We start from the raw sequence: 72,089 nt of genomic DNA, 5'->3' as shown, positions 1-72,089 counted from the left end.
ATAGGGTCATAAAGAGCCTGATACAACTGAGTATGCTTTCACATAGGTCTTTTAATTTCACTAGAGAGTAACTTGTAAATTGTCCCGAATACAGTTAATCCTACTTCAGAATCATATGATTATGGAATTTTGGGCTATGTCCAGTCTTGGAACCAGTACTTCCTCACTGATAAAGGTACTCCTGATGCCCTCTCTAAGCTGGGGCAGCTGAGAGAGGCCTGAATGTGCAAATCAGCCCCTTTAGTTATTCCTCTTGGCTATGGGACATCGCCTGTGTTAATGACATCATTAACATTCTTTTAATTAGGAAGAAAGGTCAATGAACAAAGGAGGAAATAAACTGGGGCTCCAGAGAAGTTAAATCTAATACTTCAGAGGACACCAGGGTCATTTATCCCCTCAGTAGGTCTGTCTGCAAGTTACAAGGATTTTAATGGTTTATGAAAACCTATTCATGTTCACGAAGGTGGAACTGTTGAGATGTGGGCTTAGAGAAATTGGAGCCAAGGCGTTGGGAAGAAAAGAAACTATCCACAAATTTATATAAGACTTCTCAAAATACATATTTTTATTTCTACGAGATAATCAACAATAGACATGTTAAAGCAGCAGCCTAACATCTGAGCAAACCCAGGAGCGAAGAGGAAGATGCTTTGACTTTGAGAATTCACCCTAATTCTCCCCATTCTTAACACTAATGATTTCCAGCATGGAAAAAAGAGCAGACTCGGAATGTAAAAAAAAGATTTGGTCATTCTTCAGAACTGTTGTACAGGAAGAAATATAAGTGGGTATTTTGGGATGAGTGGTCAGAGAAAGCCTCTCTTAAGAGATGGGCTTTGAGCAGTGACCTGAATGGGATGAAGGAGGACCCATGTGAGCATCTGGAGGAAGAGCATGTCAGGCGGGGGAACAGCAGGTGCAAAGGCTCTATGGTGAGAGCTCATCTGGTAGGTTTAAGGAACAGCAAGAGGCGGATGGAGTGATAGGAGGTGATGTTGCAGAGAGAGCAGGGCAGATGGTGTAGGGCCTGGAAGTCATGGTGAGTACTCAGTGGTACCCTGAGGGAGATGGGAGCCATTGGGTAGTTTTAAGCAAGGACCGCTGGGAGATGGCTTGTGCTTTAGAAGGATCTCTGGGGCCACTTGGAGAATAGACTTCAGAGACCAGAGTAGAAACAGGAGACCAGGTGGAGGCCACTGCAGGTGTGCAAGCAAGGGAGCTGGTGGCTTAGATCAGGCTGGTGATGGATCAGTGTCTGGTAATGGATTGAGTGTAGGTGACCCTCACATTTCTTCCTACCATTGAGTTGCCATCCTAGTAGGCCTCCTTTGCCATTTCCATTCTCTGCTTCTTTCCCTGAAAGCTGTATGCAGGTAATTCCATGTGCCCTTTTGGAAAAAGAAAACACCACCACTATTTTTTAGATTGGTGCTAGTGTAAGTAGCCACATTACTCTCTTGCGTGTGTATTTTAAAAGGTTTTTGTTTGTTTGTTTTTTAAATTAATGCCTAAAGTCAAAGCATTATAATTTGTAAACTTAAATTATATGTCTTGTATCTTATTAGCTTAGTAGTTGGAACCACTTAGTCTTTAGGTGCAAATGTTGTTAGAGGACCATTGGTCTTCTAAAACCATTGTTGTTAGAGGACCAAGATAAGTGTTTTATGGGTTATGAGACTGTACGTTTTTAAAAATAGCAATATGCAATAGAGAGATGAATTCATTCATGATCATACTGAATGGCATGTGGGATCTTAGTTCCCCAACCAGAGGGATCTGACCTGTGCTCCCTGAAGTGGAAGTACAGAGTTTCAACCACTGGACCGCCATGGAAGTCCTCCCAAAATCTTACTTATTTTTAGTGTTTGTTTCCCCCAATCCGAATGTAAGCTCTGTGAAAGCACAGCTTAGAAAAGTGACAGAAATATTGTATATTTGTGAATGTATCACATGTTTTTATATACAAGTGACAGGCCACTCCCCCAACTCCCACAACTGCGAGAGATTCACAAAAAGTGATATTTTGGGGATAACAAACAGTGTGGAGGCAGTATCTGATATTGCTTCAGCTTCTCCCTGAAACCATTGAGGACCCAACCTTCTGCTCATTCGACTTGGCCATCATTAGCACCCTGGCTTTTTGTCTTCATGGTCACAAGATAGCTGCTGCAGCTCCACGCATCTCACTTGATTTTAGAAAGGGGAAGAAACAATGTTGGCAAGCTCTCCTCTCATCTGTTTTTATAACAAAGGTAAAGATTTCCCAGACATGTCCCCACTTGACTAACTTTTATGTCTCAGTGAAAGTTATGAGTGCTATTAGATGCAAGAGAGACAGAGAATTGGGCAATGTAAAGGAGTTGCTTAGCCAGCAAGCATCCTTCCAGAGTTGAGTGAATAAACTGAAAGAGAGTCATCAGCAAAAGATGATACTCATCTAAGGGACCACAAAAGCCCTATGGATATAGATTGAAAACTAGGAAAGTCTCAGAGAACCTTCATTCATTCATTCGTCCCTGTTTTCTTTAGATTTTTTCTATCCAAGTTCACAAGTGACACTAGATTTTAATTTTTCTTTTACACACTGTCCTTGTTAGATTTTGGTGCCAAAGCTATTCTACCCTTATAAAATGGGCTGGAGAGAGTTCTCGATTTTTAGCAAGCTTTTTTTTTCTGAGAAAGGCCAGATAGTAAACATTAGAGAGTAAATATTTGGCTTTGCAGAGTCTACAATGTCTGTCCTAACGTCTCAACACAGCTGTTATGGTGTGAAAGGAACCACAGACAATACGTAAAACAGTAGGCCTGGCCAAGTTTGGCCCACAAGCTGTGGTTTACCTGTCCCTATTCTAGGCTATGTTTTGTGTATGTTTAGAGTTATTTTTTCAAATGTTTGGAAAAACTCTCCTGTAATACCTCATGGGCCTGTTTTTGATTTGGAAAATATTTTTAAATTGTGGATTCAATTTCTTCAGTAATTATAGGACTGTTCTGGTTGTCTCTTATGCAGAGACATTACCTTACATCGTATTTTTGAAGAAATTTGTCCATTTGATCTGTGTTTTCAAATGAACTGACAAAGAATTTTTCATTATTAACTCTTTCTTTTATTATGGCAAAATACATACAGAATAAGCATATTCATTCTAATCATGAAACTTAAAATTTAAAAAAATCGTGGCAAAATATACATAACATAAAGTCTACTGTCTTAACCATTTTTCACTGCTAACACATAGTTCAGTAGTGTTAAAGACATCTACATGGTCATGTGACAATTTCCAGAACCCTTTCCCTCTTGCAATCTTGAACATTTTAGCCTTAAAATTTTTTTTTTCTTTTTTGACTGTGCCACATAGCATGTGGGATCTAAGTCTCTGACCAGGGATTGAACCTGCACTCCCTGCATTGGAAACTCAGACTCCTAACCACTGGACCTCCAGGGAAATCCCCATTTTAGCCATTTTTAAGTGTTTGATTTGGTGGCACTAAGTACATTCACAACGTTGAGAAACCATCAGCACTATTCATACCCAGAACTTTCTCAACATCCCAGTTAGAAACTGTACCAATTGAACAAATCCTCCCCAGCCCCTTCTCCCCCTAGACTCTGGTAACCTCTATTCTACATTCAGTCTCTATGAACTTGCCTGTCCCAGGAACCTCATGTAAGTGGAGTCATATAATACTGGTTCTTTTGTGTCTGGCATATTTCACTTAGTGCAGTCTTTTCAAGGCTCATCGTTGCTATAGCATGTATCAGGATTTCATTTCTAGCTAAGGTTACGGTGGCAATCATTTTCCAGTATTAACAAATTAACATATTGTTTACCTTAAACTTGCGTTAAATGTCAACTATAACTTTGGTAAAGCTGAGAAAAATTTTTTTGAAAAGCTCTCATTCCTTTTTAGGGCTGAATAATATTCTATAGATGTGGATCTACCATTTTGTTCACCCACTCCTCTGTCAACGGGCATTTGGGTTGTTTGCACCTTTTGCTGATTGTAAAGAATTACTGTTGTGTACGTGGCTGAGTCGGACATGACGAGTGACTTCACTTTCACTTTTCACTTTCACTTTTCACTGTCATGCATTGGAGAAGGAAATGGCAACCCACTCCAGTGTTCTTGCCTGGAGAATCCCAGGGACGGGGGATCCTGGTGGGCTGCTGTCTATGGGGTCGCATAGAGTTGGACTCACTGCGGTGAATTAGCAGCAGCAGTACCACGACACAGGTGTGCAGGTAACTGTGCTTTCTATTTTGGGGGGTTTACACTGAGAAATGGAGTTGCTGGCTCCTATGGTAATTTTACGTTTGATCTTTTGGGAAATTGCCAAACTGTTTTCCTTTATTATGGACATGTAAATACTAATTTGTTTTTGGCTGCGCTGGGTCTTTGTTGCTGTGCACAGGCTTTCTCTAGTTGCGGTGAGCAGGGACTCCTCTCCATTGTGGCGCATGGGCTTCTCATTGCAATGGCTTCTTCTGTTGCGGAGCATTGGCAGTAAGGCATGCAGGCTTCAGAAGTTCCAGCATGCCGGCTCAGACGCTGTGGTGTACAGGCTTAGTTGCTCCTTGGCATGTGGAATCTTCTCAGACCAGGGATGTGCCCTGCACTGGCAGGTGATTTCTTATTCACTGGACTGTCAGGGAAGTCCCTACTATGGACATTTTAATTGAAGGTTTTTGTATTGAAAATTGCACACATCTTAAGTGTATGCTTCACTAAATCACGTCACATCAACACCTCTGGGTAAACTGTCACTAGTTCAAGATCATGACCAGCTCTCCAGAAGACCCATGTTCACTTCCATTCACTTCTCACACTATTGGTTAGTTTTGCCCATTTTGGAACTTTATAAATATAAAATAATATTTTATTTATTCTTTTGTGATAGACTTCATTCAGCATATTGTGAGGTTCATTCATGTTGTTCCCTGGAGCAGCAGCTAATTCATTCTGTTGTGTAAATATACCACCATTTACTTATTCATTCTTCCGTTTTTTCAAATAATATTTTTATTTTAAAATTAATTTTTAATATTTGTTTATTTGGCTGTGCCAGATCCCAGATGTGGCACGCAGGATCTTCAAACTTTGTTGTGGCATTCAGGACCTTTAATTGCGGCATTGGTAGTTCCCTGGTAGCTCAGCTGGCAAAGAATCTGCCTGCAGGAGACCCAGGTTCGATTCTCAGGTCGGGAAGATCCTTTGCAGAAGGGATAGGTTTTGGGGCTTCCCTGGTGGCTCAGCTGGTAAAGAATCTGCCTGCTATATGGGAGTCCTGGGTTCGATCCCTGTGTTGGGCAGGTCCCCTGGAGAAGGGAAAGGCTACCCAATCTAGTATTCTGGCCTGGAGAATTCCATGGACTATACAGTCTCAAAGAGTCAGACATGATGCAAAGAGCTGGACATGTTGCAAAGAGTCCGACACAACTGAGCGACTTTCACTCATGCCATTGTAAATGATATACTTTAAAAAAGTAAACTTCTTATTTTAGAATAGTTTTAGTTAAAAAAAAATTACAAAGATGATGTAGACAGTTCTTATAGCGGAAGCACTTTTTAAATTAAAAAAAATTAGTTTCCTAATTTTCTGTTGCTGTTACATAAAAATACAATTGCATCTAGGCTTTCCTTGTGGCTCAGATGGTAAAGAATCTGCCTGCAATGCAGGAGACTCAGGTTTGAGCCCTGGGTCGGGAAGATCCCCTGGAGAAGGAAATGGCCACCCACTTCAGTATTCTTTTCTGGAGAATCACTTGGACAGAAGAGCCTGGCGGGCTACGGTCCATACGGTTACAAAGAGTTGAACAGAACTGAGCAACTAACACTTTCACTTTCATATTGACTTTGTATATATTAACTTTATATATTTGGTTATTAATTGTAATAATTTATCTATTGATCATTTTGGATGTTTTACCTATCCAATTTTATCATCTGTAAATGAGACTGTTTTATTTCTTCTTTCCAAATCCCTAAAAGTTTCCCCCTGTATTGAACTTGCCTGGACTCTCAGGAAAAATTAAGCTGCGGTAGCAAGTGTCCTACTCTTTCTCAGACTCATGGGAAAATGTGCAGTATTTCTTCTTTAAGTATGATGTTTGCTATAGAATCTTTTTTTTTTGTAGACATTCTTTATCTACAGTTTAGATTGAGAAAATCCACACTTTACCCTCAGTTTTTTTTTTTTAAGTGAATTTTAATTTTTATCTTTTGGATGAATTTTATCAGTTGATATTTCTCCATATGTTGAAATGCTTTTGGTATCTTTTTCTCCTTAATTTTTGTTACATTAGTTTTCAAATGTTAAGCCAACCTTGCATTTCTGGGACAAAACCAACCTCTGATGATATATTATCCCATTTATATAAGTCTGCCTTAATGATCTCTGATGCTTTTCGAGAGTCTAAAAAAAAAAAAAGTAATTTTTCCTACATTTCTAGTTACCTTAGTGGAAGTATTGGTAAAATAAGCTAGATTTCTTTTGCTGAAGATTTTTAATTTCAGTGTATTGTTCTGTCCTCCTTTTCATTTTTAAATCAACATGGTGGAGGTTTGTGTGGACACAAAGCAAAGGAATCTGTATCCAGTGCAGAGGCTTCCCATGCGTGACTCAGGCCAAAAGCTGACTGTTCCTTCTACACAACAAAAAGGTGTTGACCCACCCACACCTGGCAGATTGACTACACTGAGTCTTTGACCCCTCTCCTCTCTGCTATTAACATTTTTTTCAGGCTGCTGGGTTGCTGTTCCAGTCCAACCAGCTGACTCTGGTCCTACTATTATGGCCATTAAAAGTTCAATGAAGTGCCTAGCAATTGTGTTGTTGTTTACTTGATAAGTCTTGTCCCACTCTTTGCAACCCTGTGGACTGTAGCCCACCAGATTCCTCTATTCATGGGATTTGCCATGCAAGAATACTAGAGTGGGTTGCTGTTTCCTTTTTAAAAAAAATTATTTATTTTTAATTGAAAGATAACTGCCTTACAGTATTGTATTGGTTTATGCCAAATATCAACATGAATCAGCCATAGGAATACATATGTCCCTTCCCTCTTAACCCTCCCTCCCACCTCCCTCCTATCCCACCCCTCTAGGTTGTTACAGAACCCTGGTTTGAGTTCCCTGAGTCATACAGTAAATTCCCACTGGCTATCTATTTTACATATAGTAATGTATGTTTCCATGTTACTCTCCTCCATACATCCCACCCTCTCCTTCCTCCCCCTCACTGTGTCTATGAGTCTGCTCTCTATGTCTGTGTCTCCATTGAAAGTGAAAGTGTTAGCTGCTCAGTCATTTCCGATTCTTTGCAGCCCCATGGACTATAGCCTGCTAGGTCCATGGAATTCTCCTGTCAAGAATACTGGAATGTATATATGTACCACATATATACATTCTTTATCTACTCATGTGCCTGTGGAAATCTAGGTTACTTCCATGTCCTAGCTATTGTAAATAGTGCTGCAATGAGCATTGAGGTACATGTGTCTTTTTCAGTTTTGGTTTCCTCAGGGTATATGTCTAGTAGTGGGATTGCTGGGTCATATGGTGATTTTATTTCTAGTTTTTAAAGGAATTTCCATACTGTCTTCAATAGTGGCTGTATCAATTTGCATTCCCACCAATACTGCAGGAGGGTTCCCTTTTCTCCACACCCTCTCTAGCATTTATTGTTTGCAGACTTTTTAATGATTGCCATTCTGATTGGTGTTAGGTGATATCTCATTGTAGTTTTGATTTGCATTTCTCTAATAATGAGCCATGTTGAGCATCTTTTCATGTGTTTCTTAGCCATCTGTGTGTCTTCTTTGGAGAAATGTCTGTTTAGGTCTTTTTCTCATTTTTTGATTTGGTTGTTTGTTTTTCTGGCATTGACTTGTATGAGCTGCTTGTATATTTTGGAGCTGTAAAGAATTTGCCTGCAATGCAGGAGCTGCAGGAGACGGGTTCAGTCTCTGGGTTGGAAAGATCCTCTGGAGGAGGACATGGCAACAAGCTCCAGTATTCTTGCCGGAGAATTCCTTGGACAGAAGAGCCTGAAGGTCTACAGTCCATAGGGTCATAAAGAGTTGGACACAACTGAAGCAACTTAGCATACATGCATGCAATCCTTTGTCAATTCTTTCATTTCCTATTATTTTCTTCCATTCTGAAGCTTGTCTTTTCACCTTGTTTATAGTTTCCTTTGCTGTGCAAAAGCTTTTAAGTTTAATTGTCCCACTTGTTTATTTTTGTCTTCATTTCCATTACTCTAGGAGGTGGGTCATAGAGGATCTTGCTGTGATTTACATCATAGAGTGTTTTGCCTATGTTTTCCTCTAAGAATTTTATAGTTTTTGATCTTACATTAAGGTCTTTAATCTGTTTTGAGTTTATCTTTGTATATGGTATTAGGAAGTGTTCTAATTTCTTTTATACCTAGCCATCCAGTTTTCCCAGTACCACTTACTGAAGACTCTATCTTTGCCCCATTGTATAGTCTTGCCTCCTTTGTCAAAAATAAGGTACCCATAGGTGCGTGGGTTTATTTCTGGGCTTTCTATCTTGTTCCATTGGTCTATATTTATGTTTTTGTGACAGAACCATACTGTCTTGATTCCTGTAGCTTTGTAGTATAGTCTGAAGTCAGGAGGGTTGATTTCTCCAGCTCCATTCTTCTTTCTTAAGATTGCTTTGACTATTTGGAATCTTTTGTGTTTCTGTATAAATTGTGAGGTATTTGTTCTAGTTCTATAAAAAGTGCCATTGGTAATTCGATAGGGATGCATTGAATTTGATAGAGATTGCATTTGATAGTATAGGCATTTTCACAATATTGATTCTTCAAATCCAGGACATGGAATATCTCTCCATCTGTTTATATTTTTTTTTATTTCTTTCATCAGTGTCTTATAATTTTCTGTGTACAGTTCTTTTGTCTCCTTATGTAGGTTTATTCTTAGATATTTTATTCTCTATTCACTGTTGCAATGGTGAGTGGGATTGATTCCTTAATTTCTCTTTCTGATTTTCCATTGTTATTTTATAAGAATGCAAGTCATTTCTATGTATTGACTTTGTATCCTGTGACTTTGCTAAATTCACTGCTAAGCTCTAGTAATTTTTTGATAGTATCTTTATGGTTTTCTATATATGTTATCATGTTTTCTGCAAACAGTAAGAGTTTTACCTCTTCTTTTTCAATCTGAATTCCTTTTATTTCTTTTTCTTCTCTGATTGCCATAGCCAGGACTTCTAAAACTATGTTGAATAACAGTGGTGATAGTGGGCACCCTTGTCCTTTTCTTGATCTTAGAGGGAATGCTTTCAGTTTTTCATAATTCAGAATAATGCTTGCTGTGGGTTTATCAGATATGGCCTATATAGCCATATGTTGAGGTAGGTCCATTCTATGCCCATTTATATTTTTTGAGGAGTTTCTATCATAAATGGGTGCTGAATTTTGTCAAAGGCTTTTTCTGCATCTATTGAGATTATCATATGATTTTTTTATCTTTCAGTTTGTTAATATGTGTGTCACATTGATTGATTTGCTTATATTGAAGAATCCTTGCATCCCTGGGATAAACCCAACTTGATCATGGTGTATGATCATTTTAATGTGCTGTTGAAATCCATTTGCTAGAATTTTACAGAGGATTTTTGCATATATGTTCATCAGTAATATTGGCCTGTAATTTTCTTTTTTGTGTGTTGTCTTCACCTGCTTTGGTATCGATAGTGTGTCACGGTCTTTGTAGACTGAGACCTGCGGACTGGAGTTGAGGAGAAGAGGGATGCAGGGGACCCAAGTCTCAAGTGAAACAAGGGTGCTTTATTGGTAGAAATGCGTATTTATATATCTTCATACAAGGCAGCTTTAGGCAATTAAAAAAAAACAACTGAGCAGAAACAAAGCCAAACAAATAACAATCTTCAAAGGGCCAGAAAGCATGCCATATCCTGAGTAAGAGGGGCATAACTGAATAGATTACTTTTAAGTAAGGTCACTGAAGGGATTCACTGAAGGGAGTCACTGAAGGGAGTCACTGAAAGGAATCCAAACAGGTGTCCTTTCTCATGATCTCAGTCCTAAAAACTGCACGCAGCTCTGCTCATTCCTGTTTTCCACAAACTGATAAGAAATAGAGAATCCTTGAGAAATGGCACACAAAAGAAAAGAATAACATATTGGATCCCTTAAAGCTGAACGCCCCCTGACAATAGTGGCCTCGTAGAATGAGTTTGGAGAGTTTTTCCTCTGCAATTTTTTGAAAGAATTTTAGAAGGATAGGCATTAACTATTCTCTAAATGTTTGATAGAATTCACCTCTGAAGCCCTTTGGCCCTGGGCTTTTGTTTTCTAGGAGATTTGTGATCACAGTTTTGATTTTACTGCTTGTAATTGGCTCATTCATAATTTCTTTTTTTTCCTGGTTCAGTCTTCGAAGATTGAGCTTTTCTAAAAATCTCTCCATTTCTTCCATGTTGTGAAAAGACAGGAAGTGAAAAGCAAAGGAGAAAAGGAAAGATATACCCATTTGAATGCAGAGGTCCAAAGAATAGCAAGGAGAGATAAGAAAGGCTTCCTCAGCAATCAATACAAGGGAATAGAGGAAAATAATAGAATGGGAAAGACTAGAGATCTCTTCAAGAAAATTAGAGATACCAAGGGAACATTTCATGCAAAGATAGGCTCAATAAAGGACAGAAACGGTCTGGACCTAACAGAAGCAGAAGATATTAAGAAGAGGTACCAAGAATACACAGAAGAACTGTACAAAAAAGATCTTTGCGACCAAGATAATCACGATGGTGTGATCACTCACCTAGAGCCAGACATCCTGGAATGTGAAGTCAAGTGGGCCTTAGGAAGCATCACTATGAACAAAGCTAGTGGAGGTGATGGAATTCCAGTGGAGCTATTTCAGACTCTGAAAGAGGATGCTGTGAGAGTGCTGCACTCAATATGCCAGCAAATTTGGAAAACTCAGCAGTGGCCACAGGACTGGAACAGGTCAGTTTTCATTCCAATCCCAAAGAAAGGCAATGCCAAAGAATGCTCAAACCACCGCACAATTGCACTCATCTCACATGCTAGTAAAGTAATGCTTAAAATTCTCCAAGCCAGGCTTCATCAATACGTGAACCATGAACTTCCAGATGTTCAAGCTGGTTTTAGAAAAGGCAGAAGAACCAGAGGTCAAATTGCCAACATCTGCTGGATCATCGGGAAAGCAAGTGAGTTCCAGGAAACATCTATTTCTGCTTTATTGACTATGCTAAAGCCTTTGACTGTGTGGATCACAATAAACTGTGGAAGATTCTGAAAGAGATGGGAATACCAGACCACCTGACCTGCCTCTTGAGAAATCTGTATGCAGGTCAGGAAGCAACAGTTAGAACTGGACATGAAACAACAGACTGGTTTCAAATAGGAAAAGGAGTACGTCAAGACTGTATACTGTCACCCTGCTTATTTAACTTATATGCAAAGTTCATGAGAAACGCTGGGCTGGAGGAAGCACAAGCTGGAATCAAGATTGCCGGGAGAAATATCAATAACCTCAGATATGCAGATGACACCACCCTTATGGCAGAAAGTGAAGAACTAAAGAGCCTCTTGATGAAAGTGAAAGAGGAGAGTGAAAAAGTTGGCTTAAAGCTCAACATTCAGAAAATGAAGATCATGGCATCTGGTCCCATCACTTCATGGCAAATAGATGGGGAAACAGTGGAAACAATGGCTGACTTTATTTTTCTGGGCTCCAAAATCACTGCAGATGGTGATTGCAGTGATGAAATATAAAGACGCTTACTCCTTGGACGGAAAGTTATGACCAACCTAGACAGTATATTAAAAAACAAAGACATTGTTTTGCCAGCAAAGGTCCATCTAGTCAAGGCTATGGTTTTTCCAGTGGTCATATATGGATATAACAGTTGGACTATAAAGAAAGCTGAGCACTGAAGAATTGATGCTTTTGAACTGTGGTGTTGGAGAAGACTCTTGAGAGTCCCTTGGACTGCAAGGAGATCCAACCAGTCCATTCTAAAAGAGATCAGTCCTGGGTGATCACTGGAAGGACTGATGTTGAAGCTGAAACTCCAATACTTTGGCCACCTGATGTGAAGAGCTGACTCATTTGAAAAGACCCTGATGCTGGGAAAGATTGAGGGCAGGAGGAGAAGGGGATGACAGAGGATGAGATGGTTGGATGGCATCATCGACTCGATGGACATGGGTTTGGGTGGACTCCGGGAGTTGGTGATGGACAGGGAGGCCTGGCATGCTGCAGTTCATGGGGTCACAAAGAGTTGGACACGACTGAGCGACTGAATTGCACTGAACTATACGTTTTATTGACATATAGTTGCTTGTAATAGTCTCTTATGATCATTTGAATTTCTGCATTGTCTGTCGCAACCTGACCTTTTTCAATTCTTATTTTGTTGATTTGACACTTCTCTTTTTTTCTTGATGAATCTGGTTAAAATTTGTCAACTTTGCTTGTCTTCTCAAAGAACAAGCTTTTAGTTTTATTGATCTTTTCTATTATTTTCTTTGTTTTTCATCTATTTCTGCTCTGATCTTTATGATTTCTTTCCTTCTAATTTTGTTATTCTTCTTTTCCCAGTTGTTTTAGGTGCACAGTTAGGGTGCCTGTTCAATGTTTTTCTTGTTTCTTGAGGTAAGATTGTATTGCTATAAACTTTCCTCTTAAACTTAGGGAGAGGAGAACTGCTTTTGCCACACCCCATAGGTTTTGAGTTGTTGTGTTTTCATTGTTAATTGTTTCTAGGAATTTTTTATTTCCCTTTTGATTTCTTCAGTAACCTGTTGGTTATTTAGAAATGTATTGTGTAATCTCCATACATTTGTGTTTTTTACAGTTTTTTTCCCCCTGTCCTTGATATCCAGTCTCATAGCACTGTGGTCAGAAAAGATGCTTGATACAATGTCAATTTTCTCAGATTTAGTGAGATTTGATTTGTGACCCCAGATGTGATCTACCCTGGAGAATGTTCCTTATGCACTTGAGAAGAAAGTGTATTCTTCTGTATTTGAATGGAATGTCCTGAAGATATCAATTAGATCCATCTCGCATGATGTGTCATTTAAGGCTTGTGTTTCCTCATTAATTTTCTGTTTTAATGATCAAGCCACTGGTGTAAGTGGGGTGTTAAAGTCCCCTACTATTATTGTGTTACTGTCAATTTCTCCTTTTATATCTGTTAGTGTTTGTATTGAGGTGTGCCTATGTTGGGTGCATAAATATTTATAATTGTTATGTCTTCCTCATGGATTGATCCTTTGATCATTATGTAGTGTCCTTCCTTATCTCTTGTAGCATTCTTTATTTTAAGGTCTATTTAGTCTGATATGAGGATTGCTACTTTGGCTTTCTTTTGATTTCCATTTACATGGAAATCATTTCCATTTACATCTTTCTCAATCCTCTCACTTTCAATCTGTATGTGTCTCTAGGTCTGAAGTGGATCTCTTGCAGACAGCATATATGTGGGTCTTGTTTTTGTAACCATTCAGCCAGTCTGTGTCTTTTGGTTGGAGTGTTTAATCCATTTACATTTAAAGTAAGTTTTGATATGTATGTTCCTGTTGCTGTTTTCTTAATTGCTTGGGGTTTGTTTTTGTAGATCCTTTTCTTCCCTTGTGTTTCCTGTTTATAGAAGTCCCTTTAACATTTATTGTAAGGCTGGTTTAGTGGTACTAAACTTTCTAACTTTGGCTTGTCTGTAAAGCTTTTGATTTATCCATCAATTTTTAATGAATTCTTTGCTGGGTAGAGTAATCTTGGCTGTAGATTTTTCCCTTTCAGTAATTTAAATATATCCTGCCATTCCCTTCTGGCCTGCAGAGTTTATTCTGAAAGATCAGCTGTTATTCTTATGGGGTTTCCCTTGTATGCTACTTGCTGCTTTTCCCTTGCTGCTTTTAATATTCTTTCTTTGTGTTTAACCTTTGTTAGTTTGATTATTATGTATCTTCATGTGTTTCTCCTCAGGTTTATCCTCTATGGGACTCTGCCCTTCTTGGACTTGATTGACTGTTTGCTTTCCCATGCTGGGGAAATTTTTTACTATAATCTCTTCAAAAATTTTTTCATATGCTTTCTTTTTCTCTTTTTCTGGGACCCCTATAATTTGAGTGTTGGTGTGTTTGGTATTATCCCAGAGGTTTCTGAGACTATCCTCAGTTCTTTTCATTTTTTTCCCTTTATTCTACTTTTCAGCAGTTATTTCCACCATTCTATCTTCCAGCTCACTTATCTGTTCTTTTGCCTCAGATATTCTGCTATTGATTCCTTCTAGAGTATTTTTAATTTCAATAATTGTGTTGTTCATCTGTTTATTCTTTATTTCTTCTAGATTCTTGTTAAATGTGTTAATTGATTCCTGCATTTTCTCCATTCTGTTTTTGAAGTTTGGGATCATCTATACTATCATTGGAAAAGGCAATAGCACCCCACTCCAGTACTCTTGCCTGGAAAATCCCATGGACAAAGGAGCCTGGTAGGCTGTAGTCCACGGGGTCGCTAAGAGTTGGACACGACTGAGCGGCTTCACTTTCATTTTTCACTTTCATGCATTGGAGAAGGAAATGGCAACCCACTCCAGTGTTGTTGCCTGGAGAATCCCAGGGATGGGGGAGGCTTGTGGGCTTCTGTCTATGGGGTCTCACAGAGTCGGACACGACTGAAGTGACTTAGCAGTAACAGCAGCATACTATCATTACTCTGAATTCTTTTTCAGGTAGTTTGTCTATTTCCTCTTCATTTATTTGGACTTGTGTGTTTCTAGGCTGTTCCTTCATTTGTACAATATTTCTCTGCCTTTTCTTTTTTTTTTTTTTGACTTATTATGTTTGAGGTCTCCTTTTCCTAGGTTTTAAGATCAAATTCTTTCTTCCTTTGGTTTCTGCTGGTCAGGTTGGTCCCATGATTTCTGTAGGCTTCATGTAGGCTGTGATTTGGGCTTGTGTTCTGGTGGGAAAGGTGAGGTTTTTTTTTTTTTAAACCTCTGATGGGCAGGGCTGTGTGAGGTGGTAATCCTGTATGCTGATGATTAGGCTTGTATCTTTGCCTTTGTCGTTTGGATGAGGTGTCCTGAACTGAGTGCTGCCAGGAGTTGGGTGATGCCAGGTTTTGTGTACTGGTGGATGCCTGTGTGGGAGTTCTTGCTAATTAATACACCCTAGGGTTAGGAGTTCTCTGGCAGTCTAGGGTCTTGGAGTCAGCACTCCTACTCCAAAGGCTCAGGACCCAATCTCTGGCCAGGGGGTGGAGATTCCACAAGTGGTTTGTTATCGCATTAAAGGGGATTAAAACAAACACACAAAAAGAAAAAAGAAAAGGCAAACCCCAGACAAATGGCAAATACAAAATCACGCAAATAATAACAAAAATAATGAAATATACACATACCTATATACACTATTAAAAAAAAAAACAATCTCCCTCACCAAAAAAAAAAAGTACGATAGATTGGCCCAGCAAGCAAAAGAAACCAAAAGTGATATCAACCAGTTAAAAACAAAACTAAAGCACAAACTGAAAAACAAAACCAAATCAAGGTGCCAACTGGGGAATAAAGCAATGAAAACAAAACAAACTAACAAACATGGTGGGAAAAGAAAAGGAAAGAAAAAATAGAAATACAAAGTTAAATAGAGATAGATAAAGAAGATTTACATATAAAGAATAACTACAATAGGAAAAGCAAACAAAAGAAAACATGTAGAAAAAGATAATAAATTAAAAAAATTTTAAATAAAAAAAAGGAAAGCCCCACAAAATAGCAAAAGGCTAACGTACAGGCAGAAGTATATAAAAGAAACAAAAAGTGTGATTAAGAAAAATAATTCTCAAAAACTTAAATACGTGGTGGATTCATGTCAATGTATGGCAAAACCAATTTAAATAAAAAAAAAGAAAGAAAGAAAACAACAAAACTTAAATAGATTTAATAGTACTAATAAAATCAACAATTATAGCAACAGAGGGGGAAAAAAGAAAAAAATCCAGAAGCAGCTACAGAACTAGTCAACATAAAAGAATAATAAATGTTTTCTTGAATCTCAGCTGTCAGCATCCTTTCCCTGGCTGTGAGCCACACTCCCCCTCTCCTCCCTAGGATGCCCTTCAGTACTGGGCTGATCTCTGGACCTGAGCGGGGGCTGCTCAGACTCTAATCTGGTTCTGCTCCTGTGTGTTCTTGCCTCCAGTATCCACACCTGCCAGAACTATTGCATTTTCTTTTGTGGGAACTCTCATTGTCTTTTTATATACTCCATAGACACAGAGTCTGCCTAGTTGATTGTGTGGACTTAATCTGCAGCTTGTACAGCTGGTGGAAAGGTTTTGGGTCCTCTTCATTAGCCACACTGCCCCTGGGTTTCAATTGTGGTTTTATCTCCACCTCTGCATGTGAGTCATCCACAGGGCTTTAGTCCTGAGGCTTCCCTGGAGGACTTGGGTCTGCCCCAGTGAAGCCCAGGTATGGAGGTGGCGTAGCTGCTTGGTTCACAGGGGCTCTGGTTAACACCAGGTACACAGGGGAGTCAGTGGCTAGGTCAGCAGGAAATATAGTGCTCTTAGGGTTTTTTATAGCCTCTGGCAGCTCTGTCCCAGAGTGTGAATGTGGTGGGTTGCTTGGATCACAGGGAGCCTGGCAGTGCCAGGTACTCAGGGGGGGCCAGTGGCTATTGTCATGAGATAGGTGCTATTAGAGCTTTTTCTAGCCTCTGGCTGCTTTGCATCAGTGAGAATTGAGCATGGAGGTGGTACAGCTGCTTGGATCTTGAGGACCCTGGTGGTACCAAGCCTGTATCTTGGGGACCGTGATGGTGCCAAGTCTGTTTGTATCCTGGGGACCCTGGCAGTGCTAAGTGTGTACCAACTGCCTTAGCCGCAGGAGCTATAACCCTATCAGAGTCTTTTTCTAGTCTCTGGCAGCTGGCAATCAGAGGGCCTCTGACTGGTCCTTCTCTGTTGCTTGATGCATCAGGTGCTTCAAGGACAACCTCTCTGTGGTCTTCATTGTTCAGCTACTGGTGCTGGTGTGTGGGAAGAGAGAGGCTACAGTAATGGTTCCACCCACTGCACATGACTCAGCAGTATTGCCCTGCCTCCAGTGGCTACCTGGTTTTCCTCCACAGGCATTTTCCATGTGATCTCCCCCCTCACGTCCCCTCGGGCTGTCTCCATGCAATCAATAGCAGACCTCGCCCTGACACTTCTCTCCAATCCCTACACATCATCTCCCAGCCACTGTGCTTTCTAGGAGACTTGCATCCTTGTCTGGGGTAGGTATGGCTGTGACAAGGATTCTATGTGTGATTCTTATTCCATTCAGACTGCCACAGATCAGCTGCTACAGTCAGTCTCAGCCTCAAATGCGTTTCCTCTGTCCTGGACAATTGCCCCAGTGTGGGGATCTGACCCCTGTTTCAGTTCTCCAGCCTTCAGGTGCAGATCCAGTCCTGCTCGCTCCCTCTTCTCCCCCTGCTTCCTTCATCCTACTGAATTTTGCGTGCTCGGTACATTCTTTTCCAGTGGTCAGGTACTCCTTCCTGCTCTCTGCTGGTGTTCTGCAAGATCTTTTGTCTCTGAAGGTGTATTCTTGATGTCTCTGTGGAGAGAGAAATACTCCATGTCTGCCTACTCCTCCACCATCTTGTTCTCCCTTACTCTTTCCTTCTGCAGGGAATCTTCCCAACCCTGGGATTGAACCTGTGTCTCCTGCATTAGCAGACAGATTCTTTACCACTGAGCCACCAGGGAGGCCCCTGGCAATTGTATTGGGTTGGTCAAAAAGTTTCTTTGGGTTTTCCCGTAACACTGTACCAAAAGCCCTGAGTGAAATTTTTGGCCAACCTGATATATTCTCCTGACAGATCAGCTGTTGTACATCTTGTTTTCCTGTAGTCCTCTCCATTTCTGATGTATTTCATGGCATTGTGGATTTGTTTTGTTGTTCTTTAAAGTTTAAATCCCATTTTTAGCCACTCATGGTTTAATTTAACTTGGTAGACCCTTGAACCCTTGCGGTAGGCTGAACAGTCCCCTCTTCAAAGGCGTCCACATCTTCATCCCCAGAACCTGTCAAAGGTACAGAAAATAATTGCAGGTGTGATTAAGGTAAAGATTTTGAGATGGGGAGATGATCCTGGATTACCTGGGTGAGCCCTAAATGTGATCACAAGGATCCTCGTAAGAGGGAAGCTAGAAGACCAAATGAGGAAGTAGGAGATGTGATGATGGAAGGGAGAGACTGGTGGGATTCAAGGAAGAAGCTGTGAGCCAAGAAGAGTAGGCAGCCTCAAGAGCTGAAAAGCAGGAGGTTCAGATTCTCCTGTGAAGTTCTAGAATGAACCACCTCTGCCGACACCTTGACTTCAGCTCAGGCAAAGCAATTTTGGATTTCTGAGCTCCAGATCTGTACAAGAAAAATATTATCTTGTTTTGAGTAATTTGTGGTAATTTGTTACAGTGGTGACTGAAGAAGTCTTCGGGGCCTAGGAAAGAAAACAACAGTTTCAAAGGCCCTTGCTGAATCATCTAACATCGGAGAAAACAAAACTGAACTTTAGGTCCTTCCCTGATGCTCCAGGCCGGTTGCATCACTCTGGGACTTATCACCCCCTGTCCATAAAACTTCCACCCCCTATACCTGCCCAGAAGACTTATCACCCCCTGTCCGGAAACCTTCCACCCTCTACACCTGCCCAGAAGACTTATCAGCCCCTGCCCAACCACAAATGCCATCTCAGCTAAAAAATACCCCAAACATCCCACCTGATTAACGTTTCCCTTATTGCTTCCACACACCTCCCTATAAATATGGAGCCTCCCGGATCCCTCTGCAATCAGCCTGGTCATTAGGCCGACTGTCGCCCCTCCTTGCCTGAATAAAGGTAACCTACATATGTTGAGGTCGTCTTTCCTCTTTCTGCCATGGCCTGAACTATATCTTACATTCTTGGTGCCGAAACCCAGGAAGGGGCAAGGCACTTGGCTTGCTCTCTCTCACTCTCTCTCCCTCTTCCTCCCTCTCATTGTTTTCCCTTTTCCCAGAGTCTGGGAGCGTGACCATCTGCTGAGCTCACTTTTCTGCCAGGGCTCAAGTTCCAATTGGGGAAGCCTAGTGCCTTCGTGAGCGGTGCAAGCCTTGGGCTAAGGCTTTATTGATGCTTTGCGTACCCCCAGGCCTCAGCTCTACCCCCTTTCCCTCTCTCTCTCTCTGACGACCTCTGGAATAGGGAACTCTTGCCATTCGACTGCTCTACATGCAACACTCCACTCAAGCTGGCCCCTAGATTAAGGTAAGATCCTGACAGTGTTCTAGAGGCGCCCCAGAACTCAGTCCTCTCTGGGTCCCGGAACCCGGTCCAGAGCTACTCTGTAGGCGATGGTGGGGCACGCTCCACCTCGACACAGAGCTCTCTTCTCATAACCCCTATTGCGACTTCGGGTGACGACTGGAGCTCTCAATAGGAGCCTCTGCTTGCCTTTCAATTATGGGGTCTGGCCAATCTTTTCCCAAAGATTCCCCTCTGACCTGTGTTCTCAAAAATCTCAAACCACTCTCACTCACTGAACTGAAAGCTAACCGTTTAAAACAACTCTGTACACAGATTTGGCCTCAATACCAATTAGACAATCAAGACCCCTGGCCTGAAGCCGGCACATTTGACATTCTTCAAAATCTCGCAGGCTTCCTTAAATGGGATGGCAAGTGGTGGGAGGTCCCATACGCCCAAGCCTTTTGGGCCCTTCGGAGCAGGCCCTCCCTATACAAGGCCTGCTCCACCCACGCGGTCCTTCTATGCACCTTGCCTCCCAAGCAACAGGGCTCCTCTTCTTCTTCAACTAACCACAGACCCCAAACTTCCACACCCCCGGAGTTCGACCCCACGGACTAGCCCCCTCCCTACCCGCCACCCCGCCAACGCTCTCCTTCCCCTTCATCCAACTCCCCTACTGGTTCTACCTCTCCTGACTCCCCCTCCACCCCGCTACCCCATCTCCCCGACTCCCCCTCCCCCCTTCCTTCTCCCACTGCCACAGGGTCACTACCCAACACATGTTTCCCCTAGGAGAGGTGGCAGGACCAGAGGGCCCCACCCGACTCCATGTGCCATTTTCCTTGTCAGATATGAGCCAGATAGAATAAAAGTTAGGATCATTTTCTGAAAATCCTACCAGATACAGAAAAGAATTCATGAGATTCTCCCAGGCCTATAACATCACATGGAGGGATGTATATTATATCCTAAATGCCACTCTCACCCCTGACGAAAAAGACCATATCTGACAAGCAGCAAAAGCCCATGCTGATCATTTACATAACCAAGACTGGGATAGCCCAGTTGCTGATGAGGCGCTGCCTCAGTTAGATCCCCACGGACTTACCAGCCCGGTGACCCAGGTATCAGGAGACTCAATCATATGATTACCTGCATTCTAGAAGGAATGCAGAAAAGTACTCATATCCATGTCAATTATGATAAAGTCGGAGAAATCACCCAAGGGGCAGACGAAAACCCAGCCTTATTCTTGGCACGCCTCACAGAGGCAGTCCAGAAGTATACCAACTTAGACTTCACCACCCCCGCTGGGTCACTCGACCTTCACGTTCAGTTCATCAGCCAGTCCGCCCCTGACATCAGACGCAAGCTTCACAACTAGGAAAGGGTCCTGAGACCCCTCAAAGAGACCTTGTAGAAGGAGCCTTCAAGGTGTTCGATAATAGGGAGGAGGAGGCTAAGAGAGAAAAAGAACATGAGAGAAAAGCTAAATATGCCTTTTTGGTGGCAGCAATTAAGGGAAGAGATCAGCCTGGCCCAAGTCATCCCAGAACGGGGCCTAAGACCACCCCACCCCCCTCCCCACCCCCGGACCCTACTTCTGATGCAACCAGTCAGGACACTGGGCAAAGGCATGCCTGAACCTGTGGCCCCCCACAAAAGCATGCCCAACTTGTGGCCAATGGGGACACTGGAAGATGGACTGTCCCCAGGGATGCCTTGGCACCCCTGGGGAGGTCCCCACCTCCCAGACCTGGAGAGTGGAATGTCCACAGGGACACCTTGGCGCCTCTGGGGAAATCCCCACTTCTCCCCAGAACCCCAACCCCATCCTATGAGAGTTGTTCCAATGATGGGGCCTGGGTGCCAGCCCCCTGACCCTGTGCCTATGAGCTCGGAGCTTAGGGTAGACGGGGTAGTGGCTGGAAAAAAGACCTCCTTTATAGTAGACACTGGAGCTACTTTCTCTCTCTTAACTTCCTACTCTGGCCCAACTCAAGACTCAGAACTCACAGTCAAGGGGATCTCTGGAGTTCCACTAAGGTCAAAAATCAGCCCTCCATTACTCTGTCAGTTTGGAAAAGCGACCCTTATACACTCATTCCTCATAATGCCCAAGTGCCTGATGGCACTCCTAGGGAGAGATTTGTTACCATACCCCGCATTGATATAGTCTCTATATTCTGCATGCAGATGGCACCCGGACAGTCCCTATCCCTCACCCCTGACCTTCCCTTGGATCTACCCACCTTAGACCCCCAAGTCTGGGATGCTGATCACCCATCCATAGCCAAACATCACCCCCCAGTCCACATTACCCTAAAAGACCCCTCGACTATAATCACCCAACAACAGTACTCTCTCACCCTGGAGGCCCACAGGGGACTTAAGCCTATCGTAGACCGTCTTCTTCAAGCCTCTCTCCTAATTCCTACCCATTCACCACACAACACCCTTATTCCGGCAGTAAGGAAGGGACCAAGCTCTTGGAGACTGGTCCAGGATCTGCAAAAAGTCAATGAGGCCATCACATCGACATTCCCGGTAGTCCCTGACCCTTACACCCTTCTGTCTACCATAACCCTGACTGCAACCCACTTCAAGGTATTAGATCTCAAAGATGCCTTTTTCACCATCCCTCTCCACCCCCTCTCCCAGCCCTTTTTCCCCTTCACCGGGCAAGACCCCGAGACTCACGTTTCCCAACAACTAACATGGACAGTTCTCCCCCAGGGGTTCAGAGACAGTCCTCACTTTTTTGGGCAGGCTTTACAAAAGGACCTGCAGACACTCAACCTAGCCCCGAGTCATCTCCTCCAATACATAGATGACCTCCTCCTTTGTAGCCCAACCCGAAAACTCTGCCTCCAACATATTGCCAAACTCCTTGGGGCCCTGGGATCCTGGGGTTATCAGGTATCTCAATCTAAGGCCCAAACAGCCCAGACAAACGTCACCTACCTGGTTCTCTCCATATCCCATCAACAAAGAACTATTCCCCCAGATAGAATCCAGGCCTTGATTAACTGTCCACTTCCAAAAACGAAAAGGGAACTCCTGTCTATCCTCGGCCTCCTAAACTTTTTCCGTATCTGGATCTCTAAATTCTCCCTCATTGCAAAGCCGCCCTATGAGGCAACTAAAGGATGTCTGGACGAGCTCCTCTTTAAGCCCTCCTTGCTGGCCAATCCTCTTTGCCAGCTCACCCAGAGCCTCCTCTGAGTGCCAACTCTCCACCTGCCAGGTCACACCAGAACATTCTTTCTCTTTGCACATTCCAACCAAGGACAGGCCCTGGTACTTCTGTGTCAGTGGGCTAGAGACACCTGGGCTCCCATAGCCTATCTATCCAAACAGCTTGACATGGTGACCAAGGGGTGGCCTCCCTGTATACAGGCCATGGCTGCTATCGCAGCCCTCGTACCAGAAGCAAATAAACTCCCCAGACACGCCCCTTTAACAGTCTGTTCTCCACACAACTTCCGAGACTTACTATCACATCGGGCTTTCCTCTCCTTTCCTCCTTCCAGGGTACAGGTCCTACATGCCTTTCTCCTCGACCCTCAACTCTCATTCTCCCCCTGCTCTCCCCTTAACCCCGCCAGCTTATTATCCACGTCCTCTACAACAGACTCCCTCCTACACAGCTACAGCCTAACAGTAGATCTTACCCAAAACCCCTTCCAACATTTAACAGATCAGCCCATCCTAGACCCAGACACCCCACACTGGTTCATTGATGGCAGCTGTCAAAACGGCACTCCCCACCCTTTGCAGCAGGATATGCCATCATCTGGGGGGACCTTTGTCACAATCACGAAACCCAGACAATTGAAGCTTCACCTCTGCCACCTCACACCACCTCCCAACAGGCAGAACTGATAGCTCTCACCAGAGCTTAAACTCTGGCTAAAAATCTAAGGGTTAGCATCCACACAGACTCCAATACGTTATGCCTGTAACATACTTCACTCAAACATCCTAATATGGAAAGAGGTTTCCTAACCCAAAAGGGATCCCCCATTATTAATTCAGACCTGATCCACAAACTTCTAGAGGCAGCAGTCTTACCAAACAAAGCCGCCATCCTCCACTGTAGAGGACATCAAAAGGGAAGACTCATATCAGCCTACAACAATGAAGGCAAAGGAGATAACACTGTCCCATTCCTCCCTCCAGTCCCCTGTCATCTTAGCTCTGACTCCACCCGACCCTCCCACCACCCGAGAAATCGTCTCTTATCTACACTCACTTTTTCATCCCTCATCCAAGACACTCCAACAGTTCCTCCGTAACCACTTCCCCATATCCATTGCTGACCAACAACACTTGGATAACCTTACCCGCTCCTGTCAAACATGTCAACGTAGTAACCCCAGTTCCAACCTTAAACCAACATCCTTTCTGACCCATCAAATGCGAGGCAGCCTCCCAGCACAGGATTGGCAGATAGACTTTACTCATATGCCCCCAGTCCGGAGAGTCAGATACCTCCTGGTCCTTGTGGACACCTTTTCGGGATGGGTAGAAGCATTACCCACTACAAACAAAAGAGCCCACACCGTGGCCCAAATCCTCCTCACAGAAATTATCCACAGGTTTGGCCTGCCTTCATCCCTACAGTCTGATAATGGCCTGGAATTTACATCGAATGTCACCCAACAACTTGTCCAATTCTTACAGATACCCTGGAAATTTCACATTCCATACTGTCCACAGTCCTCAGGAAAGGTAGAAAGGATGAACAGAATAATCAAAGAAACCCTTACCAAACTAACCCTCGAAGTACATCTGGATTAGGCTAAATTTTTGCCAACTGTTCTCAGAATGCGGGCTTTGCCCAGAAAGCCCCTGGGGCTGAGCCCCTTTGAGGTGATGTATGGAAGGCCCATGCAATCTCCTGGACTCCCTCCTGAACCTCCTCCCATACCAAGCTTCTTACAGTCCCCTATGCTGGCGGAACTTCGCAATGCCCTCTGGAAATACAGCAAACACAACTTGCCTGCCCCTGACCCCCAAGCCTCCCTGCCCCCTTTACAAATTGGGGACATGGTCTGTCTGATAATCCCCAGGGTGACCTAACCCTAAGGTGGCAGGGACCATTCAAAATCATCCTCCTTACCCCAGCTGCAGCTAAACTTGAGAAGGTCACCTGCTGGGTACACCTCTCTCGCCTAAAACGGGTCACCTCTGATCCTGCACTGCCCTCCTTAACTGATCATTCTCAGGTCTCCCTCTCAGGACCTACCTACTTAAAATTTTCCCGGCAACAACCTCTCTCAACCATCCAAGAAGACACTAAATGACCTGGACTCTCTTCAGCCTACAGCTGGTCCAACTACTGGGTTGGAACCAACTACTACAAGCCCTCTGGACCAGCGCCCTGACAGAAACCTCCTTCAAAGGCCTGACTACACTGGTGTCTCAACTGTAGCTCCAGGGAGCCTTCTTCAACCTGACTATAGAAAAAATTGATTTTTTACTCTCACTCTCTACATCATTCTACATCCTAATGAACATTGTTCCTCCTCAGATTCAAATAACCACCAACTTGGTGCCTTTTTCCCCTCACCCTGACTGGCCTCTCCTTGTCTCTCTAACTGTAACAGCACTCTTAATCTTAATCCTTGCTATAGGCCTAGTAACTGTCTCCCCTCAGGACTGGCCACCTATCCTTCGTCTTTCCGTGGGTATCGCCTGCGTTGCTAGCTGTGTTCTACTCCTAGGGTGCTATTTCCTCGGCACTGCCTGACTAACAGCCCCATGACTCCTCTGTTCCTTATCCTTGCTGCACTCCCCAGCCTTCTGGCTACTCCCTGCCCTGCGCTGACGTTTATTCCTATGTACATTCCTCATGTTATAACAGCTCCAAAACCATGCACCATGAACCTCGGGGGCGGGAACTCCACATCCCTACTCACTGTTAAAGCACAAAAGAGAGGGAGTTTCACGAGTACCTGCCATAAGCCAAATGGAAGAAACATATGTTTCTATCCCATTAACCACGGGGGGTACTCAGATGGGGGCAGGGTACCAGATCAAAATCAGGAAAAGAAACAGGAACAAGTCATAAAGAACATAATTTCCCAGTTACAGGTGACCCCTGAGCCTTATAAACGCCTAGACCTTCTTTCCCAATTACGGCCTCTTCTAAAACCTCCCTCTGGCAACCAACAACTTACCAGCCTTCTCAACTCTTCCTTCCAATTCTCCCAGCACACACCACACACATCCCAGTGCTGGACATGCATGTCACTGTCTCCCTCACCGCACAGAGCAATTCCTTTACCTTCAACCTGGCTGTTACAGGGCAACTAAACCTCCCCTTCCCAACAAAAAACTACACAACTCATTGGGCCAGTCTCTGACAATGTCCTTCTCTCAGCCTCTTCAAACCTAACCTGTATTAACTACTCTAGTTCCAACTACACTGGTCTTACAAACTCAGCTCCCTCCTTCTCTTCCCCTTGGGTTCTCTGGAACAGCACAAAGAATTGCACCAATCTGAGAATCTTCATTCTCTGGGGGACCTATGCATATTCATGTCTCCCATTGGACCCACCTGGACCTTGCATCTTGGTCTTCCTGACCCCGGGCCTAACATTCCTCAAAGAAGAAGAGGTAGAACAAACAGTCTACCCCCAAGGGGAGCTTTCCCACAGGAAAAGATGAGCTGTCATAGCCCGCCTCCTGATTGGGACTGGCATAGCAGCAGCCCTAGGCACCGGGATTGGAGGCATCTCGACCTCTGCCCATTTCTACTACGAGCTGTCCCAAGGACTTAATGAAGACATGGAGCAGGCAGTGGAGTTCCGTGTTTCAATTCAAAAACAGATTAACTCATTAGCTTCTGTGGGCCTACAAAATAGGCGAGCCCTGGACCTTCTCACCACAGAAAAGGCAGGGACCTGCCTTTTCCTAGGAGAGGACTGCTGCTGTTTTGTTAATGAAACGGGCATAGTCCAGGGCAGAGTCAAAGAACTTAGAGACAGAATTGAACGCCACAGAAAAGAGTTACAAAACCTTTACAGTCCCCGAAACCTGTTCCAACAGGCCCTCCCTTGGTTGCTCCCTTTCCTGGGACCACTGGTGCTTACCATTCTGTTCCTCTTCTTTGGACCCTGTCTCTTCAATCTCTTTCAAAGGTTTCTCCAAGAATGGATTCGGGCCATCTCGAGATCAGGTCAAGACCATTCTTGTTCTCGAGAGCTCAGCCCAAGCTCAGGGAAAGGGGACCCTGGGCCCTAGGACGATCCTCCATTCCAGACTGAAAATCATTGCCCCTATCCAGCAGGAAGTAGCCAGAGAGATACAGCGCCCTTTTTCCCATTTTTTTTATGATTTCAGGGTTTGGAATGAAAGAGTTTTTCTTGCTAGAAAACAAAACAGAACTTTAGGTCCTTCTCTGATGCTCCAGGCAGGTTGCATCTATCTGGGACTTATCACCCCCTATCTGGAAACCTTCCACCCCCTACACCAGCCCAGAAGACTTATCAGCCCCTGCCCAACTACAAAGGCCATCTCAACTAAAGAATACCCAAAACACCCGCTTGATTTTCCCTTATTGCTTCCACACACCTCCCTATAAATATGGAGCCTCCCGGATCCCTCTCCGCCCTCAGCCTGGTCATTAGGCAGACTGTCGCCCCTCCTTGCCTGAAAAATAGTAACCTACTTCTGTTGAGGTCGTCTTTCCTCTTTCTGCCTCGGTCCGAACTATACCTTACAGTGACAGGAAATGAATAGTCTTTTACTTGTGGACTTCCCTGGTGGCTCAGACGGTAAAGCGTCTGTCTACAGTGCGGGAAACCAGGGTTCGATCCCTGGGTTGGGAAGTTCCCCTGGAGAAGGAAATGGCAATCCACTCCAGGGCTATTGCCTGGAAAATCCAGTGACAGAGGAGCCTACAGCTCATGTAGTCTACAGCTCATGGGGTCGCAAAGAGTCGGACACAACTGAGTGACTTCACTTCACTTCTACTTGTGTAACCAGTTTCTGGGTGTAAGGGGAAGATTAGGACTAAGTATAGATCTGGAATTGCTTATTGACCAATTCAGGGTGGAGCTGGAAGCATACAAACCTGTCCTACAGAAATAGACCAGGGTAGGAGTACACAAAAGGGCTTGAAGCAAGTCCTGGCCCAACTGTCTTTCAAGGAGCTGAAGAGATACCCAGCAGGAGAGGCTAATGGGACTTCCAACTCCATCAGGTCCTACGGTGAGTTTGCACAGACAAGGGCCACAAAATGTGGATGGAAGTCTGAACAGTAAATATTTTTAGATATTGGATCCTAACTTACTTGCATGTGTGTGTGCTTGCTAAGTCTCTTCAGTCGTGTTCGATTCTTTGCGACGTTATGGACCATAGCTTACCAGGCTTCTCTGTGCATGGTGAGAGGGTAACAGGCAGGAAGGCCAGGGGTCTCCAAATGGAGAAAATAGTCTGCAAGTGTCAGACGTTTTTATTTCTCTTAAGCAGCAGGAGGAAACGAACTAGCGATATTTTTTTCCTTTCTCTATAGAAATTTAAAAGGAGGTTTCTCTTAAAATACTGTGTTGCCATAATGACACCTGGTTCCACCTGATGTTAACTATTCTCAAACCTTGAGTCAACCAATGCATTTTTCTTATGGAAATGTTTGTCTTAAGTTATGTTAATGTACTATGCATTTACCCCAGACTCTGTCTTCAAGTTGGTTCTGCCTAATGGCTCAGAACCTACTTGACAAATCATTAAGTTATACTCAGACATTGTTTCCCTAATCTATGTAAACAAAACTATTTGTATGGTAATCTGCCCTTCTATGAGATTCAAGTCATTCATCTTATGGCCCAGGATGACTTGTCTGGTGCCAAGATTATCCCCAAATACATTTTACGGATGAGGGGCCAGGTGCCATTCTGAGTTTTAAGACATTCCTTTCTTTCATTAACAAACTGCTAGTGACCATATAACATCCAGCTGAAGACTAGCTGGGGCGGGGCGGGGGGGGGTACTCTTTCTGCCCCCTTCTGATGCCTATGTCAGAAGCTTTCTCTATCTCCTTTATACTTTAGTAAAACTTTTTTACACAAAAGCTCTGAGCGATCAAGCCTAGTCTCTGGCACCGGATTAAATTCTTCTCCTCTAGAGGCCAAGAATCCTGGCATCTTTTTGTGGTTCAGCAACAACCTTTCAATGGGATTCTCCAGGCAAGAATACTGCAGTTTGTTGCCATGCCCTCCTCCAGGGATCGACCCAGGGATCGAACCCACAAGTTTCATGTCTCCTGCATTGGAAGATGGGCTCTTTACCACTAGCACCACCCAGGAAGCTCTCTGTTATTCCCATATTAATAATGGAGAAGAGAATCTCCACAAGGGTGTTGGTCTGGATTATTTTTTTAATGTTTATTTATTTGTCTGATGGGTCTTAGTTGCAGCACGTGGGATCTTCATGTGTCATGTGAGATTTTTTGTTGTGCTACACAGACTCTCTAGTTGTGGCACGTAGGTTCAGTAGTTACAGCATGTGGACTTAGCTGCTTCTTTGCATGTGGGATCTTAGTTCCCTGATCAGAGATCAAATCTGTGTCCCCTGCATTGCAAGGTGGACTCTTGACCACCAGACTGCCAGGGAAGTCCTAGTCTGGATGTTTTTTGATGTGGCTTACTGGTACCCAGTAAGGAAGAAGGATAGATACAATGGAGGAAAATGCCTGCTGGTAGACGAAACAGTAGGTGCTGAATTCTAGGAGGACAGATGAGACTGGAGGTTCCCTGTAAGACTGGGGAATTCATCCACCAAGAGGCTGGGGAAAGAAATCATGGGCCTCACTGAATCAGGGCTAGATGTGGTCAAATATTCTGCAAGTATGTTATTTAGCTTGACAGTTTAGTAATGCTTCATTTATATGGGTATAACCCAAAGTCAGAAAGGATGTAAACATTTCTTGAGTAGTCAAAAATGAATATTTCAGTGTTTGCATTCTTTGGTTTTAGAACAGCCTCAAGGCTCTTGGTTCAGCTGTCTTCATTCTTCTTGTGCATATAATTCTAAGGAGTGTAATTATCTGATCACTGACCAACTAGATGAAAAACAGCAAGAAGCCAGGAAGTGAAGGCACCAAATGGACAATTAAGAAGCAACAGCCAACAGCCTATGTTACAGTTTGTCATTGTTATTCAGTCGCTAAATTGCGTCCATGTCATTGCAACCCCATTGATTGTAACCCATCAGGCTCCTCTGTCCATGGGGTTTTCCAGGCAAGAATACTGGAGTGAGTTGCCATTTTCTTCTCCAGGGGATCTTCCAAGACCAGGGATCTAACCCATGTCTCAAGCATTGGCAGGCAGATTCTTTTACTACTGAGCCATCAGTAAGGAATCATTAACTATTAAAAAGTGAACATACACATTGGTACCTCCAGATGCTCCAACTTCCCATCCTTTCCCTAGCACTTCCCAATCTCTTTATAATCTATTAATTAAACAGTTAACTTCTAGCAGAGCAGAGTCCTCCGGACCCTGCCTTAGCACCAAGTGTCATTTCTGTATCAGTTGATCTTCTGTTGTTGCTGAGTGGCTAAGTCGTGTCCGACTCTGCAACCTCATATACTGCAGCGAGCCAGGCTTCCCTGCCCTTTACTGTCTCTCGGAGTTTGGTCAAATTCATGTCCACTGAATCAGTGATGCTATTTAACCATCTCATCCTCTGCTGCCCTCTTCTCCTCCTGCCCTCAGTCTTTCCAGTATCAGGGTCTTTTCCAATGAGTTGGCTCCTCACATCAGGTAGCCAAAGTATTGGGGCTTCAGCTTCAGCATCAGTCCTTCCAGTGGATATTTCCTTTAGGATTGACTGGTTTGATCTCCTTGCAGTCCAAGGGACTCTGAAGAGTCTTCTCCAGCACCACAATTTAAAGTCATCAGTTCTTCAGCACTCAGTCTTCTTTATGGTCCAACTCTCACGTCCATACATGACTATTGGAAAAGCCATAGCTTTTACTATACTGCCTTCTGTATGTTACATGCCTTCTCTATGTTAATAATTTGACTATTTTACCCATGAACATGGGTGTACATTGCTTTAATAATTGAGAGATGAAATTCCTCTCTCAACATCTGAAACAAGAAATCCAAAAGTGTAACAGTTAGGGTTGTTTCATGTAGGGAGAGGACTTGTGTAATTATAGGCCCAGTGGGCATAAATATATTATGATGAAGGATAATAATTGATATTTATATTAGTGGATCTTGGTCATTAAGAAAAGTTTAATTGTGTTCAGCTTAATCTATTGCAGACAACAGGCAAGAGCAAGGTACACCTTAAAATTTTAATCCAAAGTGGACTAAGCATCTTAGAGGCGCTTATATAGAATTGAACCTTTACTCATCTAGACAACTAACTTGTTCAGAATAATTCAGTCTTCAGGATTCCAGAGCTGGAACTCCTAAATGAAACAGAACAGTGGCCTGTCTGTATTACCTACAGTCAAAGGGTATGTGTTCTTGTGTAGCCAAATTCATCTTTCCATGCCAGTCCTGTGCAAACCTGAGCATTGGCTCCCCTGGGCTTACAGTACTTCCCTGTTTATGTGGGCTGATAGTATTTCCCTGTACACCTGGGCTTATCACTCCTCCCTGCTCACCTGGACTGACCATACCTCCTTGTTCACCTGTGTTAATCACTTCTTTCTGCTCACCTGGGCTGATCACCCATCCCTGCTCATCCAGACTGATCACCCCTCTCTGCCCCCTGGACTAATCACCCCTCTCTGCTCCCTTGGCCTGATCACCCCTCCCTGCCCTCCTGGACTGGTGTTGCTTCCTGGTTTATCTGGGCTAACCACACCTCACTGCCCTCCCTTTTTCTTTGCCTCAGTGGGCCTCCTTCATGCAGCTGTGGTGGCACCAAGGAGAAACAAGTCTCCTTTGTCATTTCTGACATTATGTTGTGATTAAAAGTGGCATACTTGTCAACTCATTTCAGACAGCCACTCAAATCACAGTCTCCAGAAAAACAGGAGTTGAGAATAAGACATATCCTTGATGAGCTGGAGATGTGGTTGGATGAAAACAGAAATGGCAAGTTCAGAGTGTAATGTGGCACATGATAAAAACCGAAACAATATGCTTTTCAAATACAGGGCGGAAACATGTTCAAAGTCAATGGAAAATTTTAGGGTCAAAGAAGACAGTGAGCTAGAAAGTAGACAACAAATGTGACCTTGACTGATTCTATGTGGATTAGGTCACTGGAGTCTTCTACACAGGAGAGGGAGGGGACCCAGAATCCCCACCCCTCTCTAGTAAGGTGCCCTCATTAGCAGATGGGACTTGACTAGTCTGATCACTCTATTAACTTAATTATTCACCCTAACCACTTATTCGTAGTGTTAGCCAGCTGTACAGACTAGCAGCTGGCCAAAGAGACAGAGAAACCCAAGCAAAGCTGCAGGTCTGACGGATGGATGCATGTTCTGCAGTAGGGTTCCAGGTGAGGGATGCTAACATTACAGATGCCCAAAAGCAACTGCGCACTTACTTCAAAGATTTCGCAGAGCAATAAAGCACCAGGGCTCTCTCAGGCATCCCAAAGCGCTGACCCTAGGACCACACTTCTCACACACAAATGAGAAATGGCGTATGGGAGCCACTGGAAGCAGCCGACGCTCAGGCCAGACCATGTGGCTCCAGGAACCCTCCTTTCTCTGTAGGTCTATTCCCATCTCCTCTCATTCTCCTTTCCGCCTCCCTCTCTCTGCAGTTTCCCCTGTTTTACACTCTGGCTTACTTGAGTTCCTTCTCATGTCAGCAAAGCTCCTTGGCTTCTCCACATCAGGATCTTTCTGACTCCCTCTGCAGTTCTCTAATTCTTTCTGTGATTCTTAAGGAAAAAGTTTAGATGGCTCAGTTTTTGTTTTCTTACCAGTTGGGTATCAGGGCACCCTGGCTTGTCTAAAAGTCCTAAAGGTAGATGCCCAGCTCAGTGTCCTCAGAAGAACTGGGGTCTTACAAGGTGGCCCTTTCAGCCAGACCTGGGCCCAGCAGGCTGGGATCTAACTTCCTTAGCAAAGACTGGGCAGTGGATTTCCGAGTTCTGAAAACCTGGGAAAGCTGTTTCATTTGGAGATCGAGTTCTGCATTTTCACCTCTGTTCCCTCCCCAACAGGCTAGATGACAATGACGTCACTTCCTTTCTCCATAAAATGATAATAACACTGTTTGCCACATACCAGGTGCTACTCTTAGTATTACATCCTCAGCAGGAGGAGGTTGCTGTTTTTCAGTTGCTCAGGCATGTATAACTCTTTGCGACCCCATGGAATGCAGCACGCCAGGCTTCCCTGTCCTTCACTATTTCCAAGAGTTTGCTCAAACTCATGGCCATCAAGTCGGTAATGCCATCCAACCATCTCATCCTCAGTTGCTCCCTTTTCCTCCTGCTCTCAATCTTTCCCAGCATTAGGGTCTTTCCCAATGAGTCGGCTCTCCACATCAGGTGGCCAAAGTATTGGAGCTTCAACTGCAGCATCAGTCCTTCCAGTGAATATTCAGGGTTGATTTCCTTTAGGATTGACTGGTTTGATCTCCTTGCATGAGGAAATACTATCCTTAAGTCTTATTAAACTGGAGCAATGGAGGCAAAGAGCAGTTGAGTAACTTGCTGAAGGTCACACAGCTAGTAAGTGGCAGAGAAAGAATGTGAACTCCGTTGGTCTGGCCACAGAATCCTTTCTCTCCACCACAGTTAAATCATGCTACTGTACTGCCATTGCAGCATCCCTCAGACTCCAGGGAAAAGTAGGCCATGAGATTAAAGAAGCTGCAGAGGGCGTTAGCTCTGTTCTGCAGAACAGGACTGTCCTTTGTTTCAGGCCAAGAACATTTCTGCCCTTTGCCTGTGTCCTCTCTGAAGGGCATAGGAAGTGCAAGCCTGTCAGCAAGTATAATCTCGAAAATTTCTCTCTCAGCTAATTTTAAGGACTGTTTACCCAAGTGGACACAGGCGGATTAGGCAATTCATTGATCTGGAGTGTTGGATGGGTTTGGGTGTGACCAAGCGCACTGTGGCTATCAGAGCAAGTCCATTCCATAGAGCAACTCAGACACCCACAGTAGCTGGGATAGCCCAGGACACATGTTGGGATGTGGCTCGTGAGCTGGGACTCAGCATCCACCAGTGATTCAAGAGTTAGGATGAGGAACTTCCCCGGTGGTCCAGTGGTTGAAACTTTGCCTTCCAACGCAGAGGGTGCAGGTTTGATCCCTGGTCTGGGAGCTAAGATCCCACATGCCTTGTGGCTGGAAAACCAAGACATTAGAAAACTGAAGCAATGTAACAAATTCAATAAAGACTTTAAAAATGGTACACACACACACACACACACACACACACACACACACACACACACACACACACAAAAGGCTTAAGAGAAAAAGAGGATGAGAACAGGACAGCCTGCAGTTGGATCCTCCATTTTATGCTCAAACATGGGGCTTCCCCAGTTGCTCAGCAGAATCCACGTGTAATGCAGGAGACAGAGAGATGCGGGTTTGATCCCTGGGTCAGGAAGATCCCCTGAAGGAGGGCATGGCAACCCACTCCAGTACTCTTACCAGGAGAATCCCATGGACAGAGGAGCCTGGTGGGCTAAAGTCCATGGAGTCTCGAAAGAGTCGACACCACTGACCACGCATGGGGCCCAGGCCATCTCTCCAACTGTCTGGCTGAGAGCAGCCCTAAGTCTGCATTAGCGGCAGGTGTCTACTGCTGAGGCAGGCGGGAAATACCACGCAGCATCCGGCTGGGGTTTTAGGCACTGGTGATGCCCCTCACCGGTTCCCTTCCTGGGCCCTGCTTGCCAGGAGTGAGGTCACAGAAAATGCCATTGTTTTGGAAAAACCTCCCCACTCTGCAGCCCTCTGCCTGGGGCCATCTCCTTGGCCCGAGGTAGTCGCTTGCCCACAAAGGCCGCACTGTGTGACCCTCTGAGTGAGTTTTCATAAATCAGACAGCAAACAACCAAACCCTCGGGCCAAGTGGACTCAGTGCTTGTGCCAGGGGTGATGGGGCAGGTGCGCGTCACCTGGCCGGGGAAGCGGGTGTGAGGGGCGTGCTATTTTTCAGTGGGCGCAGCGAAGGGTGGATCAGCCGGCCAGACCTGGTAAATTGTTATTTACAGTTTCTGAGCTTTTAAAAGAGGAGCCTCCGCAGCATCGGCCCTGACTCCAGACCTGCCGCAACATGATGCCCCTGATCACCCTGCTATCCCTGCTCGTGCTGGGAGCCCAGGCCGGGCATGGGGTCGAGTGGACCTATTCAGGTAAGTCCCACCCCAGGGGCAGTGCCCAGTTCTTGAGGGTGAAGCCTGGTCAGTCGGGGTGACCACATGTGACAACTGTGTGCGGTGCTGTTGGGGGCTCCACATCTCACGCTGGGGGAGACCTCGGTTAGGGAGAGAAGGACAGAGTTCTCCCCATTTCTAGATCCCTGAATCAAGCACAGGGTTTCTGCTTTTCCACTCCTGGTGCTGGCTTGACAGCCTGCTCAGTGCTTCTGACAGCGAAGCCATTTACACTCTCTGTCTGTGGAGATAAAAAATAAAGCGGTTATATGGAGTGAAGTAAGTCAGAAAGAGAAAGACAAATACTGTATATTAACGCATGTGTATGGAATCTAGAAAGATGATACTGATGAACCTATTTGTAGGACAGCAAGGGGGATTCCTGCAATGCAGGAGACCCGGGTTCAGTCCCTGGGTTGGGAAGATCCCCTGGAGAAACGAATGGCTGCCCACTCTAGTATTCTCGCCTGAAGGATTCCATGGACAGAGGAGCCTGGCTGGCTATAGTCCATGGGGTCACAAAGAGTGGGACATGACTGAATGACTATCACTTTCACTTCAGTAGAGATGCCGGCATAGAGAACAGATTTGTGGACACAGGAAGGGGAAGAAGAGGGTGGGACGAATTGAGAGAATAGCATGGAAACAAACAAATTACCATACGTAAAACACATTGGCAGTGGGAATTTCTGTGTGACTCAAGGAGCTCAATCCAGTGCTGTGACAACCGAGAGGGGTGGGATAGCATGAGTGATGGGAGGGCAGTTCAGGAAGGAGGTAACATATAAATGCATGTGAACTAAGTCGCTTCAGTCATGTCTGATTCATGGACTGTAGCCCACCAGGCTCCTCTGTTCATGGGATTCTCCAGGCAAGAATACTAGAGTGGACAGCCAGGCCTTCCTCTAGGGGATCTTCCCAACCCAGGAATCAAACCTGTGTCTTTTATGTCTCCTGAATTAGCAGGCAGGTTCTTTACTACTAGCATCACCTGAGAAGCCCAGACATACGTATACCTATGGCTGATTCATGTTGATGTATGGCAGAAACCAACACAGTATTGTAAAGCAATTATCCTCCAATAGGAAAAAAAAGTGGTTGACGGGAGCTCCCTGCAGTCCCACTGAAAATGTATGGGGTTTGCAAGAACTTTCTTATTGGAAATTCCATGATGCACAGTTTATCTAGAACGACTCAATGTGCCAAGAACCAAGTGACCACTACACGGCCTCCGAGCTGGTCTCTCCGTTGCCTAGCCCTGCTGAGGCCCCAGACTCACACCTCGAGCCCCGCTTACAGGACATGAAGTGGAAAAAAACCTCCAGTGTTTACCACAGGCCCACATGTGAGCCAAAGAGAGGAAGATTGTGGGGTTCAGATAAGAAACACCTCTTCTGTGTGGCAGGAGCAAAAGCACTGCCTGGCCCTCCTCCTCTATGTCCTGGAGGGAGGCATGGGGCCCAAGAGGATGCTCACGGCTGCTGGAGTCAGGAGCAAGCAGGTTTTGAAAGTGCTCTCTGCACAGTCCACCCTGGCCTCAGATACTGGGGGGAGTGTCCACCTAGGGTGGATGTGTGTCCTGTTAAGTCAAGGGCAGCAGAGTTAGGGACATCATGGGAGGGTTCAGGAAGTCTGGCAGCAGAGGGTAGGAAAGCCAACTGACCAATCATTCTGTCTGACCCAGAGGATCCCTCCCTGGCTCAGTGCCATGAGACCCCAGGGTTTCTGCTTGGGCAGGCCCGTAGATGCTGAGGGTGGTTGTAGGGTAAGGGCAAGCGAGGATTCCCACCGTGCAGACTGTTCCTCTCAGCTCAGCATAGCCTGAGACTGTGGCCTTCCGGAAGCACCAGGAGTACAGGAAAGCTAGTGCAAATACCTCTTGGAAACACTTGAGAAACCCTCATGCTGGGAAAAAGCCTTCTGGCAGTGCTCAAGACGTCTGGCCTTGGGACTTCCCTGGGGTCCAGTGGTTAAGATTCTGCACTTCTAATGCACAGAGCAGGGGTTCGATCCCTGGTCCCAGATCTTAGATCCTGCATGCCAGGCAGCGGAGCAAAAAAAAAAAATTCTGACTTTGATGCTTGCATCTGCTTCTAGGAAAGACTTGTCTACAATTTGGTGTGTATTATTGAATAGTGAGGAGAGGAAGAGAAACAAAGAATTGACTTTTTATTGAACCAGGAAACTATAAGAGGCCCAGATATGATCATCTTTCTCAAAATAACCTGTGGGTGACACAGCTGCCCCCTGAGAGGGGAAAGAGAGCTGGAGTCCCTGCTGCAAACAGGTGAGACCAGAAATCCACAACTGTTTGCAGGCTGAATAACCCATTACAAAGACTTGCTTTTTTTGTTGTTTTATTTTTTTAAATTTTTTGGCTGTCCACGCAGCTTGTGGGATCTCAATTCCCAGTCCAGGTACCTAACTGTGGAAGTGCACAGTCTTAACCACTAGACTATCAGGGAATTCCTATGCTTTCATCACTCTTTTTTGTAATTAGTAACTACCTTTAAGAAAATAAATTTCCTTTCTTTGACATTTTTTCAACTAATTTTTCTAGATTATCCTTGAACCTGATGCTTCATTTCTTGCCTTGAATCCACAGTGTAGGCACCCAGGTGGTCTTTACAATACTGGGAACCAGTGAAGCGGGGTTGGGAAAGAAAAGAGGTGGGAAGGTCCTGCCATAGGGTGCAGATGGGGCTTTGATAGTGTTGAAGGCTGTGAAAGGAAACTGCCACTCAGAAGTGAGGAAAAGCCCTTAAAAGTAACACAGCAAGGCCAAGGCCAAGGAGCCCTCAGCACTGTTTATCAGCTGTGTGCTGTGGCAAGTTCCTTTAGTTATGTCCGACTCTTTGTGATCCCATGAACTGTAGCCCGCCAGGCTCCTCTGTCCATGGGATTCTTCAGGCAAGAATACTGGAGTGGATTGCCATGCCTCCTTCAGGGGATCTTCCCAACCCAGGGATCGAACCTGTGTCTCTTTTATCTCCTGCATTGGCAGGCAGGTTCTTTACCACTGGCACCGTAGCCAGATCCCATATTCATCAGCTGACAGTCACTCAAAGAAAAAAACCAAAGCTAGGTCTTAAAGATAGCCATTGCTTTCAAAATACTAAGTCATGTTCTCAGGGCCAGTGGTTGCAACAGAAAAATTAGGAACCAGCCCCGAAGCCCCCCAGGGTCTGTGAAGCTGATTTAGATGTCCTTCCTGCCTCCTTGGGCTTCCTAGATGGCTCAGTGGTAAAGAATCCATCTGCCATTGCAGGAGATGCAGGTTTGATCCCTGGGTCAGGAAGATCCCCTGGAGAAGGAAATGGCAACCCACTCCAGTATTCTTGCCTGGGAAATTCCAGGGACAGAGGAGCCTGGCAGGCTACAGTCCATGGGGTCACAAAAATTTGGACACAACTGAACAACTAAACAACAACAACAACCCATCTCCGGGAGGCCCTGCTCTGCTTTCTAGAAGGCAGACCTCTGGCCTTGACCTAAACCTCTGCTGGCCTCCCTGGCCAGGCCCTGCTGTGAGCTACCAGCTCTGGCCTCTATACTGAGTGAAGTGCCCACAGACAGGGCCCAGCTGGGCAGCACCTCTCACTGTGACCCCCTTGCCTCTCTTCCATGTCAGAGGGTGTGCTGGACGAAGCACACTGGCCGCTGGAGTACCCGAAATGTGGGGGGAGAAGACAGTCGCCCATTGACCTGCAGATGAAGAAAGTTCAGTACAACCCTTCTCTGAGGGCTCTGAACCTCACAGGCTACGGACTCTGGCACGGGGAGTTCCCCATGACCAACAATGGCCACACGGGTAAGGATGGGCTATAGACCAGCTTCTGTCCCTGGGGGGAGAGCGGGGGAAGTGGGCACTGGGGGAGGCTGATAGGGCTGCCCAGAGCTAGACATGCAGAGTTGCAGAGTGTGGCCTGGGGGCTGCAGCTGTTGAGTCCTGGCACTTTGTCCCGGGTCGCGCAGCGGCTGTCTGTAGGCTCAGTTTTCCACTCACCCCTTCATTCCCCACTGGCCTCTCTCCAAGCCCACTCTGACTCAACCAGTGGAAATTCAGCGGACAGACAGGCGACGCAGCGAAGCTGCACGGCCCACTGTGTGTTCTGTTGATCTGTGCCCTGGTCTGATTGGCCACGTTTTATATGTGAGAAGGTCAGATAGGAAAGGCTGGGTGTTGGGGCCTCCCTATTTTAGAAGCCCAGACTGGACACTTATAAAATCCGGCTATACCTTGGCGCACATCTTTCTCATTTTCACCAAGTGGGTTGTTTCCTCCAAGCCTCAAGACAAGCCCAGAGGGAGGTATTTTTTAGGCTGAAACCAGGGACTTTGAGAATCCAAGGGACTTGCAGTCATACAGTCTCTAATGGTCGAGCTGGACCCAGTCCCCGGATGTCGATTCCTCCACTGTGTCCTCCTTGGAAACATCCCTTTCTACTCCCACTACTGTCCATTTGCATAGGCTTATGGGGGGTAGGGTCATAGGACTCAGATTTCCTCTTTGCTCTGTTGAGAAAATAAAACCCATTGCTCTTCATGTGGCTGGCGAAGGTAGCAGCCCTCAGATACCTATGATTTGGATCACTGACCTCCACAAATAATTCATGAATGCATCATTTTATCACGAATGTCAAGATCCTGCTTCCAGCATCACTCTCTGAAGCATCTGGGAGGTTGGCAGAAGAGTGGGACCTTTTCAGATTGGCTTATTTCACCTGTGCTGGTGTCTGACTCTTTAAGACCCCATGGACTGCAGCCTGCCAGGCTCCTCTGACCATGGGATTCTCCAGGCAAGAATACTGGAGTGGGTTGCCATGCCCTCCTCCAGGGGATCTTCCCAACCCAGGGATCTAACCGGGGTCTCCTGCATTGTAGGCAGATTCTTTGCCAGCTGAGTTACCAGGGAAGCCCTTCTTTCACCTAGTCATGTGCATTGAAGGTTCCTCTGTGTCTTTTCACAACTTGATAGCTTCTTTCTTTTTCAGCATTGGATTGTATTCCATTGTCTGGATGCACCAAAGTTCATTTACCCATTCACCAACTTAAGGACATCTTGGCTGCTTCCAAGATTTAGCAATAAGAATAAAGCTGCTATAAACATCAATAAACACCAATGTGTAGATGTTTGTGTGGACATAAGGTTTCCACTCATTTGGGAAGACAGCAAGGAGTGTGATTGCTGGATTGTATGGTAAGAGTATGTTTAGTTTTGTAAGGAACTGCTCATCTCTCTTCCAACGTGGCTGCACCATGTTGCATTCCCACCAGCAATGCATGAGAGTTCCTCTTGCTCCACATCCTTGCCAGCATTTGGCGTTGTCAGTGTTCTGGAATTTGGTTATTTTCATAGGTGTGTAGTGGCATCTTATGGTTGGTTTAATTTGTATTTCCTTGATGAACTGTGCTGTGGAGCATCTTTTCATATGTTTATTTGCCATCTGTGTATCTTCTTTGGGGAGGTATCTGTTATGGTCTCTGGGTTATTTGTCTTATTGTTGAGTTTTAAGGGTTCATTGTATATTTTGGGTGGCAGTTCTTTATCAGATGTGTCTTGTACAAATATTTCTTCCCAGTTTATGGCTTGCTGTCTAATTCTCTTGATGCTCTCTTTTGCAGAAGTTTTAAATTGTAATTGAGCCCAGGTTATCAATTCTTTGTTTCATGAATTACGTATTTGCTGTTGAATCTAAAAAGGTACCATACCCAAAGTTATCTAGATTTTCTCCTATGTTACCTTCTAAGAATTTTATAGTTTTGTACATTACATTTAGGTCTGTGATCTATTTTGCATTAATTTTGGTGAAGCATATAAGGTCTTTATCTAGATTCTTTTTTTTTTCACGTGTGGATGTCTAGTTGTTCCAGCACCATTTGTTGAAGAGACTCTCTTTGCTCCATTGTATCACCTTTGCCATAGACTTCCCTGGTGGCTCAGTGGTAAAGAATCCACCTGCCAATGCAGGAGATGAAGGTTCGATTCCTGGGTCAGGAAGATCCCCTGGAGAAGGAAATGAAAATCCACTCAAGTATTCTTGCTTGGGAAATCTCATGGACAGAGGAACTGGGCAGGCTACAGTTCATGGGGGTCACAAAGAATCAGACACGACTCAGCAAGTAAAGAACAATAACAACATCACCTTTGCTACTTGGTTAAAGATCAGTTGGATGTATTTATGGGGGTCTATTTCTGGGCTTTCTTTTCGGCTCACCGATCTATTTGTGGATTCTTCCACCAAGACCACACTGCATTGATTATTGTAGCTTTTTTTCTTTCCTGGCCTTGCGGAGAGGCATGTGGGATCTTAGTTCACGACCAGGGATTGAACCCACGCCCCCTACAGTGGAAGAGCAGAGTCCTAACCACTGAACTGCCAGGGAAGTCCCTACTGTAGCTTTTTAGTAAGCCTTTAAAAAAATTAATTTATTTATTTGGCTGCACTGGGTCTTAGTTGCTGCATGTGGGATCTAGTTACCTGACTAGGGATCAAACCCGGGCTCCTAGACCGGAAGTATAGCGTCTTAGCTACTGGACCACCAGATGACCCTACTGTAGTTCTACAATAAGTCTTAAAGTTGGGTATCATTGGTGCTCCAGCTTTATTCCTCTCCTTCAACACTGTGTCAGCTATCCTGGGCCTTTGGCTTCTCCATGTGAATATCAGAATTAGTTTGTTGACATCCGCAAGACAACCTGTTGGGGTTTTGATTAGGACCACACTGAGTCTCTAGGTCACATGGAGAAGAACTGACATCTGGACAATAGTGAGTCCTCCTATCCAGGACTGTGGACTACCTCTCCATTTTTTAAGTAATTCTGTGACTCCTTTCATCAGAATCTTTCAGTTTTCCTCATATAGATCTTGTATATAATTCATTAGCTTTATACCTAATTATTTAATTGGGAGGGAGTGCTAATGTAAATGATATTGTGGGGTTTTTGCGGCTTAAACCACAGAAACTTATTTTCTCACTGTTGTGGACAGTAGAAGTCCAAGATCAAGTGTCGCAAGGTTAGTTTCTTTTTCGAGGCCTTTCTCATTGATTTGTAGATGGTCAATCAGATTGTATTCTTAATCTCAAATTCTGCTTTATATGTCTATTTTATGTTTATATCCTTCCATTTTTATTATTAGATTAGAATACAGATATAAAATTACAGTTTAACAAAAAGAAATTGAAAACACACTTGGATGTTGAGAGAAAGTGCTGCAAAAGTTTCTAAAGCTTATTTTCTCCTTTTTTAAAAAATATTTATTTATTTGGCTGCACCAGGTCTTAGTTGCAGCATGCAAGACCTGCAGTTGCAGCATGTGAGATCTAGTTCCCAGACCAGGGATTGAACCCCAGGGCCCCCTGCATTGGGAGCATAGACCACCAGGGAAATCCTTCTAAAACTTGTTTTCAGTTTCTCTATTTTGTTGTAGACATGAGCACAGAAAATGCTCAGCTCATGTGGTTTTTCTGGGCTGATAAGAATCTGGTTAAATTAGTTCCAAACAAAGAGGAGTCAGTTCTGGAAGTTAAATCAATTGTCAGAACCTGGAAGGTTCAGCAAATTGATTTTGGGGAGGACAGCTAGTTGGCCTTACCTTTTCAAAAGCACAGTGATAAACCCAGAAGTGCTGCCATTTTTCAATCCGGCCTGTGCGATCCTGTTGATACAGCTTGAGAACTGAGACATTCTGTCTGCAGGGGATTGTGTTTCTGGGGAAACACGCTTGTCGGGATCTCTGTTATGGCTCATGTGGTACTAACTGTCCTCAGCTCTGCAGTCTCTGGACACAGAAAACTGAACATCTTCTTTGATAAACTCTTTCATTTTTCTCATGGGAGCATTGACTTTGAGGCTGGCCACATTTTAAGCACTAAACACAAAACACCTGTTCTGCCAAAGGGCATGTAAAACCTCAGAGGCCAGATTCCTGCCTTCTGGCATATTATGAAGCTGTCATCAGCTTCCTGCTGCTTCTGGAAGGGAAGAAGGGGGCATTTGACAGATATCAAATTCCTAATTTGGGGTTTTTTTGGCCACACCTTGAGAAGTGTGGAGTCTAATTGCTTGACCAGGGATCCAACCCATGCCCCCTGCGTGGGAAGTACAGTCTTAACCCCTGGACCACCAGGGAAGTCCTCAAAGATCTAATAGATGCTCGTTAAGAAAACGTACTTGTTTATAACTATCATCAATGACTTTAAATAGAAAACCTTGTTAACAAGACAGATGCTGACTGTCCCTTTCTGAGTCCTAAGTTGTACTCTCATAGATATATTTCTTGGTCACTTTTGGGGTCACTCTGCATGTCTCCCTTTGCCTGACTCATTCCAAAATATAGAGCTTTCTCTGAGGCCTGAGCCAGTGGAATAAACAAGACAGCTGTCTGACCAGAGTGACTTCCCTGTAGAAAGTCTGTAGGGCCCAAGGCATGAGTTATCTAGAAGACGAAACCATTTTCCTGTCGACAAAAACCTAACATTTGAAACTGTTGATGATTACATCAAATTCAATCCCATGCTGAGAGTCTGTGTATTCCCTGACATGCTGCAGAATTTGATCTTTTGTCTTCTGAAAACCAGTTGAGGCCTGCGGTGATGATGTCCTGTCCAGGCCTGGTTCTGCCTGGACCTACAAACTGAGTGACTGCAAATCTTTCTACCTCCCTGGGTTGGCTCTTTGGTCCATAATATAAAGGGACTTTTCTAGGAGTCCAGTAGTTAAGAATCTGCCTGCAACTGCAGGGGACACAGGTTTGATCCCTGGTCTGGGAAGATTCCACATGCCACGGGACAGCTAAGCCCAAGCACCACAACTACTGAGCCTGTGCTCTAGAACCCAGGAGCTACAACTATTGAGCCCGCATGCCCTAGAGCCTGTGCTCCACAACAAGAGAAGCCACCATAATGAGAAGCCAGCACACCACAACTAGAGAAAGCCTGAGCAGCAATGAAGACCCAGAGCAGTTCAACCAAAAAAAAAAAGCGTAGAAACCCTCAGGGATGCTCCTTTCTATGCAGCGGGATGGGTTGTTAGTTGGGCTGGTTCTAGAAGTCAACATGGGATGAAGATTTTAACTGCACCGTGGAGAAGATTATGACTTCAATTCAGCCTTCCAGGGTATTCACCTCAGGTAGTATAAGTAATGAAAACAGTCCCAAGAGGCCCCATTTCCTGTTCTCTACCCTGTGGGCAAATTTCAAAATTGGCCTCGGCTGAAGAGTGGAATTCTGGCTTCCACACTCACTAGCCCTATTTTTTCAGGGATAATCAGTTGGACCTGCCCTTTGGTGTCCTGCTCCTGACCTGCTGGTCCTGAGGGGGAAGGTGTGTGCCCTGGGACAAGTGCCTGTCAAAGCCAGCTCAGGGCCTGGTCCCCAACTGGCCCTGTGTGCCAGTTGCCTCCTCAGCGGGGGTCACCCTGCCCATGGCAATCTAGGTCTGTCTGTAGCACCTGCTTGCTCCAGGAGTGGGCACGTGAGCAGGGACGCTGTCTCACCTGTGGGCCTGCCCTGTCCTCGCCCATCCGCACACTCCCCGCCCCTCGTCTTCTCTTCTAGTACAGATCAGCCTGCCATCCACCATGAGCATGACGACATCTGATGGCACGCAGTACTTAGCCAAGCAGATGCACTTCCACTGGGGCGGAGCGTCCTCGGAGATCAGCGGCTCTGAGCACACTGTGGATGGGATGCGATACGTAATTGAGGTACCTTCAGGTTCCTCTTTCTTTCAAACCCCATAGTCATGTTTGTGATACTTTCTTTTTAAAAAATATTTACTTATTTATTTATTGGCTGTCCTGGGTCTTTGCCGCTGCGAGGGCTTTGCTCTAGTCTGCCACCCCATGGACAGCAGCCCACCACGCTCCTCTGTCCATGTGATTTCCCAGACAAGAATATTCGAGTGGGTTGCCACTTCCTCCTGCAGGAGATCTTCCCAACCCAGGGATCAAACCCAGGTCTCCTGGGTCGGCAGGTGGATTCTTTACCACTGAGCCACCTGGGAAGCCCTGTTTTAAAAAATATCTATTTTATTTTTGGCTGTCCGGATCTTCATTGCTGCTAGGTCTTTTCTCTAGTTGCAGTGCTTGGGCTTCTCATTGCGGGGGCTTCTTTTGTGGAGCGCGACTGTAGAGCCTCAGACTTCCATAGCTGTGGCATGTGGGCTCAGTAGTTGCAGCTCCCGGGCTCTAGCGCATAGGCTCAGCAGTTGCGGAACAGAGGCTTAGTTTGCTCCTCAGCATGTGGGATCTTCTCAGATCAGGGATCAAACCCAGGTATCCTGCATTGGAGGCAGATTCTTTACTACTGAGCCACCAGGGAAGTCCTGTTTAATTTATTATTACTGTTTTTTGGTGGCTCTTGCTGCTTCTAGGCTTTCTCTAGTTGCAGTGAGTGGGGGCTACTCTCTAGTGATGCTGCATGGGATTCTCACTGCGGTGGCTTCTCTTGTTGTGGAGTTCGGGCTCTCGGGTTTGCAGGCTTCAGCAGCTGTGCTGCACCGGCTGAGTTGCTCCTTGGCACATGGGATCTTCCCGGACCAGGGATTGAACTGGTGTCCCCTGCATTGCAAAGCAGATTCTTAACCATTGGATTACCAGGGAACCCCTACTTTTCTCACTAAAACAGCCAAAAACACTTTGTGTTTTTGATGCAGTGATGCAGTGATGAGTCAGGTCACCCTGAGGTTAAATTTATTTTTCATTCACTCACCACTAATCACTGTTCTGTGCTGGGGGTTCCGGTTGGGTCCCCGCCTTCATGAAGTCAGCCCGAAGCAGGAGTATACAGCCCACCAAGTGGGGCAAGCCCTCTTTAGTTTCAGCTGGATTTCTGTGTGGTAGATTTGCTGGTTTCCTCTCTTGCTTAGGATGGATGCGTGCCAAATCGCTTTAGTCGTGTCTGACTCTTTGCAACCCCATGGATCGTAGCCTGACAGGTTCCTCTATACATAGGATTTTCCAGGCAAGAATACTGGAGTGGGTTGCCATGCCCTCCTTCAGGGGATCTTCCCGGCCCAGGGATTGAATTTATGTATTTTAAGGTTCCTGCCTTGGCAAGCTGGTTCTTTACCACTAGTGCCACCTAGGAGGCTTCACAAAGATAGCCAATTGGATTCTACTTCAAAAGAGAGAACTGATGAGACACTAGTGAGGATTATCACTGCTTCGGCTGACCATGTTTTGACAGTGGCCTCCTGAGGTAAGGGGGCATATGCCCACTCTAGGGAGACCTCAGGAGAACCCCGTGGCCTCATACGATCTCCTAGAACTCTGCCAGCTTGTCTGCCTAGGGGAAGGTGAATTGCCATCTCCCCATAAGAGACGCAGGTTTGATCCCTGGGTCAGGAAGATCCCCTGGAGGAGAGCATGGCAACCCATTCCAGTATTCATGCCTGGAGAATCCCATGGACAGAGGAGCCTGGCGGGCTACAGCCTGTGGTGTCACAAAGAGTCAGACGTGACTGAAGCAACTTAGCACACAGCACACATAATCCCACTCATGTTCTTTGCATTCTTGGAGAATTTTCTGGGCTCTTTTTTTTTTAGGGTCAAAATTTTAATTTAAACTTGATTCACATATTTTATACATTATTCTTTTTTATTGATATATATATTATTGAAGTATAGCTGATTTACAGTTTCAGGTGTACAGCAAGAAGATTCAGTTATACATATATACATATATTATTTTTCATATTATTTCCCATTATAGGTTATTACAAGATATTGACTATAGTTCCCTGTGCCATACAGTAAACTTTTGTTGCTTGTTGTGTATCTGTTTTTTTTTAAATTAGAAATCTAGCACTTATTCTTACTAAGCAAACAAGTGGTATACATTATTTTTTTGTATGAGTACAGGCTATGCAAATTAAGCTGTTTCAATAAATATTAGAAATGTTCATTACTTTGCAAATATAAAGCAAAATCAGCTAATACAAGCAATACAAGCCTGCATTAACCAGAGCTTCTCCCCATGAACTTTTCTCAGCCCTCTCCTCATATCCTTCTCAGAACTTTCTGGTCTTAGATCTTGTAGCCCAGATGGAGGGAGATGGTGGTCAGCAGTGTTTGTCGGTCAAGCAGAGGTGCCAGATGAAGCATCTTTTTTTCATTTTCCTCCTTTCCTGAAAACCTGAAGCATTTGAAGGTTATAGGAATTGTCCTTGACTTGCCCTGATAGCTCAGCCTGTTAAGAATCTGCCTGCAATGCAGGAGACCCTAGTTTGATTTCTGGGTTGGGAAGATCCACTGGAGAAGGGATAGGCTACCTACTCCAGTATTCTTGGGCTTCCCTGGTGGCTCAGTTGGTAAAGAATCCACCTTCCATGCGGGTGACCTCAGTTCGATCCCTGGGTTGGGAAGATCCCCTGGAGAAGGGAAAGGCTACTCACTCCAGTATTCTGGCCTGGAGAATTCCATGGACTGTGTAGTCCATGGGGTCGCAAAGAGTCAGACACAACTGAACAACTTTCACTCCCTTTCTTGTTTCCACAGATTCACGTCGTCCACTACAATTCTAAATACAACAGCTATGAGGAAGCCCAGCAAGAGCCAGATGGTTTGGCTGTGCTGGCGGCCCTGGTTGAGGTAGGCTGAACCTACACACTCGAAGTTATAAACTGGTGTCAAAACAAGGTGTTAAGTGTAGACAGAGGGTTTTCCTACTTGTCTCTCCTCATGTATTCCTGAGCTCACAATTCTTGGAAACACTGACTTGATAAAAGATCTACTCTTTTAAAGAAAAATATTTGTCTACTTATCTGGTCTTAGTCGTGGCAAGAAGGATCTTTGTCCCTTATTGCAGCATGCAGCATCTTTAATTGAGACGTGTGGGATCTAGTTCCCTGATCAGGGATCGAACCTGGGCCCGCTGTATTGGGAGTGTGGAGTCTTAACCACCAGACCATCGGGGAAGTCCCTGAAAGACCTACTCTTTCCCCAGTCCTTGCTCACAGTTACTGTGGTGCTTCTGGGTCACCAACCTCAAGGACCTTGGATGATCTGGACAAGCTGAGTTAGAAGAGCTGATTCCAGAGGGGCTGACTTGACAGAAACTGGTCTGAGGACATGAGGAAGTCTGCGGCCCAGTAGACAGAGGCCACATCTCTGCATTCCTCAGAAAGTCTGGAAGGTGGGACTTATGTCTAGGCAGCAAGAAATGGTCAGTGAATACGATCCCCTCCCAAAAAAATTATTATATTAGCTTCCCTGGTGATTCAGCTGGTAAAGAAACCAGCTGCCAATGCAGGAGACACAAGAGACACGGGTTCAATCCCTGAGTCAAGAAGACTGCCTGGAGAAGGAAGTGACAACTGTCTCTAGTATACTTGTCTGGAAAATTCCATGGATGGAGAAGCCTGGCAGGCTACAGTCCATGTGGTCACAAACAGCTGGACATGACTGATCACAGCACATCAAAACCAAGCGTATCAGTGCTCAGGAAATGGACCAAAGACAGTAACAAGGTAAAGCACTTATTTATGATAAATGCTGAGAATTTAGAGTAAGAACAGTGGGAGTTTGTGGGCTTCTTGCCTGGTACTCTTTCCATCTGCTAACTTGGTCAGCAAGTAATCCTAAATGAAATCAAACCTAAATATTCATTGGAAGGACTGATGCTGAAGCTGAAGCTCCAACACTTTGGCCACTTGATGGGAAGAACTGATTCACTGTAAAAGACCCTGATGTTGGGAAAGACTGAAGACAAGAGGAGAAGGGGACAACGGAGGATAGTATGGTTGGATGGCATCACCGACTCAATGGACATGAGTCTAAGCAGACTCCGGGAGATGGTGAAGGACAGGGGAGCCTGGCGTGCGGCAATCCATTGGGTCACAAAGAGTCGGACACAACTTAGCAACTTAACAACAACAACTTGGTCAGCAAGGTAGTTTCCTCAGGGTAGGTGAACAGGAGAACCAGCAGCTTCACTGCCTGGGATTCATTAGATTGCTGATAAAAGCAGCAAACGACAGAAAAGACAGGAACCAGGAAAACTCACAGCTTTGGGAGTCTATTGAGGTGAGTGGCCAGGGGCAGACCAATCAGAAACCTAACTGGGAGATCCTGAAAATGAGAGAGACACAGAGAGCTTGTGTTGGCTTCCCAAGAAGGCCTGATGGAACGTGAAAGCTGAGTCTGACTTGGTAACTGGCTGACCTTTGAATGTGCTCCTCAAGCCACACACAGATCCATCAGCTTGGGCTCCTGGGGTTTGAGCACAACCTCTACTAAAATCACTGAGTGACTTTAAAATTGTGCTGACCATAGATGGTCCTAGGCTAAAAAAATAAAAATAAGACTTAAGACCTGAGCAGATCCATCAGCTGCTACACAGTACTATGGACATATATTCTACAGATAAAGCCCAGGCAAGTCACTGAATAGTTACATGAACAACAACAAAAACTCTGCAGGACAGTTTTTAAAAATCAGAATTTAGATTAGCTACCATATGTTATCTAAAATGTCTAGGAATCAAGGAAAAATTTCAGTGTGCAAATAGGAAAATGTGATCTGTATTTAGGAGAAAATGCTCAAGTGTGCCCAACTCTTTGCGACCCAATGGACTGTAGCCCACCAGGCTCCTCTGTCCCTGGAATTTTCTAGGCAAGAATACTAGAATGGGTTGCCATGCCCTCCTCCAGGGGATCTTCCTGACCTGGGGATCGAACCAGAGTTTCTTGTGTCTCCTGCATTGGCAGGTGGATTGTTTACCACTGCGCCACCTGGGATGCTCTCTAGCACAAACTGATGTAAGTTGCACATTGAAGTCACTAGAGCAACCATTAATAACTTAAAATGGTTAAATGGTACACTGAAAGTATTTGTTTAACACGAAAGGTAGCTAGAAGAACAGAGAAAGAGATAACACATTTAGAAAACAGATAAAGGGCAGTCAGAAATCGAAGGTAGGGGGTTGGGAGGAAGGAGACCTCCGGAGGGATGTATGGGAGAGAGTAACATGGAAACTTACATTACCATATGTAGAATAGATAGCCAATGGGAATTTGCTGTATGACTTGGGGAACTCAAACCCGGGCTCTGTAACAATCTAGGGGGGTGGGATGGGGAGGAAGGTGGGAAGCAGGGTCAAGAGGGAGGGGACATATATATACCTATGGATGACTCATGTTGATGTTTGGCAGAAATCAACACAATTCTGTAAAGCAATTATCCTTCAATTAAAAAATAAATTTAAGATTAGAAAAAGAAGAAATCCAAGGAAGTGAATTTTCACCCAATGGAAGAATGGATCAGCATCGTTGACTGAAAAGAACCATTGTCCACAGACCTTTGTCACCAAAAGCAACTCTCCTGACTTCTAAAAAGTAAACACTCGTTCAAAAAATAGAGGATGTCGGAGGTCAGCACTGGAGCAATTTTGCTTTGGACAGTTGGCTCTCGTCCATCCAGTCAAAAGTCCTGAGGATGAAGAAGGGAGCACTTGAGACCAAGCCCCCTGGTCATAATGCATCTGGGGGCCTCCCTGATGGTGCAGCAGTTAAGAACCTATACTTCCCCTACAGAGGGTATGGGCTTGATCCCTGGTCAGGGAACTAAGATTCTGCATGCTGTGTGGCAGTGGCTAAAAAAAAAAAACCAAAAACCCACAGTGAATCTGACTGTGGCTGACATTGCCCCAAACAAGGTCACTGGGGATATTTTAACAGTGACTTTGGCCATTCCATGAGGATATCACCAGATACTGCCAAGAAGATCTTTTTCTGGGAAGCTGCCAAAATGCTTCAGATCTTGTCTTTCTGGAAGAAACTGGTGAGCCAAGGCAGTTGGTGCAAAGAACAGCCAGACTGTCTCCCCGGATGCCTCCTTGCCCTCATAGCTCTGCCCCACCAGCAAGGATACCAAACAGCTGAATTAAGGGAGATAGTACCAGATGGAGGACCCACCTCCCTTAGGTTAACTGCTCCATGTTTCCCCTGCAGGTAAAGGATTATACTGAAAATGCTTACTACAGCAAATTCATTTCTCACTTGGAAGACATCCGGTATGCAGGTAAGGGAAACCAACAGAAGGTGCACCAGGGCAGAGGAATGAGCCTGTGTGTGATGGGGACGGAGGGCAGGGAGAGCCACGGGCAGGGCTGGTTGCAGATAAGTTTTCCAGGGGTCACTTAGCTCCCTGTGCAAGGTCTCTGGCTCCAGCAGTTCCCGTGGTTGGCTCAGGCTGTACACACCTCTGAGAGACCTGTTCATAAACTGCCTGTCGATTTCCACAACTGGAATGTCTGGATGGCCAGAGTTCATGAATGAGGGATATTTTCAATTAAGTCACCCTCACCTCTGGCCCCAGCTGGTAGTGATGATCCTGGTCCTTAGACAAAGATGAGCTCCTTGGTTTCTAGTTGAGAAGAGTCTCAAGATTGAAGCCTCTTGTCGTGGTGTCTGTGAATGCAGACACTGGGCTGGTCTCCCTTCTCTCTGCCTCTAGAAGGCAGAGTTCTTGTCAGAGCATTTGCCCACTCCCACGACCAACTCTTGACCTTAAGCTGTAACCATGTCTGCTGCAGCCTTGGTTCTGGGCATTTCACTTTGCCCCATATACCGGACTCCAGTTCCCTGACCTCAGTCCTCAACCTCTCCAGTAATCTCCTGACCTCCAATTCATGGGCCTCCACGTTTTCACTACTAGTCATGCTTCTTGAGTCTCAGTTCTCTTTACCTGGCTTGGATGCCACAGACCATCATACTGACACACCCATGCAAATGCCCTCCATCCCTCCACAAGCTTACCTGATAAAGCCCTAAGCCAACTTCTACTTTCTCAGTCTGTAGCCAAAGAGCCTATAAGGAATGTGCCTGAGAGAAACACAGATATTTCTAATTGGTATTACTTTCATTCCTAGCTAAAATATAAACAAGTACTAACACTATCCTAAAATACTAACAAGTACTAACACTAATCCTAAAATACTCCTCTGGGCATTTTCTTTTCCCCTCTCCACAATGATTGCATCACCTTTTCTCCCCTCTCCCGAAGCATCCCCTCCCTGGCCCCAGCTTCTCCCCTGAAGGGGATGCCTGACCTCCCACTTCATGGAGAAGGTAGCCAGTCACTCACTCATCTTCTTAACTTGGCAGTCCAGTGGTTAAGACTCCCAATTTCCACTGCAGGGAGTACGGGTTCAATCCCTGTTCAGGGAAGTAAGATCCTGCATGCCATGTAGTGCAACCAGAAAAAAAAAAAAAAAAAAAACTTGGAAATTTTTTGCCTGCTCATTAGGCTATGCACTACTAGACTTCACAGCCTTGGTTAAACAAGCCTGTTTATGTATATATCACACTGATATCATCTTTGCCATCAAAAAAAATGCAAAAGTGCTCAGGGAAAAAAGCAGAATTCCTGCCTCATGCAGCATCTTTCATTGCAGCATGTGGGATCTAGTTCCCTGACCAGGGATCGAACCCAGACCCCCCTGCATTGATAGCACAGAGTCTTAGCCACTGGACCACCAGGGAACTCCCACAAGTGTCCCCTGTCTATAGACAGGTGAGTATCCCGCCAGGGCCACCCAGCCAGAGGAGATATTTGAGTGGGTTTCTTCCCAAAGTCTTCGCTCTTAACCCTTTCCAAGAAGCAGCACACTGGGTGATGTTTCCCAATGATCAGGTTCTAAGTTCTTCTGCTTAAATCAGGAGATTTAAACATGGTGAGATATGAGCCAAAAGCTGTCCTCTCAAGGGGCAGCAGTGGTCCCTGACATTGCTTCTCATCCCCTCTATTAGGACAAAGCACAGTTCTGAGAGGCCTTGACATTGAGGACATGCTACCTGGGGACCTCCGCTACTACTACAGCTACTTGGGGTCACTCACCACTCCTCCCTGTACAGAAAACGTCCACTGGTTTGTGGTAGCAGATACTGTCAAGCTCTCCAAGACACAGGTAATGTACGAGATTGCTTTAATATCCAAGTCTCTCCACGTGATCAACACGAGTGTTCCCCTAAATCTTATCTAATGCCAATACCTGGGCTCCTATAGTGTTTTCTATGTCCAGGGCTGTAGTGCCTCACCTCTATCACCATGGGTGATCTTACTAGTGCTGTGCTGTAGCAGAAACGGGCCAACAGGCATCAGAGAGTCCAAGAAATCGATAGGCAATGCAACAACAACAAAAGAAAACACTGGGATCTGGTCCAAGTCATAGGAGAACATTTGCATAGTGAAGGCAAATATTTATTGAGTGCCGCTCTCACCAGGTATTACATGCGCAAACTCCATGTCCTTATGGGGCTACATTTTAACCTCGTAAATAACTTTATGCAAGAAGGACAGCTTCAGATTTAGCCCTTTACCATCTAAAAATGTCTGTAGCCCTTTGAGGGGAAGAGCTGTATCAATCATCTTTTGTCCTTGAGCCTAGCATGGGCACATAATAAGTATTTGTTGAGTTAAATAAAGGACAAATGTTACTGAGGTTGCAAAGCAAACCTTCTGGGTTCCTCAGAATGTTGTTCCTCTTTTAAAATTTTCCATTTCCCTATTTCAGGAAAAAATGCAAAGTCCCCTTATTCTTATACCAACATGTAAAAACATTGCCAACCAGGTTGAAAGTGCCCTGAGATACCTAACGAAAGTCAATGTTAGTCATCTACGAGAAATGCACCTTAAATTCAGATCTAGAAGAATTTCTGCAAATAAAGTTATCTGAGATGAACTCAATTAAAAAAAAATCACAAAATACCAAGAAAAAGGCACTATGAGTGAGTATCAGCAGAATTAGACCTACAAAGATTTCAGATATTGTAATTATCAGCCAATTAATATAAAGGATGTTTAATATTATAAAGAATGCATAATATCTATAAATAAACATTTGATATGTTTAATATGTACAAGAGTTTGAAATACAAAGAAAGAACAAAGTATAAAAATGACGAAGTCAACTTGAAAAAAGTAAATTGTTAATTTCTAGAAATGAAAAGATAGTAACTGAAATTAATAATTCAACAAATGAGTTTAATAGCATGTAGGACAAGTTCAAGAAAGAATTGGTAAGCTGTAAGACAGAGCTGAGACAATTATGCAAAATGCAGCATCATAAAGAGAAAAAGAGGTAGAAATATGAAAAAGTAGAGAGGTATGGAGAAAATTCTAGAAAGACCTGAAAAATGTCGAGTTGAAATTATAGTGGGAGAAGAGAGGTGGCATAGAGAAGAGGAATAATTTGAGAAATGTTGACTGACAATTTTCCAGAGGGTTGAAAGGCACCATGTTATATAATAAGGAAGCCCAATGAGTCAATGAAAACAAAAAGGAGCCTACACTAAACACGTCACAGTGAAGCCACAAGCTATCAAAGCAGAGATCTAAATATCAGCCAAAGAGAAAAGACATATTTCATGAAAGAAATATGGCTAAATACCCATAGAAAAAGATTGACGGATATTGTCTGAAGAATGATTGGGTGGATGAACGCCAAGGCACATAGTGCCCAGAACCACTGTTAACTAACTTAAAAAAAGTTACCCAGTGCCTCTCCTCTCATGAATTCCTTTCATGTTGCTGGCAGGTTGAGAAGCTAGAGAATTCCTTACTGAATCACCAGAACAAGACCATCCAAAACGATTACCGCAGGACTCAGCCCCTGAACCACAGAGTGGTGGAAGCCAACTTCATGTCTCGCCCTCATCAGGGTGAGTGAGATCAGCTCTCGTTTGTCCTCTGCCATATGTGATGATAATTTCCCGTTTTCCTCCTTCTCTGGGTGAGCCCCTCTCTTCTGGCCACAGTAAGGGAAGGGGAGTCATCTAAACCTCAGGGGCCATGGGTGGACCAATAAGAATGGGGCTTGGGCGAAGAGCATGACTCATTTTCCCAGTCTAGGCAGTGGTACTCCTGAGTAGGACAGAGAGGGTGATGAGAACGAACCAGCTCCATGATAGTATCTAGTATTGGCCAGAGACAGTGGGAGAAGCAAGATGTCAGTAACATAAGATGCTCCCATCGAGTGTTGGCTCAAGTTAACCTCATCATATCCAACTCAGATATTTCCCCCACACTTCTATCTTGGTCTGCATTACAAACCCATCCTCAACTCCTCCCATAAATTCCCTCAAGGTGGAGTTAACTAGACCACATAATGCTTATTACCTTTTCTTGGGGATCAGACTGGGGGTGGATTAGCCACCAAATGAACCTCCCAGGTGGCTCAGTGGCAAAGAAACGGCCTGCCAATATTAGGAGAAGCACAAGATGCAGGTTAGCTCCCTGGGTCAGGAAGATCTCCTGGAGGAGGAAACAGCAACCCACTCCAGTATCTTTGCCTGGGAAATCTCATAGACAGAGGAGCCTGGTGGGCTACAGTCCATGGGGTCACAAAGAGCTGGACACGTCTGGATGCACACAGGTGAAGCTGCAGATGCCAGGATGCTGGAAGCAGGCGTAAGTGGCCCAGTTTCCCCTGGACTTCCAGTCCAGGAGGTGGGGCTTCAACTGTGTCGGTTTGACTTACCTCATTTCTGTGGTCACAGGAATGTAAATATTCTGCAATTTCCCGTCCCTATTTTGTCCAGTTCTCTGTAAAGTGGTGGTGAACTGCACACATTCCCTGAATTCACTGTCTTTACAGTATATTCCTATTAACCATTCCTGAGGACTTTATTGGAGTAGGAAATGGCAATCCACTCCAGGATTCTTGCCTGGAAAATTCCATGGATGCCTTTATATTCTCTAATAAATAGACCTGGTCTCCAGTCAATATTACCCGACCTCTACATGTACCTTGCAAAACTTAAAAATTTCCATACATATTCCCCAGCACAATAAAGCTCCATTTATAGTTTTCGCCCCATCTCTCCTGGATCATTTATTGTTTTCCATTGTATCAGTTTGCTCCTTTCATACAATACTAACAGGAACAATGACACCAACTATAACTTTAATTTCCCCATATTATACTTTATACAATACTGTTGTTGTTCAGTCACTAAGTCATGTCCGACTCTTTGTGACCCCATGGATTGCAGCATGCCAGCCTTCCCTGTCCTTCACCATCTCCCAGAGTTTGTTCAAACTTGTGTCCATTGAGTTAGTGATACCCTCCAACCATTTCATCTCTGTCTCCACCTTCTCTTTCTGCCCTCAATCTTTCTCAGCACCAGGGTCTTTTCCAGTGAGTCAGCTCTTTTCATCAGGTGGCCAAAGTATTGGATATTAACAGTCACAATTTCTTTTTCTAAAGGAGGACACCCTCCTAAACAGGTCCAACCACTAGCAGACTAAACAAAGGGAGCTTAGACCCATTGATCTGTCTCCTTGTTCTAATTTTGCTATGCTCCCTGTTTAACATCTTATGCTATTCTTGCAACAAGCACAGCTTGCATCATTCTCCTTAGGCCACTTCTCCAGTGCTTTTTCCGTTGCAGCAGGGCAGGAGTGTCATTCCAATGTGCCCTCATGAGCAGTACCTCAGAGGTTCTAGGAACCACTTCTTAGTCCAGAATGTCCCATCTTGCAGTATGTCATTTTGGCCCTCACTTCTGAGACTTGCTATTTAGGAGGAGTACACTAACTCCCAGGCTTCCCTGGTGGCTCAGTAGTAAAGAATCCTCCTGCCAGTGCAGGAGACTTGAGTTCCATGCCTGGTTTGGGAAGATCCCTGGAGAAGGAAATGGCACCCTGATTCAGTTCTCTTGCCTGGAAAATCCCAAGGACAGAGGAGCCTGGCAGGTTACAGTCCATGGGGTCACAGAGAGTCGGACATGACTTAGCAACTAACGACAGCGATAACAATAGCAACAACATACCAACTCCCAGGAGATAGGAACAGGGCTTCTTCCCAACCCCAGCCAAGGGATCTGAGCAATGCCCTTCCTTTACCGAGAAGAGAACAGAGAACTGGCCATCATCTCACTCCTACTTTACTCAGACTCAGACTTCTACGTAGCAGCCCAACTGTACAATCCACATGGTATTTCATAGTTCTGTAGTATCCATGCCAGATCGGTTACTATGATCAACTCATCAAAGATGAATGACCTGAGAAACAAAGATCAGTTATAAACACAAGAGAATAGCAAAATCAGCCCTCTTGCAACTTATTTATTAGAAAACACCTATGTATTCTAAGGTAAAGGCTACTGAGCTTCACATGAAAAAACCAAGGGTCAAGGGTTGAACCATCTTTGACATGTCACCCCTTGGATTCTGGCAGCTTACAAGCCTAAGTTCAGACAAAGCAAGGATGCCTGAAGCCGATGGGATGGGAACATGGCAGGCATATGAAAGAATCAAAAATATTTCTCCTAAATATACATGTAGGGAATGGTATCTGGCTGTCCTGTTGCCCCTGTTTTCATGAATCTCTTCAAAGTTCTGACTTTTTCCTGTTAACTCTTCTTTTTATAGAATACACTTTAGCCTCCAAACTCCACTTTTATCTAAACAATATTGACCAAACCCTTGAGTACCTGAGAAGATTTATTGAACAGAAGATAACAAAGAGAAAGAAACAAGAGAATTGGCCTTGAAGAGTGAGCCCTGCCTTCTGTCCAAGAAGCCCTGGGTGACCAGATCATACCGTTTCTACCGAGGCAGCTACTTAATTTACGATTAAAACAGGAGAAACCGTCATCCATGAACGGAAATGAGATGGCTTAAATGCATGAGAAGGGTTTGAGCGAGATGATACCAATGGGAATTGACTGGAAAAGAAATTTAACTACCCTCCTATCGAATCATGTACATTGATTTGTCTTAATTAGAAATCAGCCTGAAATCCTAATAGCATTTAGATGAAATAAAATAACTTTGAAAATTTGATATTTAAGAACTTCTCCCTTCTATTCCTTTGTGCCATTTCAAATATTGTTTCTTTGCTATATCCGGAGGGACCCAGGTGATGGGGTAGAAATGAAGGTGGGAGGGATTTCCAGCTTTTTTCAAAAGTTCCCACTGACGTTATTGAAAGGTTAAAAATGAAAGTTTCCAGTCAACAACTGATATTTTTATAACTTTTATGAAAACTGTAAGTACTATTGTTTGTTTGTATTATTATTGTTAATTTATGCTTCCAACTTCCCACTATTACAACAATGCAGAGTAGGAATTTCAGTTGTGTCCAACTCCCTGTGACCCTATGGACCACGGCCCACCAGGCTCCTCTGTCCATGAGATTCTCCAGGCAAGAATACTGGAGTGGGTTGCCATTTCCTTCTCCAGTGATAAAGTGTGAAGTGAGTGAAGTGAAGTGGCTCAGTCGTGTCTGACTCTTTGCCACCCCATGGACTGTAGCCTACCAGGCTCCTCTGTCCATGGGATTTTCCAGGCAAGAGTACTGGAGTGGTTCGCCATTTCCTTCTCCAGGAATTTGGCTGAGTTTAGCTTTAAAAACCTGACTTCCCTGGTATCTCAGACCAGGGAAAAATTCACCTGCTACACAGGAGACCCAGGTTCAATCCCTGGGTTGGGAAGATCCCTTGGAGAAGGGCATGACAACCTACTCCAGTGTTCTTGAAACCAAAAAAATAAACCCAACACAACAACAAAAGCCAAAAACACCCAAAGAAAAAAGTAAAATGGTTTGAGGTGATATTCATTTGGGCTAATGTTATTTCTCTAGATTGTCATTGCGAACATTTAAAAAACTATCTGCGTTGGCAGGTGGAGTCTTTACCACTACACCACTTGCTAAGCCTTTTTAAACTAAATTGCTGTCAGCTTTGTGATCCAATAGTTTTGTCCTGGGAGGGAGCTGTGGAGGACAGAGGGCACATTGCATCCTAGTGACAGAAGAAAAAAGACGCTTACTCCTTGGAAAAAAAGTTATGACCAACCTAGATAGTATATTCAAAAGCAGAGACATTACTTTGCCGACTAAGGTCCGTCTAGTCAAGGCTATGGTTTTTCCTGTGGTCATGTATGGATGTGAGAGTTGGACTGTGAAGAAGGCTGAGCGCTGAAGACTTGATGCTTTTGAACTGTGGTGTTGGAGAAGATTCTTGAGAGTTCAGTGGACTGCAAGGAGATCCAACCAGTCCATTCTGAAGGAGATCAACCCTGGGATTTCTTTGGAAGGAATGATGCTAAAGCTGAAACTCCAGTACTTTGGCCACCTCATGGGAAGAGTTGACTCATTGGAAAAGACTCTGATGCTGGGAGGGATTGGGGGCAGGAGAAGAAGGGGACGACCGAGGATGAGATGGCTGGATGGCATCACGGACTCGATGGACGTGAGTCTGAGTGAACTCCGGGAGATGGTAATAGACAGGGAGGCCTGGCGTGCTGCGATTCATGGGGTCGCAAAGAGTCGGACACGACTGAGCGACTGAACTGAACCGAACTGAACTGACAGCAGAAAGTGTGGTTCTTTAAAAAGCGACAAAAACAGCCTCCTGCTGTCAGGGAGAAGAAAGCCACCTGGCCAGCCACCCCCTTCAGGGGCAAGCCTGGGTTCCCCAGGAGCGGAAGCTGGGGCGACCCCCTTTGCAGGTTCTGCGATTTCAGAATACTAAAACTCGTTTCCGTGAGTTCATGGTTCTCGAGAGAAGTTTTGAGAAACAAAATATCCCTTAGAAACAGCCCTTTAGTTGTTCCGTGGTGCTCTCAGTGGACGTTCCTCTTCAAGAGTGCCGGAAATTTCCCCGAAGGCCTTCTGCGCGGGTGCCATTTTGTGAAGGACTAACTAAAGCAAAGGCTTTTGTGAAGGACATGAGAGAGAGGTGAGTGGACCGGCTGTATTTGAAGGGAAGCTGCTGCCCTCCAGTGGCCACTGTGAGATTGGCGGGACCTGTGCCCAGGGGACCTTGGCAAGCCCCTCCACCCCTCCCATCTTTCCTGTTGGTAACCTGGGGCCCAAAGACCTCTAAGGATTCTTCTGTAAGTTACAGGCGTATCAGGGACGAACATTACAGCGCAAGTCCCTGGACTTCATCCTCTTCACACAATGAAAGACGTGGAGTTGCCCTCACTGGGCTGTGGTCCCTCTTACTTCCATGTCCTGCTTATAGAATTTCAAAGCATCACCACCCTTGGATGATAGATACCCAGCCCTTCCCAACTACCCTCTTGTCACCTGGGGGGCCGCCTCCCCCACCCCTGCTGAATGGACAGGCTGGCAACTCAGATGCCCCCTCTCAGGCCTGAGCTGGCAACTTGGACCCAGTTGACATGAGGCCTGGCTGACATCCAACCGAGGCTGTGCAGAGGGCCCAGGACAGCACCTGGCAACCTTGAACCTCACATGGGGAGCAGATGCCATGCTCTCCCAGGGACAGCTGCTGTCCAGAGAGAAGCTTCTGGAGAGAAGCACAGAAGGACCTCTGGCCTCAGAGAGGTGGTCCAGTGTGGCCGAGAGTGGCAGGCGGTGAATGCTGGACTGAGCTATACTTCCTGCCATTGGAAGTCCCCTGGCCACAGGCCTCGACTGAGCAAGTTATGATTGCATTTTTGCTCTCCACAAACACACAATCTCCAACTAAGACATAATATGTCTCTTATTTTGTTGAAGCCTCAGAAGCAAACAGCTGGAGGACTTGGTTTGATTATCTCCAGTTAAGATAATCAGTTAACTGGGACCAGATAGTGTGCTCTGACACACAGCATCTTAGTGGGGAAGCAGGAACTCAATGGATGTGAGAGCTGGATCACAAAGAAGGCTGAGTGCTGAAGAATTGATGCTTTCAAATTGTGGTGCTGGAGAAGACTCTTGAGAGTCCCTTGGACAACAAGGAGATCAAACCAGTCAATCCTAAAGGAAGTCAACCCTGAATATTCATTGGAAGGACTGATGCTGAAGTCTCAATACTTTGACCACCTGATGCAAAGAGCCAACTCATTGGAAAAGACCCTGATGCTGGGAAAAATCGAAGGCAAAAGGAGAAGGGGTTGGCAGAGGATGAAGAGGATGGTAGAAAACAGCACAGACTCAATGGACATGAATTTCAGCAAACTCTGGGAGAGTTGGACAGGACTTAGCAACTGATCAACATCAAGGAACACAACTCCCAGTCCTGTGCTATAACCACGTTCTTGTTGACCCCTTGGAAGACTGGAATTGGCCTAGGGAACAAGCCAGGAAGAGGCAGCGGGTTATTTTCAGGCTTTCAATTCAGTGGCCTCAGCTCCACCAAGGAAGATTCCTGGGGTGAGTTTTAGGGTGTCAGTGCCCCAGAATCTTCCAGATGCATGGTAAACGCCTCATTGGCCCCTGCTCCAGAGCTCCCCACCCCACCCTTGACAGCATAACAGGCTGCTGGGGGGTGGAAGCTGAGAGAGAGAGGCCCCCAATGGCTCCATGGTGGGTGCTCAAACACTGGTCCCTCTGTGGGGAGTCACAGGAAAGCCTGCTGATGTACATCTTGCTTAGAGGCAGATGGTGGGCAAACAGAGCCATCGCTAGGCCCAGGGGCAAAATACCGCCACATGGAACAACTAGCCTTTGCCAAGAATGAAAGGATCCAAGGAGGGCATTGGAGGCACTGCTCACTCTGCCACCCCCTCTCCGCCTGGTGAGCTCATGTCATCCTTCAGGGCGCGGTGCATTCTTGCCTACAAGGTTGCCCACCGATATGATGCTTGGACCCTGATGCTGGGAGAGGTTGAGGACAAGAGGGGAAAGGGCTGACAGAGGATGAGATGGGTGGATGGCATCACTGACGCAACGGACATGAGTCTGAGCAAACTCAGGGAGACAGTGAAGGACAGGGAAGCCTGGCGTGCTGCAGTCCATGGAGTCGCAAAGAGCTGGACACAACTGAGCGACTAAACAACACAACAATGATACACGTTTAAGAGGAAAGACCAGAGACGAGGAGGTTAAGCAACTTGTCCTGGTGCTTCAGGTACCAAATGGGAGAGCAAGATCTAGAACCAGGTCTCCTGTTTCTTAGGTTAGTTGTCTTTCTACTAATTTCTTATTTAAGGGCTTCGCTGGTGGCTCAGAAAGGGTCAGAAACAACTGGATGACGGAACAACAATGGCATACTTGCAATATAGTGGATGTTTCTTTCATTCAAGCATATGGCAATTGGCAAATTAATTGTTAATCAAGCACGTACAAGAAGAGGTTCTGGGAATTCCCTGGTGGTCCAGTGACTTCCACCGAGGGGGTGCAGGGCATGTAGGTTAGACCCTTGGTTGGGGAACTAAGATCCTGCATGCTGCACGCTGTGACCAAAAAAAACAAAGTTCTATGAGTCCTGCTTTAATAAAGAGTTTTCAATTACCAGTGTGTTTTCTTTTATGCATGAAAGCTGAACTAGAATGGTTCTTTAAAGTGGAAGCAGTGGCAGATTGTGTTTTCTTGGGCTCCAGAATCACTATGGATGGTGACTGCAGCCACGAAATTAAAAGACACTTGCCCCCTGGAAGGAAAGTTATGACAAAACTAGACAGTGTACTAAAAAGCAGAGACATCACTTTGCTGACAAAGGTCCATATAGTCAAATCTATGGTTTTCCAGTAGTCATGCACGGATGTGAGAGTTGGACCATAAAGAAGGCTGAGCTCTGAATAACTGATGCTTTCAAACTGTGGTGCTAAAGAAGGCAGATTCTTGAGAGTCCCTTGGACAGCAAGGAAATCAAACCAGTCAGTCCTAAAGGAAATCAGTACTGAATATTCAGTGAGACAACTCACTGGAAAAGACCCTGATACTGGAAAAGATTGAAGGCAGGAGGAGAAGGGGGCAGAGGATGTGATGGTTGGATGGCATCACCAACTCAATGGACATGAGTTTGAGCAAACTCAAGGAGATGGTGAAGGACAGGGAAGCCTGGCATGCTTCAGTCCATGGGGTGACAAACAGTTGAACATGCTTCAACAACTAAACAACAATGGTTCTTTAAGAGCTAGTTTTCTTTAGAGGACTTCCCATTCTTCCCTAAAAACTGACAACCATGGCACTTCAAGTCCACGTGTAAATGCGAATTCCAAAGAGAGGCCCAGCCAAACGGAATTCCTCGGGGTCTCACCAAGACCTTGGCTCACTCTCTTCCTTCCTGGGAACCTTGATCTGGGCATCCCTCCTTATCTGCAGAGTCACGTCTTTGCAGCAACTGGGCTTAGGAGTAAAGATCAGTGAGTCCCTGTAAACTAAGCAAAGTACAAGTATTATGCTTAATTCTCAAATAAGACATGAGTCGAGGGCATGAAGAGTTACCCAGTGTGGGCCCTACTCCTCAGAACAACATGATTGAGGCAGCAAAGGGGGAGGCTGCAGCTGGTATAACCTGGAGCCTGGGTCACCTTACCTCGAATTAAACCACTTATAAAATAATTGAAAGTGTTAGTCGCTCAGTCATGTCCAACTCCTTGTGACCCCATGGACTGTAGCCTGCCAGGCTCCTCTGTGCATGGAATTCTCCAGGCCAGAATACTGGAGTGGATTGCCATTCCCTTCTCCAGGGGATCTTCCCAACCCAGGGATTGAACCCAGGTCTCCTGTACTGCAGAATGATTGTTTACCATCTGACCTGTATATACCTGGATATATTATTATTCTTATAACACAGTACTGTATTCTATTTGTGAAAAATTTAACATAATTTTTGTATTTATGTTTATGAGGGTATCAGTCTGTAGTTTTCTGCCTCTAGTTTGGTTTTGGTATCAGAGAAATGATGGTTTCTAAAATGAGTAATGTATTCCTTTCTCTTAATTTTCTGGAAAAATTCATGTCAAATTGGTATTATTTCTTCCTAAAATGTTTGGTAGAATTCACCAATAAGTCCATTTGGACCTTGAGTTTCCTTTGTGAGAAAGTGTTGGTTTTTGTTTTTTTTTTTTGCTATGCTGAGTCTTCACTACTTTGTGCGGGCTATTCTCTAGTTGCAGCAAGCGGGAGCTCCTCTCCATTGTGAAGCTTGGGCTTCACATTGCGATGGCTTCTCTTGTTTTGGAGCACAGGCTCTAGGATGCTTGGGCGTCAGTAGTTGCAACACACAGGCTCAGTAATTGCGGCTCACAGGCTCTAGAGTGAGGGCTCAGCAGTTGTGGTGCAGATTTAGTAGCTCCATAGCATGTTGAACCTTCCTGGACCAAGGATCAAACCCATGTCCCTGGAACAGGGATCGAATCCACGGGCATTGGCAAGTGGGTTCTTATCCACTACACCACCAGAATTGTCCCGAGGGAAGGATTTTAACTACACGTTCAATTTCTTTAGTTGATGGAGATACAGATAATCTATTTCAGACTGAGAAACCTTTAGTACTTAGTATCTTTTAAGGAGCCTGTTTCATCTAGTTCAGTTCAATTCCGTCACTCAGTTGTGTCCGACTCTTTGCGAACCCATAGACTGCAACACACCAGGCCTCCCTCTCCATCACCAACTCCCAGAGCTTACTCAAAGTCTTGTCCATCGAGTCAGTGATGCCATCCAACCATCTCATCCTCCGTTGTCCCCTTCTCCTGCCTTCAGTCTTTCCCAGCATCAGGGTCTTTTCCAATGAGTCAGTTCCTCGCATCAGGTGGCCAAAGTATTGGAGTTTCAACTTCAGCATTAGTCCTTCCAATGAATATTCAGGACTGATTTCCTTTAGGATTGACTGGTTTTATCTCCTTGCAGTCCAAAGGACTCTCAAGAGTCTTCTCCAACACCACAGTTCTTCTCAGTTACCAAATTACTGCCACAGAACTGTTTACAATATTCTCTTCTTATCCTGTCTCCTTGCTGTATTCTACTGGCTAGCAGTGAGTCAGCTTTGTTCAGGCTCAGACTATATTCGCACTCCAACAACGACGACTGCATCAGACTGTCTTCCGTTTTACTCCAGAGGCAGCTACCGTGTTGGGTGACCCGGGATCGTTCACCAATATTGTGATAGGTGTCTCTTTTATGGTTTTGTTCTTGCACCACTAACTGGGCCCAACATCATAAGACCTGGGCTTCCCTTTCAGGACGGGCTTATCTGTGGGTCGTGGGAAAGGCTGGTGGAGAAGACTTCTAGATGTGGGTTTGTGATCTAGGAGTGAGGGATCATCATTTGGGGCATGGAGGAGTCCTGGGGAGCTCATGGAATTCCTGCATGGAGTACTTGGGCTGGATGAGCCATAGCACCAGCTGGGGCCACATCTTGAATCTCCTGACCATTCCGTCACTGCCACAGGGCACTGAACACATCCTTGTAAAGAGAATGAGGCCTGGGGAGGTAGGGGGGAGGGGTTCTGTGATGAGCATGCTGGGGGACTCCGCTAGCAGATAGGCTATAATAGTAGTGATAAATATAGCCTCTGGGCTTCCCTGGTGGTCCAGTAGTTGACAGCCTGCCTTCCAGTTCAGGGCACACTGGTTCGATCCCTGGTCCAGGAGATCCCACATGCCTCAGAGCAGCTAGGCCCGTGTGCCATGGCTGCTGAGCTTGCTCACCTAGAGCTCTGCAGCAAGAGAAGCCACCACAATGAGAAGCCTGCACACCTCAACTGGAGAGCAGCCCCCGCTCTTAGCAACTAGAGAAAGCCCTTGAGCAGCCACAAAGACCCAGCAAAGCCAATAAATAAATAAATAAAAGTTTTAAAAATTACTTATGCTTAAAAAAAAAAAAAATAGCCCCTGACATTGGTAAAATGCTTCTTAACTTACCTAGCATTTCCACCTGGTTTATATGAGGCAAGAACGATCAGCCTTAACTCAGAGATGCACAGACTACAGCCAAACAAGATTAATTTACCTGATTAAGGACCAGAATGGGTAAAAACGTTGCCCACCCCCCCCCCCGCCCCCTGCAAAGGTCCTAAGGTGGTTTTAAATAATTTCAGCACATTTTTTGGCATGCCTCAGTTCAAAAGTTGCAGTCTGAGTCCAGCCACCCTCAGGGTGGCCTGGAATTAGTGATGAGTTTCTAAAGAACAGAATGTGGCAGAACTGATGCTATCTACATCAGAAGCCAAGGGTGTGAGTGTGCCTGCAATTTTGTTTCTCCCCTTCTCCCACCCACAGGAATCCAGTTACCAAATATGAGGAAGCCAAGATTATGCATCAGTTTCAGCCAGCATCAACCACCAGAAATGCAAGTGAACGAATCCTGCAGTATGTAATGCTGACCCGGGTTAGCTGCATGACCCAACGCCACCCAGAGAGAGGAAGCCACCCAAGAAAGGCAATGGAATCCAGGGCCTTGCACCTGGTTCCTCGATTCTCCCACTGACTGAATTTGGAGGAATTCCCTAAATTCTGACTGAATTCTCTAAATTTTTAAAATTTTGATCATGATTTAGACATCCATATCAAACACTGAAGTTGAAAACTTCAAAACTTAAAAAAGTGCGTCTAGGACTTCCCTTGTTGGCTCAGTGGATGGGAATCTGCCTGCCAGTGAGGACATGAGTTCTATCCCTGGTCCAGCAGGATTCCACATGTTGCAGGAACAACTGAAACCATGCACCACAACTACGGAGCCCGAGCTCTAGAGCCTGTGCTCTGAAACAGGAGAGGCCACCACTCACAGTAACAAGGAGCAGCCCCCACTCACCACCACCACCACCACAAAAAAACCACAGAAAGTAATGAAGACCCAGCGCAGCCGAAAAGAAAAAAAAAATCATCCATCTATCACTTTAAAAAATTTATTTGTTAATATTTATTTATTTGGCTGCACTCGATCTTAGTTTCAACATTCGGGGTTTTAGGTGAGGCATGCGAACTCTTAGCTGCAGTATGTGGAGTCCAGTCCCCTGTCCAGGGCTTGAACCCAGGCCTCCATCATTTGAGATTTGATGCTGATGTAGAATCAGTGAGTCTGTTCTTGCTGATTAGTACTTACATACCTGCCTGTCCTTCCAGGTCACTCCTCCCCAGGTGAGCATTGGAAGCTAAGTGCTTCTCAACTAAATCAGGGACCAAACTTTCCAAAATCTTCTAGCCACCACTAGGGGCTCAGAAATTCCTCAGTGGTTCCCCTCTCTTGAGGCCTGGGGCAGGGAGTCCCTTCCTCAAAGAAGGAAGTCTTGAATTTAGCACCTGGGGATGTGCACAGCCACAAAAGGAAGTCTCCGTGGCCGACAGAGGTGGTACATGAGGCTCAGCATCTGCGATTTCTTCTTCCTCCTCTGGGACCTCCACTCTGTTTCTCTTGGCAAAAATTCTGTTTATCTCCACAAATATTCGGCCCTTGGTCTCAGGAATGACCACGTAGACGTAAACAGCAGTGAGGAGGCAGATTTGGGCAGAGATAATGAGACTGTAGGCACCAGCGACTTCCTGGGCCAAGAGACAAGAAAACAGGCGGGGTTGGAGGAAGAAAGACATTCCAGGGCCAGCGCCAGGTGAGGCCTATGTGAGTCGCACAGGAGTCTCTCAGTGGCCCGTTTTACTTTACTCCCCGGGAGTGAAATAGCTAGAAAATTAGATCCTGCCTCATGTCAGAAAGGACTCAGCCTTGTGACAACGGGGACAGTATGAACAGTATGACCTCTAGATCGGACTGCACACTCTCAGAATTGGAGGTGGGGGTGGGGAGGTGGGGGATGCCCCCTGGCTCTAGCTTGCTTGAACTTGGCAGACCAGAGTCCTATATCCTTAACCCTTCATGGTCTGAGTGCCTAAGCTCCTTCAGTAGGTGGGAAACGAGTAGGTTTGACTGAGATGGCACCACCTTTGTTTTATGGACCTTGGAGAGCTGCCCCCTCTCTTGTCAAATTAACAGATGTTCTTAGTAGAAGGGGGACCCCCTGCCTATTTCCTGGAGTCCCATCTGCCTAGAGGCAGGGGCCAGGTGGAGCAGGGAGCCGGGGCAAGGGGCTGTGCCCCACACCCCCGTGCTCCCCGCAAGATGCTTCCACTCACCTGGATGGACTGGAACACGAAGCCCACAATGAAAGTGGTGAGTCCCTGCAGCCCCCCATCCACTATGAAGGTAGGAGGCCGGCGAGGGCTACAGGAAGAGCTCGGAGGGGGTGGCACCTCAGGGACCTGGACCAATGGAGCAGAGGGGTGCGGAGGGCCCTCGAGGGGTGCACAATGTTCTGGATGGCCAAGGGAGGGAGCTCCCATCTCTCAGCCCCCTGCTTCTATCCGCCAGCACCTCCCCACTCCCTGCCACCGCCCCCCCCCCCCGCCCGGCTGCTGGGTACACTCACCACTGAGCTCCAAACTGAGCCTCTGAGGGCATCAAGTTCACACCAATGCCATTCTCTCCCGTGTTGGAATCATTTTGAAATTCGCCAACATAGGAGGGGGAATGTGAAAGTCAAAGTCACACAGTCGTGTCCGACTCTTTGCAACCCATGGACTATACAGTCCATGAAACTCTCCAGGCCAGAACACTGTAGTGGGTTGCCATTCCCTTCTTCAGGGGATCTTCCCAACCCAGAGATTGAACCCAGATCTCCTGCATTGCAGGCAGATTCTTTACCTTCTGAACCACTAGGGAAACTCAAAATCCCACTTGGATATCCTTGAACTCGACTCTGTTGGTCTGGGTCACAGCTGCCTGGCGCAGTGCAGACTAAGCAGGCGTTCCATCTGAGCGTTCTGTGGATCAGTACCTTGATTTTGGTTTATGGACAGCTCTTTCGGAACCAAGATTCTGCAGGGAATATTTTAGTCTTAGGAATCAGAGGGGACTTTCCCCAGGCAGCGAGAACTGTACCTGATTCTCAGGAGGACACACAGGGAGAAGGGGGTTTCTAGAGTCTGCCCACAAGGTAGGTGGAGGTGAAGGCCCAAGGCTGCCAGCTTATGGACCCAGGGCTGAATCAATGAGGAACTGTAACTGGAGGCCACAAAGACAACTGAGCCTTGTGTGGGCAGAGGCAAATATGAACGTGTAGAGCATTTGGATGTGAACCGAGGGTCCCCCAGAGGCATCTGGCTGGCACAAGCTCCCTCTTTGCAGAGGTTCACCTCCTTGTTGGGCACTGGACCTGAAGCTCGGCACCGTGGGAGTCACAGGAGATGGGGCGGCTCCAGTCTGGTCATGGTACTGGCTGACACTTAGGAAACATTTGTTGAATGAGTGAATGTGAGCTGAAAAAGGTAAACAGAACTGAGAATTCCAGTGAGGGTGGGGCTCATATAGGAACAGGGGAGAAGGTGGAGAGGATATGATAGTATTGCCAGTAATGAGCATTCATTTACTCAGCAAATACCAGACACCTCCTCTGTGCTGGGCCCTGGAGGGCTGTGGGGCCTTGGAGGGCTGTGGGGCAGCAGGTCCTCACTGGGCCTGATGCCCCGATGCAATGCCCAGATGTAGGTGAAGATGCAGATGACACCGAGATAAGACAGCTTTGCGGGGAGAGGAAGGGCTGTCTGTGCCTGAGAGGCCCAGGCCTGGGACCTCTGAAAGCTTGAGGCTAAGAGCCCCATGTTCAGAAGACACTTGCGCACTTGCAGGCCCCACCTTCCTGCCGCAGGAAGGAGCAACACGTGGATTTCTGAGCACCTGCGTGGGCCTCCAGGGCTCTGAGAGCAACAGTGTGAGTGATACCTAGCATTCTAGTCAACAGGGACCTCCAGGAGCCATACCTGTTTGAGAGAACAGGAGGAATGCCGACCATTTTATTCTCGGCCCTTCACAAACATCGGGGCTGCCTAGGTGGCACTCGTAGTAAAGAATCTGCCTGCACATGAAGGAGATGCAAGAGACGCGGGTTCGATGCCTGGGTGGGGAAGATGCCCTGGAGCAGGAAGTAGCACCTGCTCCAGTATTCTTGCCTGGGGAATCCCATGGACAGAAGACCTGAAGGGCTACAGTCAGGTCTACCTCCTTACAGGGTCGCAAAGAGTCAGACGTGACTGAGCGACTAAGCACGCAGACATCAACGTGTTCTCGAGCCCCTCTGAGTGAGGGTATTATTGTTTCAATTCTGCAGTCGTGGAATCAGAGCACAGAGAGCCTGAGCACAGACCAAGAGGACACTGGGTCCCTCAGGGGGTCAAGCAATGGCTCAAGTCAGACGATCAGCAGGCACGGAGCTGGGACCGGGACTCTGCCCTATCTGACAGGATCCTTCTAGAAGCCATTGGACCAGGAGAGAGATCCCCATCTCTTCCAGCTCCCCACTACTAGGGCAACAGATGGCACTAAGTCAGGGTGAATAGACTGCAACCCAACTAACCAAGCAGGTAACTCTTTCACTAAAAGTATGAAAAAGGCTGCAAGGGTGGAGTTGACACAGAGCTGGCAATGGAGGTGGACTGGGATCAGCTCCTTCCATGAAGCTGTCTCTGGGCTGCAACATGGGGGATGAGCTGAGGGAGGGGCAGCTTCCTGGAATGGATGACCTGGGGATGAAGAGCCAGCAGGGCTGCTGAGCAGAGGCTCTGATTCAACAACACAAATCTTGGGCGGAAGCCGGCAGGATGGCATCCATTTCAAGACTTGAAGCAAAAGAGGAGTTGGCTGAGACTGGAGGGGCCATCCTGGGTCTGGTGCCATTTGGACAGCTGCTGGATATGTTTTCAGGCAGAACCAACAGGACTGGATGATGAGTTGGAGAGAGTGAGAGAAAAGAAGACTCAGGGGACGCCACCGAGGCCTCCAAAAGCAGCTGGCAATTATCTCTGTAGATAATGTCCCATTTTATTTACTTCTTTTCACTTGTCTAAAGTCCCTAAATGTTTTACTAGGAACTTAGACTGGTTTTAAAATGAGAAAAAAAAGTCTTTAAAAAGGATGCTTTGGGACTTCCCTGCTGGTCCAGTGGTGAGGACTCCAAACTTCCAGGGCAGGGGACACAGCTTCAATCCCTGGCGGGGGAATATCCCACAGGCCATAAGATGTGCCCCACCCCCCACCAAGAGGGAAACACTGATTAAACCAAAGCAGGGCTGTAACTAGCATATTCCTTGCCAGCTTCATCTTCACCTTCCACCTCACCTGTCCCTCCACAGGCCCTGCTGTTCAATACAACCAGGCTCCATCCACCTGAAGGTCTTTGCACACACCCAGGAATCAAGGAGGAAATCATGATGAGAGGACGGCTTGGAAAAAAGGCAAAGCATGTAGCATTGTCTCTGAATTACGGGAATAATTCCTGGACACATTCTCATCCTCACACGTTGATAGTTTATGGTGAACGGTGTCAGATTCATGATCTCTGAAGAGAAAGATTTAGCTCTGGGACCAGGGACCAGGCTTGATCACTCAAGAGCTTTTGCATAGCAGAGCTTTATTAAAGTATAAAAAGGGTCTGACACATGTGGTCGCTGGTACAGCCGCTATGGAGAACAGTGCGGAGATGCCTAAAAACTGGAAATAGAACTGCCATATGACCCAGCAATCCCACTGCTGGGCGCACACACCGAGGAAACCAGAATTGAAGGAGACACGTGTACCCCAGTGTTCATGGCAGCACTGTTTACAATAGTCAGGACATGGAAGCAACCTAGATGTCCATCAGCAGACGAATGGATAAGAAAGCTGCGGTACATAGACACCATGGAGTATTGCTGCTAAGTCGCTTCAGCCGTGTCCGACTCTGTGCGACCCCGTGAATCGCAGCACGCCAGGCCTCCCTGTCCATCACCATCTCCTGGAGTTCACTCAGACTCATGTCCATGGAGTCCGTGATGCCATCCAGCCATCTCATCCTCGGTCGTCCCCTTCTCCTCCTGCCCCCAATCCCTCCCAGCATCAGAGTCTTTTCTAATGAGTCAACTCTTTGCATGAGGTGGCCAAAGTACTGGAGTTTCAGCTTTAGCATCATTCCTTCCAAAGAAATCCCAGGGCTGATCTCCTTTAGAATGGACTGGTTGGATCTCCTTGCAGTCCAAGGGACTCTCAAGAGTCTTCTCCAACACCACAGTTCAAAAGCATCAATTCTTTGGCGCTCAGCCTTCTTCACAATCCAACTCTCACATCCATACATGACCACTGCAAAAGCCATAGCCTTGACTAGACGGACCTTCGTTGGCAAAGTAATGTCTCTGCTTTTCAATATGCTATCTAGGTTGATCATAACTTCCAAGGAGTAAGCCTCTTTTAATTTCATGGCTGCAGTCCCCATCTGCAGTGATTTTGGAGCTCCAAAAAATAAAGTCTGACACTGTTTCCACTGTTTCCCCATCTATTTCCCATGAAGTGATGGGACCAGATGCCATGATCTTCGTTTTCTGAATGTTGACTGGTCCACTGGAGGATGGACTGGCAAGCCGCTTCAGTATTCTTGCCTTGAGAACCCCATGAACAGTATGAAAAGGCAAAATGATAGGATACTGAAAAAGGAACTCCCCAGGTCAGTAGGTGCCCAATATGCTACTGGAGATCAGTGGAGAAATAACTCCAGAAAGAATGAAGGGATGGAGCCAAAGCAAAAACAATACCCAGTTGTGGATGTGACTGGTGATAGAAGCAAGGTCCGATGCTGTAAAGAGCAAATTTGCATAGGAACCTGGAATGTCAGGTCCATGAATCAAGGCAAATTGGAAGTGGCCAAACAAGAGATGGCAAGGGTGAACGTCGGCATTCTAGGAATCAGCGAACTCAAATGGACTGGAATGGGTGAATTTAACTCAGATGACCATTAT

At 45.6% G+C, this 72,089-nt stretch overlaps 1 protein-coding gene across 1 annotated transcript; it reads left to right on the top strand.

The window, feature by feature from the left end:
- On the top strand, positions 27,456 to 57,449 carry CA6 (carbonic anhydrase 6). The gene is made up of 9 exons (XM_005690731.3): positions 27,456 to 27,541; positions 34,488 to 34,628; positions 38,281 to 38,460; positions 44,211 to 44,359; positions 47,153 to 47,245; positions 50,605 to 50,674; positions 52,405 to 52,562; positions 54,192 to 54,315; positions 57,029 to 57,449. Exons 2-9 carry the CDS (start codon positions 34,550 to 34,552, stop codon positions 57,148 to 57,150), a joined length of 975 nt encoding a protein of 324 aa, XP_005690788.1. The 5' UTR covers positions 27,456 to 27,541; positions 34,488 to 34,549; the 3' UTR covers positions 57,151 to 57,449.

Source organism: Capra hircus, chromosome 16 (assembly GCF_001704415.2).
Source record: "Capra hircus breed San Clemente chromosome 16, ASM170441v1, whole genome shotgun sequence".
NCBI lineage: Eukaryota > Metazoa > Chordata > Mammalia > Artiodactyla > Bovidae > Capra > Capra hircus.
Note: the sequence above shows the minus strand (reverse complement) of the source record. Positions and strands in the feature narration are given on the sequence as shown.

Bases quoted from the DNA above. Each gene is read 5' to 3' on its own strand.
- CA6 (XM_005690731.3), top strand. From the start codon at position 34,550: ATGATGCCCCTGATCACCCTGCTATCCCTGCTCGTGCTGGGAGCCCAG. The intron at 44,360-47,152 runs GTACCTTCAGGT...TTGTTTCCACAG, and splicing joins GGATGCGATACGTAATTGAG to ATTCACGTCGTCCACTACAA. The intron at 54,316-57,028 runs GTGAGTGAGATC...TTCTTTTTATAG, and splicing joins CATGTCTCGCCCTCATCAGG to AATACACTTTAGCCTCCAAA.